This window comes from Ceratotherium simum, chromosome 4 (assembly GCF_057802395.1).
Source record: "Ceratotherium simum simum isolate JZ-2026a chromosome 4, ASM5780239v1, whole genome shotgun sequence".
NCBI classification, from domain to species: Eukaryota; Metazoa; Chordata; class Mammalia; order Perissodactyla; family Rhinocerotidae; genus Ceratotherium; species Ceratotherium simum.
Window position 1 is genome coordinate 79,519,556 of NC_141903.1, and position 72,089 is coordinate 79,591,644.

Here is a 72,089-nt window from a genome sequence, read left to right on the forward strand (position 1 = left end):
AAAAAGGCATGGTGGATTTCTTAGTATTAAAGTTTATTTTTAAGGTAGACACCCTGCATTTTCACATAGGTAGAACTTAACACCACCTTTTTCTTATTAAAAAAGGGAAACTGAGGCTCAGAGAGTTTTCTCGCTTAAGGTCACACAGCAAGTTTTATATAGAGTCAGAATTACAATCCAAGATTTTTTTCTCTTATCTGTGTTATTTATTTTCATACAAATACAACTATTTTCTGGTTATTTAGGAAATGTGTATATAATGTGATCTAGCCATAGAGATTGCTACCATAAAATATGCTTTACAGAAGATAGAGGCACTCCAACATAATTCGAACTTCTCATTTTTAAACTGTGCGCCAAGAAAGTTGTCAAAGCTCAGAAAGAAGTGTTTCTTCCCCTTTACGTATTGTGCTTTGTAATTCAAACACTTTGCATACAGAATGATGTTCTTCTCTAAATCTGATATAGTAATGTAAAATCCAGTGTGGTTAAACCACTGTAACTTTGGATGATAACCTAATTGGAGTTATATGTAAAAAAGTTTAGCCAACAAAGAATAATTTTCAACAGCAGAGTAGCTAGCTGGTCCTGGAATAGTCAAGGGAGGAAAGAGAATCCAATTATTACTTTCCCAACATAGTATTTAATGGGGAATCGAAGCTTTATAAAACTCCTGATTTATAATTGTCTTGTGCAAAAAAAAAATCATGAAAATTATACTTGTGAGAAAATTTTAGCAGTTTTGGAACAGATGTGAATTTTACATTTTCTTTTGGTGATAATTAAAGTTAAAAAGAAGATTTTGTATGAATTATTTCTTTGAATTCTTGTAGATATGTTTTCTAATCCTGTTTCCCACTTATTAAAAGTATGATCGGACAATCATTTACTTGTCCTCTGCTCTGTTATCTGTAAAGTATTCTCAAACTTTTATTCCCATCTGCTAATTAATGCCTGCCATATATTAAGTGTAATTAAAGAGCTTTATTCTAAATAAAATGACTTTAAAGGATTACCATTAAGATAAATGACAAAGTCTGATATATTAAGTAGACACTCAATAAAAATATTTTTATTCCCAGTCATGGTATACATGCTCTTTGTGCTATATCATGATACATGTTGGAAGAAGTACAGAAAGACAGAGACTTTGGCGTTGTACAGACTGGGATTTATAAATCCCAAATGTGCTACTTACCAACTCAGTGACTATGGACACGTTATTTAACCTCTCACAGCTTCAATTGTTTCTTCTCTAAAATAAAAAACAGGAACAATTATCCTTCAGTGTTGAGAGTCAAATGAGTTTATGAATATATGTGGTTCTTCGATTTTATTTTTTTCATCTCTAAAATGGGAGTTCTATTCATTATTTATCTGAAAATATTGTTACAAAGGCCAACTTAGATAATGCATTTGAAAGTAAATCTTTAAAAAATCTGCTATTATACAAATGTTAATTTTTGTTGTTATCATTAAGATTTCTAGAAACATTATAATTTATTTCTGATTAATAATAATTTATGCTACAAAGTATTTGCTTAACTCCCAAACTTAATCAAATCATGAAGTTGTTGAATATTGTAAATTATGACCCAATATTTTAAAAAACTTATTTGTGAATATTTAAATTTCTATCAAACCAAACATATCTGCTAATGATTATTAATATTGCAGTTTTACTTTCATTTAAAAAATGATTTGTTACAAGCTTCCTTTAATCAGCCAGCTCTGCTCTATGTTAAAAATGTGATTTAATTAGTAAAATTCCACTTTACATTAGTTTTTAGGGTCTCACCGCTTTTTGAAATCATAATAGTGTAAAATCTTTTCCCATAATTAAAACAAACAAATTATAAATATTGATTAATTCCTGTGGCTGAAGTCCCACAGGTAATCTCTGAATTGCAAGGTCCCTGCCCTGCTGGAGCTTAACGTATGTATGAAGTAAGATAGCAGACAGGTGAGGCTGACACTTTCAGTGAAGTGTCCTTGGAGGAACTGGTATTCGAGTGAGATATTGAAGGTACAGAGGATGGGAAAGGAGAGGGCAGTGGTCTGTGTAAAGAAGGAGAGCTGGGAATGGCCGGGCATTTTCAGAGATAAGCCTTGAGAGTTATAGTCAGGCATCGGGGATGAGAAGAAATAGGACCTAAGTCACTTGTGGGAGTCATTGTTCCCCAGGCTTAGGAGGGAGTGAACAGACATTGAGGGTTTTTAGGAATAGAGTTACCAACTAAAAGTGAAGTTCTGGGAGATTAGCTTGTCAGTGGAGTCTAGAGCCAAATAGAATGGAGAGAGAGACAGAAAAACTTCCTAGAAGAATATCAATAGTTTGGGTGTGACTTGAGTATAATGACAGTCATGGATAAAAGGTTAGGAAGTAAGTTATTATGAAAAATTAAAAACTTATTGTACTAGTCAGCTGATCCAATTGGAATACAGGAAAGTCAGAAAGGGAAGGAGGTTTGGATTTTCTTCTGAAGTGATGTAGAGGGGGTAGGGCATGGTGGATGGTGTGGCCCACTCAGGTATAGAAATGTTGTGTTTAATCTGATGGGGCATCCAATTAGACTAGTCTTGTAGCAGGCTAGGGCTGGAGTCTTGAAAGTGGACTGATTCTGTGAAGGAGAAAGTATGGGCTTGTATACCTAACCCTGATCTCAGATACAAAGCTCAGAGTAGACTCGGTACGCCATAAATCTTCCATTGTTGTTGTTGTAGTGCCTCTGTATCCAAGGCTTTTCCCTAAGACGTTTTTTTTTCAAATCATCAGGTAAACTTTCTAGTTATGAAAGTTGTTTCAATCTTCACACAATCAACCAACACATTTATATTCTGTTAAGTTGAACACCAAGAAAAGTTGTAGGTTTTCACAGTTATTGTAATGGAATGTTCTCTGCAAAGCTTTAGCGATGGCCACTTAAATGTCAACATTGTTAACAATACTGTCTCTAAATTAGATACCTACAGGAAAGCTCTTTTAGCTGGAAGACGTTGCATGTTATAATGCTTCCTATATTTGAATGTATTATTAATAAGAGGTAGCTTCTAAAGTATATGTGCTTCCAGCCTCGGAAAGACATTTCTAATCAGCTGATTTTAGATTCAGTTTTGTACTAAAAAACTTTATGATTAGTTAGGAGAATCACCCCAAAGATGAACACATCCAAAAAAATTGCTAGAATTTTAGGCATTTAAAATATCTTTCACCAATCTTATAATTGATTTTAATAAGAAGACAACTTGAGACAATTCTCCATATTAAAAACAGTCAATTATTTCCGGTCACTTTCCAGTTTAGTAAGGAATCAGGATTTCTCCTTCCCACTCACCCCCAAAATGGAGCTCTGGGTTTGTCAGTGCCCCCACCCACCCCCGTGATCCTGTTGGTGTGTCTCTCTCGTGGTATCCACTTTAGAAAGTTACGTGTGAAGATCTTGCAGCCACGTGTTTGTGTGACGGAAGGTAATTGAGAATATGGGCTCCTTTCTCCCTTCTGCTTTGCACAAGTCACTCATGTACCAAGCTTCTGTGGTCATCGCCATTAGTCATCCTCATTTCCTCTTAGTGCCTCCTCCGGGCAGATCCTTGGATGGCTGAGAAAGATACCTTCTATCAGCTGGAGTGTTCCCCTTTCAGGCATCCAAAACCTGCCTTGGCAGTTCTTTTGAGTCTAACTATAGAATTTCTTAAAAAAAATAAAAGACCTCTACCTTTCTTTGTCATCAAGCTAGGAGAAAGATCCAAGGGAAATTTATCTGTGTTCCCCAAGTCACATGATTCTTAAAAATTATAAGCCTTTAAAGTATGAGCCTCCTTCAATAGCAGAAAGTTCACATTCATAGTTCCTAGTATTATTGTTATTCCAATACCAGTATTATAATAAACATTTGTGCATCTAAAACCTAATATATTTCAATTGTTCAGGCATTAGTCAGAATAGGATTTCTCACCAATGCTTACAAACATGCAGACCAATAGCAACAATCCAAGTTTTAGGAACCCAGTAGAAATTTATTTCCTAAATAAAAATAACCAGTGGCTGCTGATTTTCTTCCTTTTTACATACTTAGACAGACTTTAAAATACATAATTGAAATAGAATCTCTAGTTATTTAAAGGTCACATATAACAAAAAAAAATACAAGCTAGAATTATGCTAAGCATAGGGTATGATGCAAAGCACTTGTTATCCTATACATGAAAGATATATATACATGTATGTATCTATACATATCTGTAGATATTTGCAACTATCTACATATCTATATTTATATCTATGTATCTATTTCTATATATCTACATATACATATATGTACATGCATAAAGGTCATATCTGTAACTGTATATATATGTCTGTGTGTGTGTGTCCACACATTACATTTAATTTATCAGTATTGAATTTATTCTTCTGGTCTTCCCAATGTTCAGGCAGAACACATTTTAAAGATTTGTTAATTATGATTTTCTTAATGTGAAAACTGAAAATTCAACTGAAGTTTAAAATCGGAAAGAGTTACATCTAGAGTCTTCACTAATGTCTCTTTTTTTAATTATGGTAAAATGTAAATTGCAAAATAATGACTGAATATTTCATTCTGTCAAGTTTCACATTGCTTTGCGAGTGTGTATGCCAAGTTGGTATAAGAATGTTGATAAATAAGTGCCAAGGATTAGCCAATGGCTTGTCTACTTGCTAATGTAAAGCATCTGCTCGGCTGCACACAGCTCCTTTCTGGAGGTCAAAATGTGCTGGTGCCTGGCCAGGCAGAATTCCTGCAGCAGCCCAGGCGGCAGAAGGGCTCTCCTTGTAGAGAGGGACTCACCCCTCTATTAGACCTGCTTTGGAGCTCATCCGAAAATGAGTACAATTGAGCAATACTGACCTAAAGAATTATTTTTAACAATATTATTTGTAAGAAGTTTTCAATCTAAAAATGTCATATAAAGTACGGATCTGCACTCTGTACCCTCATCAAACATTCTCACTCACTATTGGCTTCAACAACAAAGAAACCGGAATTGATCAGTATATCACTACATACATTGAGGCAGCCAGCCCTCCAGAGCAGTTGCTAACCTCAGTGCCAAATTAAACGTATAGGACGATTTTCCTCAAGTACAGGCTTTATCACTTGCAGTTTCACCCATGCGAGATCATCCGCACGATTTGTCCTTTACTTTCACTTTAACTTGAGAGCCTTTGCAGGAATTTTTGCTCGCACCAAAAGGTTTGCAACTTTTCAGCACAATGCTACAGAACGTCTCCTTCTCCACCACCCCAAACAATTACGGTTATTATAAGCTATTGTAAATTAAGCACAGCATCATTTATTCAGGAAAGCTCTCCTGGTTTGTGTCACTTTAACCACGTTGTTCTCTCTGGCAGGTAAGACTAATCCTACAGCTTTTAAACTTCAAACCTAAAAGAAGAAAGCACACAGCCAAGACACAAAGAAATTTAGTTCCTCTAACTCAAAGGGCCGTGTTGCCTTTAGTACAATCCAGTCACGAATGCTACCTCCTGTTCCTGGGCTTCCCTTCTATTTAGAGTAACTTCTATTTTCACACGCTAACACTTCATGCCAACATCCAGCCTGTAACTGGCCCCTCTGACAGAATTGTGGGCAAAGTTGTAATTATTGCTTAGTTAGGTGCCTGCTCCATTAGACGTACATGAGTCACTTTTGTTCTTTTCTTTTTTTGTCCCAAAGCTCCCCTCCCTTTAGATTCCTCTTCTCTGTGTAAAGGGGGAAGTCTCCCTGGACTGTTCCCACAGTGTCCTCAGTCCAATAGGTTACAAAGGTACTAACACACTAAATAGAAGTGGTACCCTTGGGAAAATCCATTTCTTCTGAAGTTGTCCCTGTTCCAATGAATGAAGACTTCATTGAGGTTACAAACATGTTTAGCAACATCTCCATACAAATGATTACAGGTTGTTTCATTCAGACTCCAAGGAGAAAGCCTCCTATCCTGGATATGCATGAGGTGATGAATACACTCTTTTGGAACAAGGAAGCTTTATTTAAAAGACTCTTTGTATTCTGTTGAGTACCCTAATGAGCTATCCAGGGTGGTGCATCAATGTGGGAGGAATCAGAGAAGGCCGGACTGTCTTTTCATTAGTCCTGCTCTCCTTTGTAGCTGTGCTTGTTGTCGACTCACAGTACTCATCATTCCCCTGACTGAACAGAACAAAAAACATGACTTTCATTTTATGGCCCAAATCACCAAAACCATCAGCTTTTATATATGCCAACACCGGACATCGGAAACTGATCTCTTGCCTCTACGTCTGTGAAAGAGTCTCTCCCGGCGGGGATTTTGCCACTTCAGAGATGGATGCAGAAAATATCAATTGGAAAGCTTGAGGGACATGCTTGTTTGTTAAGTTTGCCATGTTTAACGATCCTCAAACCATTGGTGAATCAATTTGGATATAGTCAGCCAGGTTGGAGCTACATAAATAAAGTAAATAATTAAGACACTTGTCCAGATAACTTGGGCCCCAATGCATATATTAAGATCAACTCTTTGGAGCTTGCATTATTCAGATAATGCCTCAATTCTTCATTTCATGTAACATATGTAGATTTGGCCTTAATGGAGATGTATCCTTATCCTAATAGTCATGGACTTAAATTCACACTGCAGTTCATTTATTTGAGCCATAATTTATAGTATACAAATTCATAATATTTTAGTGATATAAAGCCTGTGGAGAAATAAAAATAAAAAATTAAATCGATTTTTAGATAATGGCAAAATAAGTTTCTTGCTTAAAATATGCAGATATTTAAGGCCAGATGTAAGATATTTTCCACGTGGTTTATGTTGATCATTGTCTTGAGTCTCCCTTTTCTTTTGTATGTGTAATAATAGCCTAACCTATACACTGGCACCATACTCAGAAACACTACCACATCTACAGAGATCCAAGAAATATATATCTTAGACCTCATGAGTACAGATAATTTATTTTTGTCGAGTGTCATTTGTGCCAAAATATCATGAAACACCTCATGGTTGACTTGATTACAAGAAAGAGAACTAAGTGTGTTACACTATTTCATTCAGCTGGTAGCTGCAGACAGAGGCAGGCAATTCAAGGCAGAGAGCATCCTCAGTCCTTGAACATAATTTTACTCCTGCAACTGAGAAGCTCAGTGACTTTGTATGGCACTTAACCCTCCCTGCATTTTTGCTCGCCTTGTCTATGTAATACTTTTCCTTTTAAATGACAGGCTGAAAACTTTGGGCAGAGAGCATAAATGAATTAGAAACATTGTGTACAGGTAAACTCAAAACACAATTCTCTTACTTCTTAAAAAAGAAAACTACAATTCTGACCTCAAAATTAGTCAGTCAGTATAAATGGCAGGATGTTATATAATATCCACCTAAAACCTTTACCTTTTGAGGCAAGAAGGCCTTGCTTCCTCCCGCCTATTAGCAGACTCGCAGCGTTGTAGAACTCCATTCTGTTGGTTTCAGTTGAAACCTCAGTTGTAATTAAACGGTTGTGAGGGGGTGTAGAATGCTGCTACCCTGATCAGTTTCCTGGAGTCAGGTGCAGGATTGTATTAGGAAAGATCAAATACACATCCTGTACTAGTCCTCTGTAACCATGTGTTGACTGTATAAAATTTGAATTAGTGATTTAAACCTCTGCACTCAAAAAGGCAGCTCCCAAAGCAGATGAAAATTGTGTTTGAGGGTGAAGTGAAAGAAGCAATACCAAAATAGACCCGGAAAATAAACTCCCGTGTGTATTCCTGTGTTTGTGACCAAGGTGCTAATTACACTAAAGACAAGAGTTAACAGGGAGAAAATCGAAGATCCAGCGCTCTGAGTGAGGCCTAATTGTATTTACACAGATAAAGAGACACTAGATGGGAGAAGAAAAGAAACAATGGGGAAAAAGTTCCCCATTTAGTCTTTATAATTAGTTAAGAAACATTTAAATTAATAACACAATCTGAGTAATGCAGCATGTGTGGCATATATCACATTTTAAATTAATTCCTGAAATAGTTACTGGTGTCCTACTTTATTTCAATTTTGATAAATTAGCTTACAGTCACTTTTTGATGGGTGTCCCATAAAGTAAAAATTAGTATCTCATCTGCCATCAGCTTCTTGTAGCAAAATAGTGTTAACATATATAAAAGGGAAGATTTAGAAAAGATATTGAAAGTTGATCCTATTAATTTATAGGTTTAACTATGGCATTAGAGGAGAAGAAAGGGGGAACATGTTTTATTAGCTTTCTTGTATAGCCCTGTATTCGAAAAACCCCTTGATTATCCATGTTTGATATAAAATTAGTCACTTGTGTTCATTATTTTTTGTTGATATGATATAATAGTCATCTCTTGTATTTTGGAGTGCACAGAAAAGGCCTGAGATTATAGGACTGCTTTTAAATGGCTAGCTTTTGTACTATAACTATGTAAAAATTTACCATCTACTGATTACACTATTAGGGAGCTGCAGCCTCACTGACCTGATGTCACAGTTACTTTTGGAATCCTTAATATCTCAAGGCAGACTTTCCCATGATCCAGGGTTGTGCTTCTAAAAATTCTCTACTTTGATTTTGTCTGGATCCGTGTGTGCACACGTGTACATTTAATTTTGAGCACTTGGGGAAAAAAACAAACTTTGTATAACCTACTTTTAAAAGTCATGATCTTTCAGCCTAGCAGTGAATCCAGCTACTTTTCTTTGTGTTTATTTTTATATTTTGTATGCTTTCCCATCAAAAGACACAATCAAACCAAGCATACATAACAACTGTAGAGGACTCGATATAAACTAAATAGTGGTCATGTGTAAAGCTCAGAGAGATGATAGAGGCGCAATAAAGTAAATTTAAGAAGCAGCTGGAAGAATTATCAGCTTTATCTCTAAGTTTTCTAACTTCTGTCCCTAAAGGAAAGTATTAAAACTCAAGAGTATACAAGCACATTTTTGTTAAATTTGTGAAAAATAAATCAGAAATGTTTCTTTTGATTTACCACGCTGTCATTAATGAATGCGTGTTCGTGAGTACATTCTTTTAAAAATATCTCTTTAAGGACCAGTTAATTATATCTCATACTCTACTGGCCCCCCCCACCCCCACATCTCTGCGTTAATTTGTCTCTCCTAACAATAAGTGGAGGTTTTAATCATATATATTTAACCTACTCAGCCTTTTTTAAAGGACATATTTATGTCTCAGAAAACCAAAATAATTCCACTCTGTTCTGACAGAATGACTTACATTTCATTCAAGTATCTCTTTTTAGGTGGTATTCTTAGCAAGGGATTTTATTTACTAAATGACATTTCTCCTAACCTGGAAAGGAAGATATCCATTCTTCAAATACTGTCATTACCAAGCTTTAAAAAGACTTGATTGTACCACGTTAGAGTAACAGTGTCAGATTTTCCATCAAACTTTCTCCCACTGTAATAACTGAGCATAAAAATGAACTTGGAGTGATGAAATGACTACAAAGCAAATTAATGCAATCAAGTCTTTAGTAACAACTCTGTCCATATCTGTTAAATATTTTCAAACTATTCTAAAAAAACACACCCAGAAGGCAAACTAACAGTGAATAGAAACAAAATGGTCAGCAGCGTGTGTCGCATGTTATTTGAATGGAAAGTAATTTATCGCGTCTGAAATAAAAGCTGTTTATCCTTGCGTTTCACTGTCTGTAACAATCTTTACCATTTATCTGTGAAAAAGTGAGAAACTGTACCGTTATTAGCATATGAATACTTGACACATCAAATTGGCTGTACAATAACAGAAGGACATTTGCTATTGGTGTATGCACACAGACAAAGCAGCCATTTTGAAAAAAAATGAAATGGTGTGGGTGGGTTAACCCTTTACTTATCTTTTAGGTTTCCCACTCCTGATTTTGACCAGAACTGTTTGACAGTTAGAATCAGAATATTTCTATAACAAAAAAAGTAATCAGGGGCCATTATGCTTACAATAATTATATTGATACATTCACTCTACTAGAAAAATAGAAGCGGAATGACAATAAAGGAGTTTGTGTGAGAGTGTGTGTGTGTGTGTGTGTGTGTACATGCATGCGCAGGGTGGGGGAAGGGAGTGGAGTCTGGCAGTGTGTCGAGGGTACAGAAATGAAACAATGCCTACGTACAGTTTTATTTCATGGCAACAACATAGTGGTCTTGGGTCAGATGTGTGAAACTATTTCTCAAAGAAGCCGCATACATAATTGAGGCCCTCCGAAGGGTTCCCAGTTGAAGTTGCCAGGCTACATTCGTTTCAAAAGCAGAGCCATTTGTTATCAAATTTAAATTAACTCTCTGCACACTGAACTTGAATTTTAGAGCCCTGCTTACTTACAATTCTTAAAAATAGTTGAGAAAGGGGAAAACATGTATCTGGAAAAAGGGAATAAGACAGCCCCATAAGCAACTGCAGTGGTTCTCATGTAGGCCTGCAGTGCAACAGCCTTTTACAGATTAAATTTAGAAAGATCTATCTGGAATGACTAGAAGCAGGTCGTATTTTCCCGTGCAATTTTTGTAAATCCAGATTTACTGCAAAATCTTTTCCTTTGTGCCTGTATTTCAACTAGGTTTTTACCTTCATCAGGGTGTACAACTCTTTTCCCTCCCATCGACCCCCAGATTAATTACTCTTTGCTGTGAGACTTAGAATAAGATAATATGTAAAGTTGCGTAATAGTCATACTATTTTAATCTAATACATCAATTTCAATTCTTCGCTGTAACGGAATACAGTTATTTTTTTCCTAATCTGCCTGGCTTTATGCATTATTTTAAACAAAGTTTATGCAACCCACTAGGTAAATTTTTTAGTAATTTTGCCAGTTGTTGATACATTCATTCAAACAAACAGCAAACAAACACAGTGGAATGTGTAAAATGACCTGCACTGGGACCTTCCTACAATAACATAGAGGAGAAATTTTCTGAAAAAAGAATGGTCTGCATGTCTTTTCATAAGATACACACAGACATAATTGCACATTATTCTCTGTGTTTGGTAAAAGTGTTTAAAGTTTACACTATCTTGATTATTGGAATTTTTTCCATCACATATGAGTTGGAAAAATTTATTAAGGGACAGAATTTTATTCCTGCCAAGTTTAATACACAGAACTATATAGTTCATTCTGAATAATCCACGTGGTTTTCCTCTCTTTTGAAATACAAGTTTAAAGGTCTTAATTGCCATTCCTTCATTCTTACAAGACACTGATTTGCTATAATCAAGCAAACCTGTTTTCATTGTTGTAATGAAATTTTAACTTTTTAGTCTGAAATGCATAGTAAACTTTGCTTTGAAAGAAATAAAAAAACAAACAAAAATAAAACAAAACAAAGCAAAACACCCACAAAAATGAAATATCATTAAAGGTTGTGATGTTAAATGTAATCTTCCAAATACCTGCTGAAAGACCCTTACATAACATAAAGAACATTCTCTGGTTCTATTTATAAGTAATTAGTACTTGTGAAGTACTGTTAGAGCCATAGAAAACAAGAACTAATCATTCTAATGGCAATTTCTGTTAATAATATAAGAACAATTGGTAAGTAATATGAAAGGAGAGAAGAAATGAAGTTATGGAATTTTAAATTCCTCTAAAATTATTGAATGAACACATACAAAAAGTGGCCATTAGTCTAGCTTTCTTTTCTTCTACTAATATGTATTATTTTAAAACCACAAACCATTTGCTTATTTAAAGCTCTCTGCAGCCAACAATACTGCAAGGTTAGTATGTCCTACCAAGTGCTCTTCGAGCATCTTGTTTACTTACTGGTGGAAGTGATGTCCCATCCTTGTGTATCCATGACAACACTGCAACACAGCGGAGCGGGTACTCGATCTTTTTTTTGCAACTGCAATATGAGATTAAAAGTAAGACGCTAAGTCTTATTAAACAGCAGAAGCTTTTCAAAAGATATAACATAAACTTTATGTGAATACATAAGAGTTGCTTGCGGTGACACATTTCTGCTATTTCAAAGCTTTACCCAGGTCTACCCATTGACTATAGAGAGTTCTGAATGGCAGAAAAATTAGAATAGATAAAACTTTGCAAATTTTCTTAGTTTTTTTTTCATAATCAAGTAATGTGATTTGTGCTGTGTTAAGACTGAATAATTAACAATATCAGTTTTATATCCAATACTTATATTAGACTTTTGTCCTTCTTGAATGCATCAAATTATTTTTGTTATGGAAAATTCTTTTAAATAAAACTGTTATGTACTACAGAGGATTATCAGTATATTTGTTTATTAATAATTAGAAGCTGTTTACCAGCAACAGTTTGCCCCTATTGATATATTTTTATTAGAATATTTTAATTAATGTGCAGAACAGAAACTTTTAAAAAATAAAATATAAATTTTCTTTTTTCAGCCTTGATTTTGTTTGCTAGAAGGAGACGTTTTTTATTATTCTGCAGAATTATTTTAAAATTTATAGTTATTTCGGTGAATCTAAGTATTATGTAAATAACCATTCTTTTTTTTCCATTTGATGGCTCATTGGGTCTTAGCAAGATTATATTGCACATGAGGTTCTATTCTGGAATTTTTCAAAATATGTTTTTTCTAAGTCCAAAATAAAATTTGAACTCAAATGATTATTAATATCTGTTTCATTTGATCATTTTATCACGCATCATAGAAATAAACTTGGAGATGACTGTCTATCAAAATATCTCAAGTCTTATGGCTTACCTATTTGGTACCCTCATTATTTTGACACTCAATATCTTTGGAAATTGCCTAGAAGTAGAAACACTACTGCAATATGACTGGAAAATTTCTCATCAACATTCGCGGCAAAAGGAAGAAATTAAGTTTTAAAAAGACAATGAAAAATAATTCTTTCCCTTTCTCTTTCTCTTATTCCTCTCTCTCGCTCTCGCCTCATCTTTTACTTCTTTCTCAATATGTTTCCTGTGTGTTTCTCTTTTCTGAGTCTCTTAAGCTAAGCCAATCAACTCATGTCCTCCTGCTCTGGAGAAACCGTGGCGCACATATGGCAGGGAACTGGTTTGGTAAACGCATGTCTTCGAGGGCATTGGATGTCTTGCCAGGAATGAGACATTCCATTTTGGGGAATGAGGGTGGGAAATGCTTAACCACCTACAGATGTTTTGCAGCAAAAGCTAAAGAATTGCATCAAAGAGCTGCAAAATGTGTAATTTGGAATTTTTCCAGGTTTCTGTTTTTAATAAGAAAAAAGTTAACAGCTTTCCTATTCATCTCTTTTGAGAAAATTTACAGTCGTTTCCCAGTTCTGCCCCGTTCTGAAGGAAGGACAATAGACTGAAGCCAAAGCTGTCCATCTGCTCCACAACAGTAACGTTATAACGGGTGCTGTCCATTTTTATGCTATTGCTCATGTGTGCCCAGGCGACTGGAACTATTTAATTCACTGATTTCACAGCTCTGTTGTGTGTCACAAAAGGTTAAAAAAGAATCCAACACACTTTTTAGCACCCTGTTTACAAGGACTCCCTGTAGATCTAACTAAAGTAACAGATTCCCACCCTGCCCCCCATGCTAGCCCCCTGTTTTTCCTTCTAATTTCGTGTATTCAGATAACAGGTAATACATGGAACTCACACCATTAACTTGTCCTTTACAACAAGTGAATATTTCAAATCTGCTGTGAATGTTACTTTCAAAAGCTCACACATTCCAGAAGTAGATTTGAAAAGAAAGATGTTTGCCTTTAAGATTTTAGGATTAAACAACTCTGTTTTCCCAGAAGTCCAAGAATTAATGCTCTAGATTAGCAGAGAGTTAATGAAAACCTGCAGAGGAAGACTGACGACTTCTATTCCTCTCCACCGGGCAGGGGGCTGAGCAGTCCCATGCGCAGCTGGTGTGTGCTGGTGTTTTGCCAAGGCCGTAATGAATCGTGCGCACTCCGGGGCATTTTCCTGAAGAGACAGAGGTGGCCAGGCAATCCCCACTTGGATCCATTCTGTGGTCTTCTCAGAGCAGTGGTGTGGGGTGTTGGAGCTGGCACTCATGTTTGCCACCAAAGAAAGAACGTGGACGTGAAGTCAAGGATGTTTCTATCTATTCCCACCAAAAAGATCCTCAAAGAGAATGCTTCAGAATATCCTATCCTTCCTGCAGCCTATTTGTGATAATATGTTTCTCTAATATTTTGGATAGTTAAGATATTAGCCATAGATAATGCACTACCTAGGTGCAATCATCACTTTTTTATATCATTACCCAACTCACTTCCAACTATGGTAACTATGAAGATACCTACATATTCCCTTGAAAACCCGTTTGTGAGTGAACAAGTGTAAAAGGCAGTGGGGGGTTTCATATGCCGTTTAAAAAATATTATTGTTGGGGCTGCCTGGTGGCATTGTGGTTAAGTTCGCATGCTCTGCTTGGGCAGCCAGGGTTGGCAGGTTCGGATCCTGGGCGTGGACCTACGCACCGCTTATCAAGCCATGCTGTAGTGGTGTCCCATACATAAAGTAGAATAATATGGTTCTGGATGTTAGCCCAGGGCCAATCTTCCTCAGCAAAAAGAGGAGGATTGGCAACGGATGTTAGCTCAGGGCTAATCTTCCTCACAAAAATATATATATATTATTGTTAAAAAGCTAAATTTATTCATTTCCTTTTTCAGTAACAATAGCAAATATTTATTTTGTGTTCATAGGTCACATGAAATTATTGGATGCTGCAGGCATCTGAAAAATATAAATTAGAAATGCTCTCTGATATTAGAGAAATTCCATAAAATACTATGTTTGTCTGTTAACACTTTTCAAACTCAATTTGTTCATTTGTTCATTTAGTCATTCATTTATATATTCATCCAAACATTTCTTGGGAATCTACTGTGTGCTAAGCACCAATTCTGAGAGATGTTAATAAGGGTATCTCGAATGATGGGTTCTGTTGTCAAATAAGTTTGGAGAACACTGCCTACTATATTTTCCATCTTTGAGCTATAATAAGCATCTTCATGTACCAGGCAGGCCTATTCCACTCTATTAGATCTGAGAAATCCTTTATTCCATTCATATTTTCCCATAATTATTGGAACATTTGTTTCCTCCAAAGCCCCTTTCCAAAACAAAACAAAACAAAGTAATCCTAGAGCACTAAAAGATGAAGTTGGGCAATCATCAGTGCAATATGGAGAAGAGAGTGTCAGTTAGGACTACCCTTGTTGCATTCCTTTCTAAAGGGGACTCTAGTAGACTTGCTAGCCAGAGTAACGTTAATAGGAAAGCAAGTGCATTATACTTCTTGAACGTGGATACTTTAAAGAATCAAAAGTTCTGGATTGCCAAGTTAGAAGCTTAGAATCCTAGAACTACTGACACTCTGAGAGAGAGAGTGCAGTGTAGATGACTAAACTGATGTTTATAATAAATAAATTTACCAACTGATTCTACCAGGTAGATGAAGGTAGAAGTTATTTCTTGAAAAAATTGTTATGATGTTTTCTGCTAGGGCATACCCTTTCAACAACATATTAAAGCCCTCTTTAAAATGCAAGGACGTGTTAAATTTTTAGAACCTGAGGTTTGGGTAACAAATTTAAAAAATCCCTAAACCAGTCTAGCCAATATGTCTAGATACAGGCTAAGATAATAGCATATTCCCAACCTTTTCTTTTTAAATTTGAAAGTTTTGTTTTCACTCTATGAGAGCTAATGTTACAATGAAATATGTCTTCTTTGTGGATAGTTACTGTTTCTGGACCACACAAATTGGTGTTCAGGATAAGCGACAGTTTGGGCTGTCAATTCAACTTATGATGCTATGCTGAAAGGAAATTAAAATATGTACTTAATAGAACGTGACAGTAACAATGATATTCTACAGATCTATGTCATTTATGAAGAAAGAGGGATCCAGCTGGAGAGTTTTATGAATCTCCAAAAAAAAAAGATCTCATGATAAAACTATTACTATTATCTTTCTGATATTCCACTGAAAGTGAAACACATGCACCGATTCTCCAAAGGCAATTTCTCTTCACCTCAAATAAATCTTCCTTATAGGCCATATAAATAGAATTAAACTAGTTTATAATGTTTCCATTTGTTTTCCTGCAGAATAAACTCATTATAGTTAGTTCATTAGAAAATGATATTAAAGGATTTAATTGCCTGTGCATATTAAATATGCTTAAAAATTATGAAAATAAACGTTTTGAAATTGAATAAATATTCTGCAATAATACAAATGTGAGTATGGACTTAATACAAATCTATAAGGTGGTATGGACACTCAGCACTACAATATATAATATATACCTCTATGAGGCATGTGGAAATTCTAGAATATAGAATCTAGACCAAACAAGGGCAAAAATCTATTCTGGGTAATGCATGTGGAAACACTAATAGATTATAAATGGCAATTTAGTTTATTTAGACAATATCTTTGGATAAAATATCACATTTCTGATAATGAGGGGAAATTTACAGCAATTGGCATGGTGTTCTGTTGGCCTGGGCATTCATCCCCAAGAGAGAATGTGTATTTCACATGTGTCCTCACACTTTTGGAATAACATGTTTCAAACTTGCCTTACTAACAGCTGCCAATTATCAAAAGTTTCTGTGAAATGAAGAATCTAGTTAACAATTTAACACTAATTAGGTGCATAAACAAAACTAATGATCAAGTAAACAATCATGTCTCAAAGTCCTAGAGGTGCTAAAGAACCTATCCTTGCCATAGTTCCGGTTTCTCAAAGGCTTCTGGGAGGATCCTTTTAGATTTTAAATTTGATGGCCAGGCAATAGTAAGAAGGAAAACTTGAAACCATTTTCGAAGTTAGGTAAGCACTTTTACACAAACCTTGTGTTTATTCTCACACAACATCTATGCAAGACTGTCTAATACGTTTGTGAGAATGGAACAAAATTGCCACAATGAAATGGCTTCAATTCAGAAAAATGAATCCAGACTTTACTTTGTAAGGTAATTTTTTTGCAAAATGGGTTTGTTCAGTTTGAGAAGGAAAATGAGTGATTAGTTGAATTCTAATTTGCAGTGTGTTCTGTACTGGGGAAAAAAAGTTGAAGGAGGAAACCTTGAAAAATATACACTTAGGGAAATTTTGGATTACAAACACAAATAGGTAATTTTTTTCTAGAAAAACAGTAACCACAGAGACATAAAACTTTGAAGATATAGCTTTTAAAAAATCCATTATGTTTTCTCTCTTCGATTATCATAAAAAACAAAACCAAACACACTTCAGGAAGTAAGGTGAGCCAGATCCTGTCACCCCGTCTTCTTCTAGTATCTAGGCTAACTAAGAAGGCAGAAATTTCTGTTACATAAGAGGTGCTGGGTCTAGTGTTCCTTTGAATTATATATTGCTGGATTGGCTTTTGGGCTTCTTTATCCCCATTTTTCCTGTATGTCATTTCCCTGAGTAGAAGACCTATCTTCTGCTTGAGGCCACTTAAATAGGACTGCAGCAAAGATTCCATCATGAGATCTGCCACTCGTTTTACCTCACATCAGCAGAGGATCAGCCACAGGATTTCTTGGGTGGCACGCTCTTGGAAGACAGAAGTTGTCCCTTGTTCATTTCTGAGCTCCCGGTAACTCACATGGCACATGGAATGTAGCAGATGCTCAATAAATGTTTTCTGAATAAATCAAACAGATTTAATAAAGCTTACCGAGTATGTCACTTGAATCTGGGCAAGAGAGTCAAGAGCCCATGCTTTAGAACAGTGCTGTCCATTAGAAATTTCGGCTATGATGGAAAGGCTCTACATCTGCATAGCAATTAATGTGGCAACCACTAGCCACACGTGGCTATTCTGCACTTGAAATATGACTAGTGCAACAGAGGAATGGAATTATTAATTTCACTAAATTTTTATTGTCAAGTTTTAATTGAAATAGCCATAAGTGACTAGTGGCTAGATAGCTTTAAGGATCCTGCCTTATTGACCTTCAGCCACGACCCTCCCCATGCCTAGAGGACATGTCCACTACAGCTCATGCTCCCCTCTAGAGACCATGCTTCAGACACCCACAACTCCAGAATTCCCTGCTCAAACAGTCTGTGCTCACTTCCAGACCTCTGTGGCCTTCCTCCCCAGTGCTCCTCCCCAGGCAGACCTTGTACTGTGTACACACCTTATCCCAAAGAGAATCCAGCGGGTAGCAGTTTGCTGCAAGGGATGGCTGGGTGGAGGCAGTGTGACCAGGGCTTGGACTTGCAGCTGGACTGTCCCATACACGTGCATGAGGCCCCTTGCAGTATGGGACGACGGGGCAGGAAGCTGGGATGAGACAGGACAGGGTGCAGCTCTCCTAAGCTGCCGTGTTCCAGCATGTATATTTAGCAGGTTAGTGATTTTACTACAAAAAATAAGCGAGAAATAAATTAATTCTTAGTACGTCATAGGCAGTATAATCCAACCACCATTCATTCAGTCACCAAATATTTATTGAGCACCTACTGTGTTCCAGACACTCTTGTTCTTGGCACAAGACATACAGCAGTGAACAAAACACAACCCCTTGGCCTGCATGGGGTTTATATTCTTGTGAGGAAGACAAACAACAAATAAGCAAAATAAACGTGTGTGTAAAAAAATTAAGGTATCTTGAGAGGATAGAGCATGAAGAGGTATTCTTTTAAATAGGTGATTCAGAGAACACCTTTCTGAAAAAATTACTTTAGAAAAAAGATCTTAAATGGAAGGAAAAGCAATGAAATATCTGGAGAAAGAGTTTTCCAAGCAAGGGAACAGCAAGTGCACATGCCCTAAGATGGGGAAATCCCTGCCGTGTTCCGGAAACAGCAATGCGGTCAGTCTGCTGGGAGAGCAGTGAGGCTGATTGAAATGAAATAGAGGGGGCAGCTCACGTTCAGATCACATGGGGCTGTGCAGGCCCTACTAAGGACTTAGGATTTATTCTAAGTTTGATGGCAAGGCATTGAAGGTCACGATCAGGGTTATGATATTTTCATTACAAAACGAGTCTGGCTGCTTTTTGGAGAATAGGTAGTAAGGGTGAGAGAGTCGAGGCAGGGACACGGTGTCAGTGGCTCCCGCAGTAATTCAGGTGGGAAATGCAGGACTTTGATCCGGGCTGTCAGCAGTGATGTCTCAGCATCAAGGTGCGAGCTTAAAATGACACAATGAACCTCCTTCAATCCTGACAGTATGGCTCTGCAGCTGCTTGTGTGACCTCATTTAGAAATAATGTCAAAAGTCTAAATTTGAGATCTCTGTGACTTCGAGTCTAGGGTCAAAAGTATCTTCTACTTGCCCCCCTGAAGATCCTGGAACTGGCCACATTAGCATCATGGAAGCAGTGTACCTCTATCTACATACCACGACAGCTTCACAGACGGCGGTGGAGCGTGGACTACTGCATGGAAACAGTTGGTGACTCGACTCGCGGCACTGCTGTTTCCAGTGCAAAGGCCCTCTGGATCTTTCTGAGTGGTGACACGAATCTCTTTTCATTTAGACGTGGGTACAAATTGCTCTCAAGACCTCTTCGTGTCTTCCTGCTCCATCACTTCTCCCTCTGCCTGTGCTTTTGGGTCAAGTAGGAAGCCATAGTCACACTTTGAGGAGGAAAGAGAGGATTAAACTACTCCGGGCCCATATTTCCCCGCTACGAAGTCAGGTTCTGCCAAACAGCCAGCTTGAGGTAGCTTAGAGAGAAGCAGAAAGAAAGACTTCTCCCTCAGTCTTTTCAAAATCTTCTATAAAAGACAAGTAAAACCCTTTACAAAAAAAGGAAAAGAGCAGTTTTGTACATACATTTCTATGCCTTTTCTAAAGGTTTTGTTATATTAATTTTTTGTATTTTTTGAGTCACTGTGATGTGGAATTTTTTTCCCTTCCCACTTTCCTCCAAGGACATAATATTATTGTAGGCTTTCTACCAAAAGATAAAATTACTGCCACAGTAGTGCGAAGTCACAGAGAGATCATATTCCAGATTGAATAGTTTCTGAACAAAGAAGATGCTTTTTAAAGATTCTACTAAATGTGACTTTTCAGGGGCCAGTGTAGGCAGTCTAGACATCAAAATTACCAAGCCCATCAACGGATGCAAGGGGCTGTGGCTCTCTGGGAGGACCTCAACCACACAGAGGGCTGTCTGCTGACAGTTAGGAAGAGCTTACTGGGGGTCAAACTTCAGAAACGTGAGTTTTCTTTCCTGTTCTATCGCCTTGATTCTCAGTGACTTTCATATATGAAATATTACAGGAAAAATAAACAAGTGTTCTATTTATCTTGTCGTTTCAGTGTTTCAAAGTACCCCCCTATTTATTGCAACAAAACATATATGAAAGCATCTTGTAAATTGTAAAGCACTACGAAAAAGGAAGTTGTTAGAATTGTTACCGCCTCATTTTTTTCTCATAGAATCCTGGGAAAGGCAGGTGTTAATACAACTCTCATCATATAAAGAAGACATCAGGACAAGATCAGAAGATGTTAGCTCCACGTCCTTTTAGTGACTGATTTGGGTATTTCAGAGAGCCAGTTAAACATTCTTTGTATCAATTCTCTTCTAACTATAAAACGGGTTAGATGATAGATCTGTTGATGACTAGAAGAAGGATGATGTGAAGCCATGAGGGAAGTGACATGATCCAATTTGCGTTTGCGTGAACAGAGAATACATTATAAGAGAAAAAAACTGGAGACAGGAGAACCAGTTAGTAGGCGGCTGGACTAGCTCAAGAGAGAGAAGATGGTGGGCCCAGCTGAGGTTGGGAGACCTTGGGACGTGGAGAAACGGAGGTACTGAAAAGACATTTTGAAGATAGAATTCACAGTCCTTGTGATGGATAGGGTGAGGGGAAAGAAAGGAGAGGTTTCTGGCCATAATTGGATTGATAATGGGTCCAGGTCCTAAGATATAAAACAAAGGAGGAGGCACGGGTTTAGGGAAAGAAGATAAGAAGTTACGTTTCGGAAATGTTGGGTTTGAGGTGTCTGAGGGACACACGGGAGAGGGACGGTAAGCAGTTGGATATACAAGTCTGGCACACAGGACAAACAGATCTTAGCTGGAAAGATAAATTTTGGAATTAGCATATCAATGGTAAGTGGAGAATATTATATTATTAAATTGTGTGGAGCACGAGAGTGTGTCTTATCATGTGAACCAGCTTAAATACTGCACAAAACTTTTTTGTGTGTATCTATGTGCATTTTTCTGGAGAGAGTGCATAGCTTTTTTCAGATTTTCAAAAGCATCAGTGACTCAAAAAAAAAAAAGCTGAGAACTCCTGGTATAAATAGTGAGAAGAGAAGAGAGCCTGAGACCAAACACTAAAGCACACACATTTTAAAGAAATAGTCTTAAAAGGATATTTTGAAGGAGTGGCCAAACAGGTGAAAGGAAATGTAGAATCATGTAAGTAAGGGATGACAATGTTTCAAGAATAGGGATGCTGATGTCAAATATTGCCAAAAGCTCAAATAGAAGGACGATGGAAAGGTCCATTGTGTTTATCTTCAAGGTAGTTATTGTGACCTTGTCAAGAGCAATTTAAAATGAACCGGTGGGAGCAGAAATCTTTATGTTGAGAGGTAAATGAGAGGTGAGAAAGGGGACCCTCAAACTTAAAACAAGAAAAGCCTATAGCTTAGCTGATTCCAAGATTAATAACCAGGATTCATTTTATATTTTTCAAAATGGGTAAATCATCTTCAATCTTTCTTGGACTCATTCTCTTTTCATTTTTCTTGGAAATCCTGCTTATTTTCCTCTTATTATATAGTGACATTCTGTTTCTTCTCGAAAATAAAAGTCAGAGGAAAATTCTGCAAGTAAAATCTTGTCTTTAGGTCTACACAGAAATCAAAGGCAGTAGAATTTACATGGGGTCCTAAACTTACAGATGTATATTTTCACAGCTATAACTTAGCACTCAAATGATGGTTGACCTGGATTCAAATATATTGAGGGAATCACCTGGCTGGACAATGGCAGGAAACTCTGTAACTTAAGAAAATCTGGGGCCTCTAGGCAGGAGTCTAGACTTTCTCTAAATCATGCCTAAACTAGTTATTGCAATTATCAACCACATGGTTTGAGGAGAGCATCCTGGTAAAGCAAGGAATGAGTTGTTTAAATTTTTATTTTTCAGAAGATTGCTTTGGCATCACAGAGGCAAAACATTGTTAAAGATAGCTTTTTAAAAATAGAACTATTCAATAGAAGGGATGAGGATTATGCTGAAAATGTGGTTTGTTTTTCTTGATAACACAGAGCTTTAACAAGACACTTTTTCTATGAAGTCTATTGTGGAAAAATTGAAAATTTGTTCCTCCCTCCTTCCACATATTACCATCATAGTCAGGAAATACTTTAGTGGGCCTGCTCTTTTGTACGTCCATTTCCCTCTACTATGTCTTAAATCTCTTGGGAGCAGGACCGTATCATATTCATCTTTATATCCCCAATCACTAGCACAATAATTGGGACTTAATAAATGCATTGAATGAATGAATTATTTTTTATTATGTATTCAAATATATCTCTTAGTCTCCTTTTGAATTTTCATTTGTGCAATAAGAATTGGAATTTTCCTTTGTCTTATAGTTAGAGATGACTATTTTTTACCACAATGCATTTGGAACTTTATTAATAAGACAATGGAAAAGAAAATGTCACAATTCATTTGAAATGCAAGGAGCAAATAAACAGCAGTTAAATAACAGACATTAAATGTTGCACATATGTCAAGTAATAACAAGAATGCTTTTCCTAAAATTTGAAACATTGATGAGTGAGATTGTTATGGCATTGGAATTTTTTTAGGCTAAAAAAAGTCTGATACAGATTAATAGTTATGTGCATTAAAGGGAAGGAGAGAACAGTGAATTGGTAGAATCAGTTCTACTGACAGAAGACTCCATAGCTTCAACTGGTTGTTTGACATTTTACAAGAGTGATTGGAATATGTGTGGCTGGGGGAGGGAACAAGGACTGTTTTCTTTGGTCACAGTAGTTACACTTTTTATACCTTCCTACCTCCTCGGGGATCACAAGTGGATCCCCTCAGGAAGAACTTACTACTACGCTAAAGCAAAACATAATTCAACAAAGAACAACACACATATACACTGTTGAGCAAATTTATTGAATTGGACGTTTGTTTATTTGTCCAGCTCTATCTTCAGTCATAATGAAAGGGGCAATGGGAATCTTCAAAGTGACTCTGATCTAATTATAATTAACAATGATGTCTAGAAGTGTGAAACCTCATTTCTGCATTCTAAAAACCTTTAATATGGCAAGAAGTACTCGGTTAACAGTAAAAAACAAAATTTGGATAACATACACCCAGAAATTCTTGTGGAATTTTAAAATATGGAATGACAGTCTTTAGCATGATTAAGTAGGATCACCAAGTTATACATCTCTAAAATGATTAGGAGACTTCACTAAAAAGTGTCGAGGAATGACAGTGGTCATGCATTTATTTATTATGTCATCATACATCTATTGGGTGCCAGGCCATTAGTGATAATATGCAAAGAAGCAATTTTAAAGATATAAAATGTGTTTTTTTCCATAGAAAACCATGCAAATATTTATCTGCTTATTGGCATTCTGAGTGAACTTTTCTATCTATAACATCTGCCAAGAAATCTTCCAAGAATAAGTTTGCTTGTGGAGTTTCTGACCCTTGGTCTTGGATGATATACTGTGATGTCAATAATATTTGTAGCTACCGTGTGAACAGCTTTTCCTACAGAGATGCTTAAGTCAGAATCTCAGAGTGAAGAGAAAGTTCTTTTTCCCCTGATCATCGAAGTACATCAAAATGAAGTTGCTGTGATGAATTTTCCATCCTTAAAATGAACGTGCTAGGAAAAGAGCTACCTCAAGGGGACGGCTTTCTGCATCCACCTCTACTTTCAGAGCAAAATGATTAGACTCCCTTCCCAGTTCTCCCTACCCACAAAAGAGAAAAAAAGGAGATCATATTGAGTGCTATTTTAAAAATTGAAGATTTGAATGTATTGTTTTATTTGATCTCATTTATCCCTCCATATTTATATGTCTAGCCCTGACTTCTCCCGATCTCCAGACTCCAAGTCCAATTGCCTGCTTGATGTCTCCACTGGAAGTTTAATAGGCATCTCAAACTTAACAAGTCCAAAACTTGATGCTTGGTCCCTGCCCCTTCCTGCAACTTCCTTTTCCATAGCCATCTCCCTGTAGCAAACTGCACCACCATCCACCCAGCAGCCCAGGAAAAAAATCTGGAAATCATCCCTCACTTCATAATTCCTTTACATGCCATCAACTTTCAGAAGTCTTATTAGTGTTACTTTCAAAACATATCCTGAATATGTCCACTCGTCAGCACCTCCACAGCTACCGCCTCAGTCCAAACCACCGTCATCTCTCACCTGAGTGATGGCAGAGACCTCCTACAACTCATCTCCCTGCTTCCACATTTGCTGCTCTGTAGTCTATTCTCTACTCAGCAAATAATCTTTTAAAAATGTATATCAGAGTGTACTTTCTCAAAATAATACCTTCCAATGGCTTCCCACTGCTTGTTCCTTCCACAGTCTGCAATGCTCTATGTGGTTTGGACCTCGCTTGCCTCCCAGACCTACATCCATTCCACTCTTCCCCTCACTCACTGCCTTCCAACCAGAGGGCCCGTGGTGAACACGCCAAGCTCACACCCCCTTAAGGAGATTGGATCTGCTCTAATCCACCTCAGATCTTCATATCTGTTTGGGTTTTTTTGGGGGAGGGTAGTTGTCATTTGGGGGTTAATCAAATGTCACCTCCTCAGATATCTTCCATGACCATCTAATCTAAATCTGAACCTGAAAACTTTCTACCCATTACCTTACTGTTTTTTTCTTCATAGCTCTTATCACAATCTAATATTTTCTTTTTTAGTTTCTTGTCCAACTCTCCCACCTAGAATATATCCTCCACAAAAATGGGCATTTGGTCTGCCACATCAACCACAGTATCCACAGCAGCTGAAACTGGGTTGGCCCAGCAAACACTTGTTAAAGTTTGTTAAATGAATAAATAAATGAACACAGCCCCAGAAGTTTTAAATAAGTATATTTAGAAATTTAGCAATTAATAACACTATACTAAAAGTAACATCAGGCTGAGCATTTGTGGAATAATTCATTATTAATGGTTCAACTGCAAAGGGCCTAATAAATCCAGATGATAGTATTTCAGTGGTCAAAATACATCATACTAGCTCTGGGAAATGGGTCCTTGAAGTATTGTAAGACACAAAGTCAAACCTCTGTTGGTTGAGATGAACTCTTCAAAATTATAAAATCTGGGGATGGGATAAAAGAGGCTGACAAGGAAGCAAATATATAGAGTGAATGGAAGGAGAGCTGTCCAAAGTTCTGATGGTGAATGATAACCAGGAAAGTGGAAATTCACCAGGGGAGAAGAGCAGCCTTCAGGAGAATCTGAATTGAGTTGAGTTGAGATTAGATGAAGGCTTAGGGGAGACATTAAGAAGTATTCTTATATAATAACGTTTTGCAAATATAATAAGCCTTATAAAGATTTTAAAGGATCTCGCACTTTTTATCATGACGGGTAACTCTCACAGAAGCAGAGAAGATAATACTCATAGGGAGCATGGAAAACAAAGCCCCTCGAAGCAATACACACAGTGTACAAAATTACAAAAGGAAAGATGAGATCTTGACATAGTCCAAAAAAGGATATAAACCAGTAGACAGTGACCTCGACTCATAAGAAGTGATACCAAATTTAGAGTTAAAGACACACACGATCGATCCTAATTATCCATGGCAATATGGCAAAAGTTAACCCCGGGATGCTTCTCCTCATCACCCGGCAGTCAGAATTCAATGTGTGAATTTGGAATAGAAACTCATTTCGCTCTCACACAACATAATTATGAGGTAAATTTTCTGGAAAAACAATGCATGTAATAGATTCCAAAGTCAAGTGGAAGTGATTTTTAAATTATTTGCTATTTTGGGTTATTCAAAATAACCAAACGTTGATTTTATAGCTATATCATCATATATTTGAAATGAATGAAAGAATAAATGAATTTATATACAGTGAAACATTAGATCGGGGTGGTAATTGGCTGCAAATAGAAAGGTGGGTAGTGTGATATATAAGCTCTCATCTCTAGTGTGACTCTATGTTTTAAAATTTATAAATGTTATATATATAACATACATACACATACATAAAATCAAATGAATTTCAAGCTAGAATGCAACTGATAGATTATCTAGTTCAATTCTTCATCATTATGGGCTTTAATATTCAGTTTTACCATCAAACATGGACTCAAACATGTGATCAAAATTACTGTGTAAAGTGTGGCTAAGGAAGCTTAACCCAGACAGCTTCTGGGTTTTGCTCAAGATCACACCATTGGTTTAGGGTGGACCTGCCATCATCTTGACTCTCAGGCTACTAGTCTCCTAAGAAAAGTACATCACCTTGTCCAACATTAGATAATTCAAACCAATTTAGTTACAACTATTTGAATAGATTATTTCTCTATCAAGTGATTATTTTTATTGTCATTTGAATTCCCTTTTCATTGTCTTCTAAAAGCACCAGTTAGGAAAAAAAGCAAGAAGTTTGGGCCATTTGCCCAACACTCTACTTAAAATAATTTAATAAAAACCCTATTATTTGAAGGGAGTATTTGTAAGTTTCAGACCTATCTTTATTCTCTGGCCCACATAACTATGGAAGAACTTGTATACTTAACAAAATTATACTGTAAGTTCAGCATCCTTAAATTAAAGAAATATATTTGAAATATGCTATAAAAATGTGTCACTTTTTCATGGATTTTTTTTGAACCAGAAGAATATGTCTTTATTTCCTTTAGGAACTCTGGAACACAGAAGCGACTGTTGACACCTGATTTCCCTTTGGCAGATGACCAGATAGAATCAGCATTAACAACGTGCAGAAAATGCCAAACGCAGGGAAAATGACAAATGTGCCAGATGATTTAATATCGAGTAAAGATAAAGGTTAACAGAAACGATCTTTTCCTCTTAGTTTGCAAAATAAGTTAAAAGTGGTTTTTGCCTTTCCAAAATACTTTATAAAGCATGACTTTAAAATGAAGAGAAAGATTTTTATAAATGTTCTGTAAAAGCACTATTATACACCTGATAGTCACACAGCAGTGTTGGTCTGTATATGTTTAATAGTAAAGGGGATATTTAAGCTCAACGTTTGGGGAAAAACTAAGTAATGATAATCAGATAATGAATGTCATCCACTAGGTTGAGCAATCACAATCAAAGCTGTGAATGTTTTAGGTATAGGCTCATAACCAGTTCTCTTTGCCTTTACTTGTCACCAAAGGAGCTTGGTGGCAGAAGAGGGCGGATGAACATGAACTCAGCATCATGCCGACTGGCAAAGCGTACTGGCTATTGCCTCTGCACTCATATTTCCCTCTTCTGTTTAATGAGGATATCTTAATAACTTTATCCTAATTTCAAAAATAATAAACAGCCAAAGCAGATAACTTCAAAAAGGCAGAAAATCACAAGGAAAAAATAAAAATTTAGAAAACAAAATTCATCACTAAACTGACTACCCAAATATAATCTCTGTTAAGATTTGGTATATCATTGCCGTTAAGTCATACCCTATATCCTGCTTTTACTTTTATTATCAGTTGTGTTATAACCAATTTCTCATTTCAATAAGTATTTTTCTACAACATCCCTTAAATGGCTGCACGCTACTCCATTACGTGGATATACTACAACTCACTTAACCAGTCTCCGATAATTAGTGATCTAGACATTTATTTTTTGCTATTATTAATAATGTCAGCACATTAATTTTTATTCCTTTGGTATTCAAACTTTTTTTCAAATAAGGATGCCAAGTAAAGGAAGAATAATTAAGGAAGGAGTATCCATTCTATTTTTATGGATAAATACACTCGTTAGAATAAAGGGTTATAGAAGTTATGAAGTGTGTCTTTTGTCAGTTCATTGCAGCTTGATATAATATTAAATTAATAAAAAATATTGAATTAATCGTTAAATTAGCTCGAGTCTACTAAAAGAAGACTCGAGTTATGGTTCTACCATGTAATCATAATATTAGAAAAATCAGCACATTTATTTTTGCAAGAGTTTTTATTGTCAGTGTTCGTGTAGTTTGTATAAGAATCTTCTTTAGGAGCCTACTAAATACAGAGGCACTGAGGTTGGACTTTGAATTGAAGCGAAATTGGCAAAAAGTGGTAGATCCATATGATCTAATAACAAAGGGAACTAAAAGGAACCATATTTTTATGCTATTCTTTTATCAAACCATGTATTTTTAAATATGATACTGCAATGTTTAGTAAAAAGGAAGCATTTAGAAAATTTTAACAGTAAAAGGAATAGAGACTGCTCAACTACAACAGCTGTGAACGGTGGCTAAACACAATGATGTGATAGAGCTCTATTCCAATGCGGATTTAGGGAATAAAGATAAAACCCAAGTAAATACACATTCTGAAATATAGTGACAACTCCAGTGAACTTATTTTAACCATGGAATAACTGAATTTGTTAGCAAACTCTTTCTAATGAGTTTATTATACGTAAAGCTATGTCTTGTGCTTTTTCTGTCCTAAAAAAACAAGACTTCTCCCTTTACTACCCAATTTTCATGAATACTAAACTGTATGAACTGAACACACACACACACACACACACACACACAAAGAATTTTTGCAAATCTATAAAACCTTTCTTTACTACCTCAATGAGGTCTACTGTAGTCAATTATCTTCATAAACTAGAACCTTATGAGTGGGGATGTTCCCATATTAGAATTACAAAGTAGGTTAATAATTTCATATTAGATGCTGTTGCTTTTCCAGGCAGGTATATTTCATAGCCAGTAACGCAAAATCAAGAAATGCGTATAAACCAAGAACACATTTTCTTGCTATCTTTTAAGAAAGGAAGTATTATTTTTTTCCCCTAGATTTAATTTCTGGAATCCCAGCTGTAGTAACTTCCATTTTTCTTTCTCCAAACCTAACACTAATTCCACACATATTATGGATCAGAACATAAGCCTTTTGAAAAAGCTATATAAACCAGCTGTTTAAAAGTTTCCTTTTTTGTTTTATTGGTTAGCTGCAAGTGGCTTTTTACATAGACCCAGAAATGCAGGGAATTTTCTCTATAACCACATCCCGCACACTGTGTGGGACAATATTGTGAGAAAAGTATATATTGTTTTCAAGATCAGATTCTTTAGGGCCGGCCCTGTGGCCTGGTGGTTAAGTGCGTGCACTCCGATGCTGGTGGCCGGGGTTCGGATCCCGGGCATGCACCGAGGCACCACTTCTCCGTCCATCCTGAGGCCGAGTCCCACATACAGCAACTAGAAGGATGTGCAGCTGTGACATACAACTATCTACTGGGGCTTTGAGGGGAAAAATAAATAAAATCTTTAAAAAAAAAAAAGATCAGATTCTTTAAAGCAGATGCACATTACAACAATCTGATAATAAATATCTAAACAAAGCTGTACATTATCACATCTTTGAGCACTTTTTGCATTATACAGATCTTACAAATACACTGTGCATTTTGAGATTAACATGACCAGTGGGTAATGATGTCAGTGGCACTACAATATTAAAAATATGAAAAAATATTCCCGTTGCATTTACTCTCAATTTGGAGACACGATACCAGCATCAATTTAAAAATGCTTTATTCTTTGTTACCAGAATACATCTCCATAAGCAACCACTGTTTAAGACACTAAAACACCAGATCAGCACACATATATAGATATCATGATATAAGTTAAACTCATACTTTCTGATTTTGCAAAATATTTTTAAATTATAATGACAATTTTTAGATTATATGCATAGTGATTTTTCCCCAGCCTGTTCCCAATCTTTATGTTCTCTAATCATATAAGTAGAATTGCACGTGACGCACAATAAAATATTAGCTATAAAATCTGAAACAATTCTTACATCTTGATAATACCGTAGTTTAACACAAAAGTAATGCCGTCTTCCTTTTTCCTTCCCTGAAAACCACAAAACTCTATTAGCCCTCTCAGTACCTCTGCAGGAAGCAAGACTGGAAATTTTTAAGAAGTATTCCAAAATTATAATGACATAATTGGAGGGGTTCTATATGAAAAACAGTAAGAAATTTAGTTTCTACAAAGTAACTCTCTTGGATTCTCATTAAACCAAAGCTTACATAGATTTGAAAATGAATAAATGAGTAAACGACTGTAGTAGCCATGTAGTTTATAACCATCAACCTGGAGTCAGATAACCTGAACATGAGTTCTAGGTGGAGAAAAGGGAAAAGGGAATCTATGGTTGTTGATTGTCTGTGCTCTGCTCTGTCCTAGGTGTTTGTCCATCTCATCTTGGTTCACCCTCACGTCTCTTTAAGGCAGATATTGTGTGTTCCACTTAATAGGTGTGCAAACAGAGGCTCAGTGGTTTGATGCAACCTGCTCCTAAGCAACAGTGCTAGGAGGGGCACCTGGATTTGCAAGCAAGACCCATACTTGGTCCATTACAACATACATTCTCTGGCTCCATCACTTAAAATTGAACTTTTTGCATATTGGTTTCCTCATCTGTGGAAGAGGGATAAGAATGCTGCATTACCCATCTCCCAAGGTGTTTTAAGAATCAAATGCAATGTGAAACAACTTGGAAAACTATGTGGAGCTCTACAAACATGAGACTTAACAGAATAAACAGCTAGATTTTATTAGCAATAAAAGCCACAGCCCGTATTCCAACACAAGTCCTTCTCCTTTTCCTCTCTTTCCATTTGTTTTTCTGATCCCTCTTCTCTGATTCATTCTTCCCTTCACAGTGAAAATCCTTCCTTCTGAAACTGTAAAGTTGCCCAGTAGGAGGATAGAGCTTAGACTCTAGAATGTACCCTCTTTCTCTCCTCCTGTTCAGTCTGCAGCCCATGGTAACAGGGCTTTGTGCCCTCCACTCCACTGAAACCACCAGTTTCTTCACAAGCACATTTGGTGCCTTTGTCCCAATCAGGAGAAATGCATCCCCTCCTCTGGGGGATGATTTCATGAGCAGAATGCAGGCTGGAGTCCTTGTTCAGTCAACAACTTGTCCAACTATATTTGGCCAATGAACACTACTTTGGCAAGGTCATCCATGATCTCCTACTGGCAAAATCCAATGGACACGTTTCAAACTACATCCTACTTAAGTTCTTTGTAACATTTGACACCGTTGAAAATTCCTTCCTAGAACCAATCTCTCTTCCAAGTGAAGCTGATACCAATGTCTCCTAACTCTCCTCCTAAAGCTCTGGCAGTTTCTCTTAGTCTCCTTCACAAGCTCTTCTTCCTGTAGCTGCTTCTGGGTTCTGTCTGTCTTGAGCCTCTTTTTTCTCACTCCACACCAATAATAAGCAACTCATAGGGTGGCACCATATGGAGTTTGGACTAAATTCTGTAGAAGGCTGTAATATCTGGATGTGAGGAACCACCCAAACCCAGCCCTTGGTAGACAAGCTAGAGTGCCCTGGGAGCAAGGCATTGGTGTCGCTCCCATTTACATGGTCCACCCCACCTCCTGTGCGCTACTCTACCCACTATTGTCCTAAAGAACGTCCTTCAGCCATAGTATGGGGAGAGCGGGTGGTGACAAGGGGCATCTTATTCCTCTCCAGAGCTAACATTTGTCATAAGGCCTGGTACACAATAGGTATTGGGGGAATGTTTCATTGACCTGAATGAACGATTCTAGCCATACCACTTTGAGGGACCGAGTAACCTAGGAAAAGTCCCTTCATACTCTCCGGACCTCAGATTTCCCATGTGTAAGATGAAGAATATTAAAATAATGCTTTCCAGGTGATATGATATTGAGAATGAACAAATATTTTTGAACTTTGAAGTGTTATACAAAAGTACAAGTTAAAAGATTAGGAACTTCTCTCTGTGTTGTTCCTTAACAAATGTGCCTAGAGTATAGTAATTTAATGACTGAAACAAAAGGTTCAATTTTCTCATTGACAATTTTTTATTCAATAAAATAGATAACTAAATGGTAGGAATTCATGTTATTTTCTATGGAATTCAATTAAGTTGCTTTTATCTTGAATCAAAAAATTATTACCTTTTAACAACTTTACATTTCCTGAATTCATCCTGAGGTTGAAAAATGTGCTCACTTCTGCTCCGTTGTTTCCCTGAGTGGTACATGGAACTCATGGCTTCTGCTCTCACCTCTGTGCTGCCGACAGAAACTATTCCATCTAGCTCTTGTTCCCACAAATCCTCTGAATTGTTCTCCTCAAGGTGACCAAAACTTTCTCCCTGCCAAATCCAGCGGACACTTTTAGCCCTTATATTACTTGATCAACTTAGCAGCATTCAACACAGTGACCATCCCTCTTCATTGAAATATTTGCTTAGCTTGGTGTCTGTGACAAAACACTCTCCTGATTTTCCTTCACATTTAAAAAAATTTCCCTCTGGTTTCCTTTTCTGCGTTAATTGTTCCTTGGGGTTATGTCCTGGGCTTTTTTTTTCACTCTACGTTCACTACCCAGGCAATCTCGTGTATTCTCAGGCTTCTACTCATAGTCTATATGTTGGTTATTGTCAAATCTCTTCTCCAGTCCAGACCAGTCTTCAGCATTTCACACCCAAATAGTTAACTGTCTTCTTGACAAAGCCAGTTGGACGTCCACAGACAGACTCGACACGTTCAAAACTGAACCCATCATCTTTCTCTGACCCCACTGCTCCTCCTCTTGTATTCTTGGTTTAACGAACGGGCCCGTGTAAAAGTCACAGTTCTATGCAAGGAGAAGATACAAGTCTAAGTGTCTTAAGAGGGAGGAACATAATTAAGGGCCTCTGCACATGCTGTTCCTCCCACCTGGAATCCTTCCTCCATGCCCCAACCCCTGGCACCCTGCCATCTTTGTTGAGTTAATTCCTACTAATCCGAAAGTTTCTAATTTAGATGTAACCTAGTCCTGGACAACTTCCCTGATCCTCAAAGTCTGAGTAAAGTGCCTTTCCTACAGGTTTTGCCAGAAGTCAGTCATAGATACTTTCCTATCATAGATGCTTGTTACATTTTATTGTAATTATAAGCCTATCTGTCTCCCTCACTAGGCTTTAAGCTCCACGAAGGCTGAGACCACATCTGTTGTGCTTGTCTTTGCATCCGCAATTCCTAACACAATGCCTGGCACAGGCCATTTCATGCATCTACCCTTGTTCATGCTGCTTCAACTACATCCCTCACCTTCCCAGTGACACACACTTTCTCAGCTCTCCTGACTCAGCTCAGGTGTTACGTGCACTATGCATTTTTCTTGACCTCCCAGGTAGAATAGATTCCTTTCTTCTTTAAGATCCCTGCCTTTCTTGGGCATTATTTGTTTGTAAGTAACAGAAACTCATTTCAACTATTTTCAGTGAAAGGTTTATTATAAGGACATAAGAAGCTATGCTCAGATACAGCCATAGCATTGGCTAAAATCTTGAAATATTTCCATAATAGTTGATAAACAGCCACTGCTCGAGTCCCTATGAGGGCCAACCCAGCCCCCACAGCCACTCCTCCTGGACCCCTTCATATAAACAGGAGCTAAAGAATTCATGCCTGGTGTACCTGGGAGTCTCTGGTACCCAGCTCCAGCACCATGGCTAGTGGTTACCAGGAACTAGAGCATAAAAAAACTCCTCTGGGGGCTGATGGCCTCTGACGTCTTCTTCTCTCTGTGCATCTGCTTATAATTTTGTTCTTTGCACCCTGACTTTTCAGCATCTCTAAGCATGTGAAGGCAAACCAGATGCCTAAGTCAGTTCAGGGTGCTATAACAAAATATCACAGACTGGGTAGCTTATAAACAACAGAAATTTGTTTTTCATGATTCTAGAGGCTGGAAATTGCAAGAACAAGGTGCCACCATGGTCACATTCTAGTGAGGGCTCTCTTATAGCTGGTGCCTTCTCACTGCGTCCTCACATAATGGAAGGAGTGAGGGAGCTGTGTGAGGTCTCTTTTATGAGAACACTAAACCCATTCATAAAGGATCCACCCTCATGATCAAATCACCCTCCAAAGGCCCCACCACCTAATATCATCATCCTTGAGAGTTAGGATTTCAACATATGAATTTGGAGGGACACAAACGTTCAGACCATAGCGTGTGTCTACCCCGACTTTCTATTCCTACCCAGCAGCAACAGAGATTGATTAGCATCTGTGATTGCTAATTTAATTCCTGATAAAAAAGTCTGGCTTGGAATGGGTCTCAATCCTGGCCCAATAATCAGTGGCCACAGAGCAGGGTTACACATTGCAGAAATTATTACATGTGTCCAACTCTGTGCCTGGAGTGGACAGTTCTCAGGAAAGGGACATGGGCTGAGCGCTCACACCAAAAGGCATCTTTTACATGCCCTGATCCCTACTCAGGCTGCTATCATATAGCCTGAAGAGCTTTATATATCTTTCGAATGGACTGTAAGCAGTTTGAGGGCACAGGCTATGACTGATTCATATTTGTATATCCCAGTGCCTAGGACAGCACCTAACACAAATGGGTGCTCAGTAAGTGTTCATTTAATGCATGAATAAAATGATGAAGGGGAAAGGAACTAGAGCAATCACCTAGACTATTATTTCCTCAGGTGTGTTCCAAGAAGCGCTCATCCTATAAAACATTTTACATTAGGGTTGGCAAACTTTTTCTGTAAAGATCCAGAGAGTAAATATTTTAGGCATTACAGGCCCCATATGGTCTTTGTCACATATTCTCCTTTGTATTATTTTTTATACAACCCTTTTAAAACATCAAAAACATCCTCAGCTCATAGACTGTGTAATACAGGCAACAAGTTGAATTTGGCCTATGAGGCATAGTGTTCTGACTTCTACTCTACATGATCAAATAAGTTTGGTGTGGTAGACAGAACAATGGCCCCCAAAGATGTCCATGTCCTAATCCCAGGAAGCTGTGAATATGTTACCTTACATGGTAAAAGGGACTTTGCAGATGTGATTAAGGGTACAGACCTTGAGATGGAGAGACTATCCAGATGGGCCCAATGTAATCACAAGGGTCCTTTTTAAGAAGGAGGCAGAAGGATTAGAGTCAGAGATAGATAGAAAGACAGATTTGAAGATGCTACACTGCTGGCTTTGAAGATGGAGCAAGAGTCCACTAGCTAAGGAATGCAGGCAGATTCTAGAAGCTGGGAAAAGCAAGAAAACAGATTCTCCTCCAGAGCCTCCAGCAGGCTTGCAGCCATGCCAACCTATTTTGGACCTCTGACCTCCAGAACTGTAAAAAATAAATTTGTATTGTTTTTAGCTACTAAATATGTGGTATTTTGTTACAGCAGCAATAGGAAACTAATACATTTGGGAAATATGGAAGAGTATATTCCACTTCTTATATATTCATTTTGTATATTACAGGCTCTAAGAAATCTTGGTGGAGAAAATTGTTTACATTTGTTTAGCAGAGAGCTTTCCAAACTAATCTTTAGTGGACACTTGTTTGGGCTGTCCGGCATTGGTTCTGCTACCTGTACTCCATTTTTTATGGAAATCACACCTCCCCTATGTCACTGCATATAATTTGAAAAAGGCTGACCCAGTTCCAGGAATAGCCTTTTGACTTACATCAGTTAGCGAATGCACTCCCAGCCACAGTGACTGCTCAAAGATGGGCACATGATCCACTTCCAGCGAATGGAATCAGGCCAAGAACCTTTCTGGTATTTATTGAGAAGAGACCCTTTCTTTTTAGGTATATTGTTAAGACAATGGGAAGGATGTTGAAACTGCTGGAACCACCTGGCTCTCGAAAAGAGCCATAAGGAAGCAGGAGCCAGATGTGGAAAGTACCAAGTTGTATTAATTTTCTATTGCTGTTATAATAAATTACCAGAAACTTAGTGCTTAAAACAACACAAATTTGTCTTCTAGTTCTGATAATCAGAAGTATGGTACAGGTCACTGGACTAAAATCAAGGAGTCTGTAGGATTGTGTTTCTTTCTGGAAGGTCTAGGGGAGAATCCATTTTCTGCTCATTTGGGTTGTTGGCAGAATTCAGTTCCTTGTGATTGTAGGACCAGGGTCCTCATTTTCTTTCTGGCTGTAAATTGAGGGCTGTTCTCAACTTCTAGAGGCCACCACAATCCTTGGCTTGTGGTCCCTTTCTCCATCTTCAAAGGTAGCAACAGCAGGTTCTCATGTCTCCTTTCTCCTCTTCTACTTGTAAGGACTTGTGTGATTAGATTACCCCCAGGATAATCTCCCCATATCAAACCTTAATCACATCTGCAAAGTCTCTTTTGCCATGTAAGGTAACATATTCACAGTTTCTAGGGCATGGACATCTTTGGATTCTGCCTGTGACACAGGATGATACCATTCAAGCCGGAGAATCAGCCATGCCAAGGGCCAGCTCTACCCCTGGATTTTTCAGCTATGGAGAGGATAAATCCCATTTTTCAATTAGGCCAGTTTAAGTCAGGTATTCTGTCATTTGCACCTTAAAAAGCCCTAACTAACACTTGACTTGAAACTCCTGCTTTTTTAATTGTGTGTATTTATATCCCAAAGAGCTGCTGTTCCAAAGCATACTCTTTGGAGAATGTTGATTTTTTCCAACTCCCTACTTTTATAGAGGAAACCAAGACCCAAAGAAGAAAAATAATTTTCCCAAGGTGACAAAACTGTTCATTTCAGAATCAGCAGTGAATCTCCGAATTCCAGACTCTCACTACTCTGTTCGTCTATATGGAAACTTCCGCCTTCGTAATACATGTCTGGCTTCCCCTGCAACCTCAACACCTCCTTCTGTGAAGACAGGTCCAGTCCCTACCTGTGCCCCAGCAGGCTGCCATTTGGATTTTATTTCCATTTACAGCTACTGTTTTTCTGTCCAGCTAGAAGAAGTCAGTTGACTGTTGGACTGATTATTTATTTACTCATTCATTTTTCTAACAAAATTACTTGGCTGGCAGTAATAAACCAAATTGTTATCTCATATTTGTTAAATATTCATTAAATATCCACATGTTAATATGTCTTTTCTTTTTACAGAAATGTTAGAAATCTTTAATAGCAATATTGTCATCTTTCTGTAGACAAGTGTCTGTTACTGCTTTAGTTCCTGACAACCTGGGCCAAGGTGACCTTGTTTGGTTCCTATGGGGAAATGTATCCATTTTCCCAGCAAGGAAGTAAGAATGTACAATGGAGAAGGATTTCTAATTTCTGGGACTAATAACTCAGTCTCAGCCACTCAGAACATGCTCAAGAGATGTCTGTGATACTTGATTCTGTTCCCAGCTATCAGCAATGGATTAAAAAAATGAAGTATTACATTAGCGTTAAACGACGGTAGGAGGGCCGGCCTGTGGCTTAGCGGTTAAGTGCACGCGCTCCGCTACTGGTGGCCCGGGTTCGGATCCCGGGTGCGCACTGATGCATCGCTTCTCTGGCCACGCTGAGGCTGCGTCCCACATACAGCAACTAGGAGGATGTACGACTATGACATACAACTATCTACTGGGGCTTTGGGGGGAAAAAAAAAGGGAGAAGGATTGACAACAGATGTTAGCTCAAAGCCGGTCTTCCTCAGCAAAAAGAGGAGGATTAGCACGGATGTTAGCTCAGGGCTGATCTTCCTCACCAAAAAAAAAAAAAAAAAAAGGATGGTAGGAATTTTCACAGAGTTAAATTCTATGTAAAATCTTACACCTACAAATTTCACTTTATACATTTTGTCACTTATTTTCTGAGAAGACAGAAGCAAGTATGTGCCGCTTGATGTTTTTCTCTCTTCCTAACCTCTTCTTTGCTCCTCACACCGCCAGCCTAAGTGTCTCCTGACTCTGGGCTCCTTCCCCACCTGGCCAACTCAGAACCCCAAAGCCTTCCTTTCATCCTCCCCAGCGATGGCTGATGGCTGCTTCAGGGTAAGCTCTGTGGAGACCAGACGGTCCCATGGCAAAGGGAGAAGGAAAGGCCACTCAGGCCGGAACCTACTGTCAGAGTACAGTTATTTCTTTCCTTGTCTAATCAGAGCTACTGCCTCAGTTTCAGAAAGTCAGGTTTTTTCCTTGAAATGGAGATGAGAGGTACAAGTTATCACTGATCTCTGATGCTTTGCTTTTCCTACTAGCGCTAAATTAAAAAAAAATAAGGTAAGTGTAGTTTTATTTCCATCTGTTTTCAATTTTAGTACAGGTAAAACTGTGAGCGTATATTACCTATCTATCTGCCTATCACCTATCTATCTCTCTGTCTATCATCTGCCTGTCTGTCTATCTATCTATCTATCATCTATCTATCGACCATCTTTCTCATGGTTAACAAGACATGAGATCCACAGTCAAACTGTTTAAATTTAAAGTCTTATCTTGCCACCTACTAACTGCATGGTTCTAAGCTGGTTATTCAACTGCTGTATTCCTCAGTTATCTCATCTGTAAAATGACATAACAATGATGCCTTACATCTAGTGTTGTTGTGAGGATCAAATGAGATAATATACACAGAATGCTTGGATCAGCCTCTACTTTGTAGTACTATTCAACAAGTGTTAACAATATAAATTATTGTTCTTTTTTTGTTTTTTGTGAACCAAGGATGAAGATAAACTCTAGGTAGAAACAAAGGGAACAGTAGTAGGAAGAAAAGTAGATACATCTAAGTCGCCAGAGAGAAAACAAAAGGAAGAAGCTGAAGACCACAATGTTTTTCTCCAATCAAACCACAAGAAGCTGTAACACATCATTCCACTAAGCCCCATCTTTGAGTTTTCCCACAGAAGGGGATTAAATTCTGTAGCTGGAGAATACTAAATTGAGGACTTCTCTGGTTAAGAAGGCTTCTGAGTACTAATTTGGTTACCTCACTACTATGTTTAACATTATTTCTATGGGGAAATACATTCCAGATTACAAATGAACCAAACTAGAAAAGAATTTTCAAAAAGAGAATCATCAATAAACTAGGACAGCCAATAAAGTACATTTCTGGTTGAGGAGAAGAAGGGAATATCAGTGTCATTTAGATGGTTATGGTCTTGCCGCCATCACGCTAGAGGTTTTCTGCAGCTTTTTATAAAAAAAGAAATCAACATGAATTGTAAAATGTTAATTTCAAACAAGGGTAGAAGTAATGTCTTCACTAAATTTTGTAAATGAAATACTTCATTATATTTGTCTTTCTCACGGAATAATAAAAACTTTCAACTGTTCCTCAAATGAGAATTCTTAAAGTATGTAATGAATTTGGCATTATAAGGAAATCAAGAAATGTTTCCAATTTTGAAAAGGAGGGAAATAAAGTTGATGATTATCAATCATTGCAGAATAATCTGAGGAAATAATCATTCCAAAAGTGTACAGTAACAGCCGACAGTAAGTACTGTACAATGTAAATTGCTGTTCTTTTAATTTTTTTCATATTTTATTTTAGGAAAAATTATAATTTAACTTTTCTTGATATTGTGATATTTACATGATAGAAAAATAGTATACTTAACAAAGAAAGACTTAATTGACATGCCAAAAGTTCAATTTACTCAATTATTTTCAATTTTGCACAAAAAATAATGAAACCGAATGGAATACTAGGGTAGAATATCTTTTTAAGCCAGTAATAGCCCATAAGAAGTCTCAAATAATCAATCATTTTTTGTATTAGTGAAATACGTTTATTCATTATATCCCATTGGGTAGGTGCAGATGGGGTGGCATAGATTATTTCTAGAGTGGAAACACTGAATCAGCAAACAGCAAAGCCATTACATACAGCAGAATCCCTTTGGAGGTGCAATGCCTGTGTTACATCTCCACAAGGGCTCTTCCACTGTGGCAGCAAGCCTCCAAGATGGCCTCCAATGATCCTGTTTCCTGATGTTTACGCCCTTATGTTGATTCCTCCCATACTGAACAGGGTTGACATGTAGCAAATAGGATATTGTGGAAATGACAGTGTAACTTCCAAGTCTAGGTCATAAACAGCTTTGAAGCTTCTATCCTGTTTCTCTTGTATCGCTTGCTCTGGAGGAAGTTAGCTGTTCCACTCAAGCGGCCTATGATGAGATCCACATGCCAAGGAACTCTTCAGACTTTAATGACCCTGAGCCAGAACCAGTCATCTAAACCACTTCTGAATTCCTACTCAGTTTAGGGAAACTGTTACACAGCAAGAGACAACCAACATCCTCTATCTTCAAACACCTGAATTACGGCCTGTCATTGGCCATGGCTTCTCCCACCTATTATTCATACAATTAGTAACATTTTCCAGAGTGCAGTGATGCTTGCCCTTCATACTGTCAAATGGTTCCACCAATCTCCAATTACCTGTTGGCCTTCAGCCTCTATTTCTCCATTCCCTTGAAGATTTACATTTTAACATCTAGCCTGATAGGGAATTTAGGTGAAACTTCCAGGACAACAATTTACAATATTTGGTCTGTTATTACTGGTCAATATTATTCATCAGAACTAAATTAATGGCAGAACTAAGCAAACAACACAGGGGAGTATCGTTAAAGAAAACACAGAATGGTGCTTGAATGCTCTCTGAAAGCATAGAATGGCACTTGTCTCATTGGCTATGAGAAAAAAACCATGTATTTTTATATTTATATAAGGCATGGACCTGGCTGCCAGCATTTTGAGAACAGAGCCAGGGAAGGGGATGGAGGTTTTAGAGTTCAGTATTAAACTTTCATTTATTTCAGTCCTATGTCTTAGCTCCAGCCTCTGCTATGCCTGGGATCCTTGAAACCAGAGCCAGTATAGTTCATTTTCTTTGAGGAACAACCTCCTCTCTCCTGCTGGGGAGAGGGTGAAGGATAGTGTGCGCTTGCGTGTGTGTGTGTGTGTGTGTGTGTGTGTGTGTGTGTAGGGAGGGAAGGGATCTGATAGTTCACCTTGTCTGTGTTCAAACTTTCCACCACTCCTCTAGTTGTCAGCCCTGCACGTCACCCTCCCTTCTGCATCCATCTCCCAGGACTTTTTGGCACACCTCACTGTGTCCCCTTTGATCTGCCTGTACTTCTCTATCTGCTAGTCTTTCAAATAGTTATTGAAATGCCACATCCACTACTTTTTTCTTTCTCATTTTCTTTTCTTATAGGCAAATATCTTTGTTATTATTTGTTCTCATTTTGGCAAAGGTTGTAGAGGAGAAGAGATAAGTGCATGTAATTAATTCACCATTTTTAACCAAGCCTCTTAGGTTTTTTCTCTAGAAGCATTAAGGCAATTAGAACTTTTCACAAGAGCCCTTGATCCTTAAATTCTTTTTCTCCCATCATTTTGAAAAGTAGAAAAACACATTTACTCTTTGACTTAGTAACATGGATGAAAAATCTAAATAAGCAATTGTCCACTATAAAGTGTTTTCCTCTTCAGCTGTTTAGTAGTACATCCTATGGACACCCTCAACAATATTATTGTATGATTTACATATTTTGAAATTTTTGAAATAAATGTAAAATATTATTAAATAGGTTTAAAATGCTTTTAGCCTCTGAATAAATGTTATCCTGTTTTAAACTGTTTTTATAAATGGGTCACCAAAAGGTAAAAGTAAAAAAGAACTTTGTAAGTACCTTGATTTTTTTTGCCTAATCTTTTCCAATCTCTTTGGGAGCATTTAAAACAATTAGCATTTGAAGAACTCAAATTTTGGTATTTCTTCAATATAAATATATATATCGAATTTTTATCGAATATTCATTTAATAATTGCTCTAGGTTATTCTCTTTGCTTGTCATCTTGCTTTGTACCTAAGGTTAAAGCATTCCATGTACGTAAATACTGATTGTTCTATTACTTGTTTTATTATAAAAATGTATTTCAATAGAATGTTTAGAAATATTCCTAAAGTGTATGTAAATTTAGACTATTTTCTGATCACAACTGCCAGACTGACACTCTTTCAAAGTCAGTTATTTATCTATAGTTTCAAATTTCCCAATAGAAGTAGTCTCACAGTTTTCAGCAATTTATTTCTGAATATATTAATATCATTGCAAAATATTTTTAGGACCTATTCTAGAACAGAAGCAAGTTTTCATCCTAGGGAAATTATAATTTAAAGTATGACAAGACAAATAAACATATAACATATAAGGAATTGCTAAGGTGAGGAAGGAATGTTCTCAGAAGGAGGAAACAATCGAAAGGCACCAAGTGAGGATGTGAACAGGGGTTTACCAAGCCAGCTGCCACTCCTCTTACGGATGAGACAGTTGCTTGAGAAAACACCGAGGATAGAAAGCTGAATGTCTCCCATTTCAGTAGTTGATCATTTCCCCCCACTCTTTGTCTGACCCAACAAAGCAAATTAAAGCAGACAGGAAATCAGAAGGAGTGGGTTCTCATGGTAGGCCTGCTTTACTTGGGCAAGGCACCTAGGCAAACTAGCACTCATTTTTTTCCATCTCTAAAGTAAGGCTAGTGAATTATATAGTTTAACACTTTTAGCACACCAGTACCGTAGCAATTAGTGTTAAATAAGTCGAGTAAAAGAAAAACTTAGCTAAAATGCAATGAAGCCATTTTGAGATGAAAAATGGCTTTCCATTCCCGATAGACCTGGGGCGCTATAATAAGACCAGGTAACATTATCAGGACACTGCTAGATCACCGGTTATTCTAGAGTCTAGATTGAGCTGATCCAGAAAGTCCCCAGGCTTTCAGCTCAGGTTGCTTTAGATTTAACAACAAATAAGAGTTTCAAATTTCAAGATGCTAAAGAAAGTGTATGTGGTATAGTAAATGGCTGATTATAAGATTGGGAAAAGAAAAAGTTTGTTCTGATTAGTAACTTTTCCCACCCTTTGGATTTAATTTTTATCATAAAATCCTAGTTTTTTAAATAATATTTTATCTAAAGCTTTGCTTCCAACATTGTGATAAAGACCAAAAAGATAGAATCAGATAAGAATGTAAAAGGAAGCAAACCAAAGGGTGACAGAAAATAAAAATACAGTCAGTTGGTGTGAAAGGCAGTGTCTCATCTATACATTAATAATGCTATCAGTGTAGGACTTGAGGAGCAAGATGACTGAATTTTGAGATTCCACTCCAGAATATACAGACAATGAACAGAACTGGGATTCGGATGCAGAGAGTTCTCCATCCTTCTCTGATCACAGTATTAGGTAACTACCTGAGCAGGATCCCTCCCTCCCCTTCCCCACTCACATAGACACACAAAGGAGCACTGGAAAGAGAGCAGAGCTGCCAGCATCCCATAAATACGATGGCAGATTTCCCAAGAATTGCGTTTAGAGTTAGAGGAAACCAAGGATGGAAGATTCTTTAAAAAGAAAACCCACAAAGAGATATCTGACCCTAGCCTCAGCTATGGGGGCGAGAGAGGAGAAACAAAGGCCTCGTTATACAGACGACATTAAAACAAACACATGTACAACAGTGATAAGCATTTTGCTTCAAGGGAGAAAAGAATAGGAAGGGCTGAAAGTCAAACAGATTGGATGAAAACATATTTCCTTTTTTCTTCATGTCTCCTCTATAAGACAGTGTACAAAGTGCTCATTTATATTTTCTTTGTTTTCATCCCAAAGCTAGAAGATCAAAGAGTTAATAAACCTCCTTGCTATAGAAGGTCATTACAAAACTAAATGCAGCAATTCAGAGTGGAAAATAGAATGAATGCCAAGGAGATGTTTAACGAAGTAACATTCTAGATGTATTCTTTGAAGAACATTTGCAGCCTCGTTTGATTGCTTTAGAGCGCACGGGGCACGATACATCCTCCGCCAGCGAACGTTGACTGACGGTCGCATTCTGCCGAACCGCGGCCAGGCCACTTGGAATCACAAGTATATTTGATAGAGAATTACCTAATACGGTGGAAATATTCATGAGTATTTTACATAGCAAAATGGCATTAAAAACTTCCACTTTTTTTCCCCTTAGGCCTAATTAGATGTCCAAACATAAGACATGAGTCTATTCATTTGAAAAATAATTTGAAGCACTATTTTTCCAAGAACACACAGTTGGATGGCAAGATAAGGGATTAGCTTGATGTTTCCCATTAGCTATTAAGATCCTTCTTTTTATTTTTTTCTTCTTTTTTGTCCTTCTTTAGTGCTGACATCCTTAGAATGGGAGCAAATACAAAATCTAGAGAGAGAGCCTGGGAAATTGTCAATATTGCCATATTGATTTATTCAAAAGCGACAGGCTGGTACATTGCTCTTGCATTTCAATGTGACATGTCAGAATTTGCCATTTACTGTAGCCCTCGAATCTCAGCATTAGGACACATTAAGTTTCTTCCTAGAAAAGCAGCAGCAGAAAAGGCTAGAACATCAGGAGTGACCATCCTGCTGCTGGAGCCATGGCTGTTTGGTGACACATAGGCCGATGAGAGAGATTATTTAGAGTTTCTGACTAAGGTATAATAAAACAGTTTTTTTCAGTATTTGGAAACTTGGGAGCTACAGGTTGTTTTCATTTTGCAGTAGAGGGAGTTCTTTCCTAGGATAATGGGGGGATGGATTAGAAAACTGGCAGAGCTAGGTGTTCAGATAATGATGCCACTCAGAAGAGGAGTATAATTAAATAACAACACAGGAATTTAAAGATATCTGAGATTAAGTTTAAGCAATTAATTATTTGGGGCAAATAATTGACCTATTTCACTATAAAATGAAAGTATTTTAAAGTACCATTGATTGTTATGCTGATGCCAAAAGTCTTTTTCTTTTTCTTTTTCCGTCATTGGTGCATGTCACCTTCCTGCAAAGCAACCAGTTTGCAGATCTGGCCAGAAGGAAAATTACTGGGCAACAAAATGAAAAGGAGGCGTTAAGTCAGCCTGGCTCTCTGAACCCTAGGAAAGGCGACTTTCCTCCCGCTCATGAAAGAGGACGATTGTGCTCAGGACCACTTATCCGGTGCCAACAATCTAGTAAGCCTTCTATTCAGCACTACACCAAGGCTACAGCAAGGTGACCCGGAGTTTGGGGCCAAGGTCAGGGAAAGGTCACTGCCTGAAAAATGTAACTAGTCAAAAGGAAAGAATCCTTGGAATGGATGAGGTTAGTCACCCGCAAATGTAACCCAATCCAAGAAATGGAACAGAAAAGCATTTTTTAAGGAATCCAAAATTCTAACTCTTCTAAGTAATCCTACTCGCCCTTGCAAGCTGGTGCTAGGATGCTATGAAATACGGTCTTAGAAATCAGCGTTCTGTCACTAAAATTCTTATAGACTTCTTCCATTCCTTCATCTTTGCTTTTCAGGTTCCTCAGTTCCCTCCTCCCTTCTCCTTCCCTTCTTTCCACCACCACCCCAACTTGAAAACTAAAGACCAGACACTAGGTATGAAGACACCACCACCCAGTTACTTGAAACTCTCTCTGAAAGCTAGTCAGTTTTCCCCTCCGGACATCTTCCTGGGGCCTCCCCGCAAAGGCGAGTGTCAAATACATGCCTGTATGTGGGCATTAGTTGGCCATGTTATGCTGTGAATGCCCGTTTTAAATCAACCTTTTCAAGGGCGGGCCCGGTGGCTTAGCGGTTAAGTGCACGAGCTCCGCTGCTGGCGGCCCGGGTTCGGATCCCGGGTGTGCGCCGACATACTGCTTCTCCAGCCATGCTGAGGCCGCGTCCCACATGCAGCAACTAGAAGGATGTGCAACTATGACACACGACTATCTACTGGGGCTTTGGGGGAAAAAATAAATAAATAAATAAAATTATTAAATAAGCCTTCTCAAGGTTAAAGGAACTTTAATGCTTGGAATGTTATTTGCCCTGTCATAGCTTTTCTTATCTCATGTGATGCATGTGAGTCCTTACAGGGTGCCTGTTATGCACAGAGGCTTCAGGATGAAGGAACATGGGTTCCTTATTTTCAGCCTTCCCCCCCAAAAAAATCAATGCCATTACTTCACCTGGATGGCAAAATGAAAACATTGCACAAATAAATCCACAAATAAAACTGTGTCACTCTCAAGATGTGAAAAGACTAGGTGTACTTTGAAAAGGATTTTTATTTTAAAAAGGTAGCCAGAAGCTGATATGCACAACTAAAATGTTTATATTCATCTAGTTTCTTTTTCTAAGAAACCCCAAAATCATAAAGTTAGAAAGTATTCGATTACTTCTCTTCAGTGTGTAAAAGGATGGAGAGGGAGATTTCAACTTCTTTTTGTTTTATATTTGTTGTCAAGAATTCATATAAGAAAGTCAATTTTATACAAAATAATTTCACAAAATTACTTTTAAGAGAGTCAATTTCCATAGATCAATTTCAGTAGGTCATATAATATAAGTCTTTTAATATGAGCTCCTTAGTTTTATTAGTGCATTATAAATTATTTATCTTGAGAAAAATACATTAAAAACAGAATTAGAATGTCTTTGGTTTATACAGCTCACAGCATTAAGTTAAAATAGTCTAATATATGTTATACAGAGAGAAATGTAAATGTGGCCTAGAAGAACATTTTTGAGTCAGTTTCACATTAAACATTGAATAGAAAACTTGACTAATCTTAAAATAAAGCAACTCACTGCATCACACTGCTACAAGCAAACATTTCGTTTGTAAATAAGGATGAACTGACAGTTCTTGAAAGTGTAGTTCATCAAAATCACAACAAGAAACCAAATATTATGAACGTGTAAAATTCCATGTTTATTTAATATCCATTACATAGCCGGTTCATTGAAACCAGATTTTGTAAAGATAAATAACATTTGTGATGAACATAAACAATATCATATAGTTGAAATTCATCCTGTATTTTCACATGAGTAAAGACGTCATTATGCAAGAGTTTCAACAATAAAGACCTTGCCGTGAATTGGCGTGGCATCTCTCAATGTTTCAAGGCGGCACCAGCCTCCATCAGCTAAAGAGGAGAGATTAGCTGCTCTGTGCCAAGAAACTCAGTGATCAGCATGTCCACACTCAGCTGTCAAGGAATCTTCCCCCAACATCTGAGTTGGTGTCCAGTGTGGTCTGTGTCACGGGTACCTTCTCAGAGGACACATACAGAACTCAGAATGGATATTCCTAGGACAAAAAACAAAACAAAGCAAAAAACTAAAGGCAATATGCAGATAATGTAAAAAGACTGTAGCCAAGGAGAAGTAGGAGTGTTATTATACTTAATAATATCAAAAATTATTATTTCTGTAGTTGCTCATATTTATTAAAGCCTACTACATATGTACCAGGCTCTATGTTAAGCACTTAACATTCACTATCTTCTAAAATGGTCACAAGAATACTCTAAAATAAGCACTGTAATTATCTCTGTTTTATAAATAGGGAAGCTAAGCTTGACAGAGGTCAAGGAACTTGAATGCGGTTTCACAGTAAATGGTAGAACCAGAATGCCCTTTGCGGCATCAAACACAGCCCGGGGAAGACCAGCAGCTTCCCACGCCCGACACTGTGGATGAGTGGACGGCTTCCTCAGAGCTAGTCATAGCGCTTTTCTGTCTTGCTTTTCTCTAGCGTGGAGGCTGGAAAACAAGAATTCTTGACATTCTAAAAAGACTTCTTTCTGTCTCTCTGGTAATATTTTTCTATTTCCTCCCATTTTTACACTTCAAACCACAGTTCAGCTCTCCTTGCTCCTGGGAGTGACTGTAGGATAGATTCTGACCAATGAGATATAAGGTGAAGTTGTGAGCTGGGGCTTCAACTTTATGGTTGAAAACAATTAGTAATCTCAGAGAGGTGAAACACCCTTGTCTAAGACCACACACACAACGAGTGTTGGAGATGAGATTTAAATCACTAACAGGAGGAGTGGGGTTAGAAAGTGAGTTTTATTCATTTTAATAGGAAGAAATTTTTAAATCTAAGTATCTCTTCCTCTCCAAAAATTTTTTATTTTTTCTCCTGGATTTTCTCCTGCTCTTCTGTGTTGGGCCCAACAATGAGTTCAAGTCTATATTTTGGAACACTCTGATCAGGGCTATAGCCATTCTTCCTGTGCACATAGCCCAGAGGGCTTATCTTATTTTTTAACCTGCAAATTTATAGCAAGAAGAACCTGTAGCTATTTCAGATGTGCTAGTGTTTAGTATTCAAAATGAAAGGAAACCCATCCAACATTAATTTAATTGTAGAAATATGGTACAGAATATACCATAATTAAGATATAGAACTCAATCTTTTATCCTTTTATTTAGCTAATATTAGTGATTATTGCTCCCACCCCCAATAAGTCACAAAACTTTATAAAGCAGTTTTAGGTAATCAGTATAGTCAGCCACAAGTATCAAATTAACATGGTTTAGCGGAAAGGACTTTTTTCCCCTTATGTAACAGCAAATCTGAGGATGGATAATCCAGGATAGGTAAAGAAGGGTGCAGGGGCCAAGAGATCAGGAGGCTGTGTCTGTGTGTGGACGTGTATGTGTGCGTGGTTAGAACACAACACGTGATCCACTGTTTAACAAGAGATCTGCTGTACAGTTGAGTCTGTCTCTTTAAAAAAAATAAAACGATGAATGTGAACTGCCTAGTACAGTGCTTGACACATAGAATACAGTTAACTGACTTTAATTCTTCCCCACCCCAGTTCTCCATCACCCATCCCCTTTGACAGAAGGATGACTTCAAAGACTTCTGTCTAATCTCTGAAAGCGTTTTTCCTTTTCTTACTTCACAGCCCAGTCACCACAGAAAGACAACATTTGGTTGGACACAGATGTTAGTGACAGAAATGCCTCCTATTAGGACGTAAGCTTCCTGAAGGCAGTAACCATGTCTCATCAATGTTTACATTCCTCAGGAACTTGAGCTTCTAAAGAATTTCCAGTTACGATTTCTGAACACAAAAGAATTTTTGAGCCCACTCTATTGCTATTTAATGATTTATCAATCCAAACGACTCATCTTTTACAAGATGTAATCTTGTCAGCATTTACTATCCATTAGCACAATGCTTGAGGACCTGTAAAGCAATCGTGATCACGAACAAAGGCAAACCCATATTGTGGATGATAATATGAAGGCATGAAAATAAAAAAAAAAAAACAAAAAATATCCTGTAATACGACGGTTGTTTACTGTGAACTATTCACTGTGCTAGGCACCTCCACACATTATCACTAATATACTCCACAACTCTGCAAAATGGGCATCATTAGCCCCATATTACAGAAAGGAAAACCGAGGATCTGAGACTTGACTGGCACTAACCAGTAAGGATTCAGAGTGCCTTAACCAGAGTTTGACTTCAGATCTCTCACATTCCAACATTTGAGCCCTTTGCACTCCACATACTGCATCCCAGATGTGCAGATTATGAATTTCTGAAAAAAAGAAAAAAAGTCAAGGAAATCATACATCTAGTTTGGTAGAAAACAAGCTTTGGGGACCTTAATTCTTCAGCTCTATAGCATCAAAATTATTTATCGCTAATTAAAAAACAGTAACCAATGTCCAATATTACTGTTTCAACATACAAAGGTCTCATTTAATCTTCACAACACTTCTGTGAGGTAGATATTATTATCTCCTCATGTGAATAGATGTTGAAATTCAGAGAGAGAAATGGCTTTCCCAAGTAACAGACCTTGGACCCACACCCTGACCCCATCACCTAGTCCAGAGTTCTTTCTACCATGCCACCTCATTCTGCTCTCCATGCTACTTTGTCTGAATTTCAGTGAAAAAAGGACAAAGGAAGGAATGAAGACACGGAATAATCACCATCTCTGGCCTTTCTTTCTTCTATTTTCTATAACGCTTTCTGTTGATCAAGGATTTTTTTTAACAAGGTGTCTTAAGAGCAGCAAGGAGTAGTTGACAAAGAAGAAAGACAATGATGACCCAAGTTTGGACTAAATTAGAAATATCAGGAAGAATGACCAATTGAGTCAATAGCGAAACGTGGGAAGAAAAAAGAATCAAATGCCAAATATATCAACTTTGAAGATTAGAGAATCCTGGACAATAAAGATGAAGGTCAAAGCAGAAGGCAGGTAATTGAGCACTCAGTTATACTTTGTTTTTGGAGGGTGATAACAGACTTTTAATAAAGATATTGTAGGGCCGGCCCCGTGGCTTAGCGGTTAAGTGTGTGCGCTCTGCTGCCAGCGGCCCCAGTTCGGATCCCGGGTGCGTCGCACCGCTCCTCCGGCCATGCTGAGGCCATGTCCCACAAACAGCAACTAGAAGGATGTGCAGCTATGACAGACAACTATCTACTGGGGCTTTGGGGGAAAAATAAATAAATAAAATCTTTAAAAATAAAAAATATTGTAGAAAACTTAAGAGGTGCACAGTACTACACAAAATAGGGGGAAAAATTAGAACTGAATAATTGATGTCATTGTGCTACAAACTCCCCAGCCATTCTCATCTTAAGGAATTTGTCACAGCACCCAGTTATTCTTAATTAGCTATTTGATGGTCTTTATGTGTCAAAATCATTGTCTTCAGGTATTACTAAGGGAAGACGCCTGAATCAGAAAGACTCAATAATATTTATAGATAATACCCTGGTTCCTGGAGAGGACCAAAGACGTAAAGGTGTCCTGTACAGCTTACCACTTGCCAAGGCTTCTTTCTGCTGGGTTGTGCCACACAGTACATATTTCTCATTTTGTTCCTTCTTGAATCCATGATTACTGTTGTGAAATGCCATATTCCCAAGAGTAAACACTCTTATTTCACTGTTCTCTCTAACAAATATTTGCTAATTTAGTCTTCACAAAAACCCCTGAGATGGGATCTATTATTATTCCCATTTTACAGATGAGGACACTGGCACAGAGAGGTCCAGCAACTTCCCAAGGTCATGGGGCTAGTTAAGCTAGGATTCAAACGAGTCTTCTTCAAGTCCTGCTCTTGACCACTACACAATAATGCCTTGCTAAATATTTAATGCAGTTGAAATATTTAATAGTCTGCAAAGAACAAAACTTCAGTACCAACAAAGCTATAGGTATGTTTCCAAGTATTTAGTGGGTCTGTAATTGACCTGAGAAATAAAGTGGTTTTTTAATTAAGAAACTATGATTTAATTCCTCATCTACTTAAGCATGCAAATCATATTTTTAGAAATATAAAAGATAATATTATTTTATCTACATAATGATAATAATTATTATAGAAAAATGACAATTTCATGAAGAACCTAAAAATTATAATATTTTAAATGGCTCTGTTCAAAAAGCTAAGCTAGAGCTAATGGGGCACCTCTGTGAGGTGTGCCTAGTTTACAAATAACAAAAAACTCCTGTATTCCTACCTTCATTTCCAGACACTGCAAACATTGTTCGTATTAATGAAAATGTGAGTTCAGTTGGTGGCATTTCAGACAAGGAAGCAGAGGCTGTACTTTGGAGTTGACTATAAACGTAATTGGGAAAGGTGATGATAAACGAAGCCGTATTTATACAAGCATTTGAAATAATGGCTCGTGAGTCCTGTAGAATATTTTTCCACTTTTAAAACAATCATACACAGTACCCTATTGGTTCATTTCTTGACATCTTAGTCATGCTATAAATCTCCCTGCTGGATAAGAAATCTAGTCCTTATCACTACCATTTTTCAAATTAAGCTCATCTCTCTTGCTGGGTGCTTCAATGAAATAAAATCTAAGGATTTCTCAATTTGTTTCATTATTTTTTGAACAGAATTTTAACCAGTGCAATTAGAATGACAAACTCCTAAACTTTATGCCATGGTGGGGAAAATGTACATGGGAGTGTGTGTGTGTGTATGTGTGTGTGTGTGTGTGTGGTGGTGGTTTATTCATGAGTCCAACCAGAGACTATTGCAATGATGACAAAAATTTGGGAATAGAACTGGTAAGTATGCTCTCTCTGGGGAAAAAAATGCAAATTTAAAATGAGGTGGACTTTCCTTCTATTACATATTTATTTACCAAAGACATAGAAAACCCAAACTCATTTCAGGCTTCTTGAAAAGTAAACCAAAAAATGATTAAGCATCTCTGATAAAAGTGTGCATATATGGCTGGAATGCTGAATATCACAGATGAAAAAAAAACAAAGGCAACTTCCTACACTTTCCAAAAAAAAGAAAAATCTATTCTGACCAAAAATCATTTCCAGGCAATCTAGTGAGTAAAGTGTGGACATATTAACCTGAGGCTTTTCTGAAGTTTTCCTGAAAGTTGCACACCTCAAGTTTCCATCTCTGGCCTTACTAGAAGCATGAACTTTCCATCTATATATCCCAGACATATACCATCCAAGAAGACACCAGCATAAAGTACAATGGAGTTGTGGTTCTCAAAATGTGATCCAAGAACTCCTGGAGTTCCATGAAAATTATATAGGCTAATCTAATATCAGTGGCAATGACCATCCTCTTTATTCTGGCATGAGCTGATAATTTACTTATGATATATAGTAAAATTAGATGCCAGTTCATTATTGCCTCATCAAAATGAGCACTCATTCTGATGAATTTCTTTGATGGGTATGGATGGAGTAGGAGAGGTAGGCAATGGATTCTTTGGCTTTATCCAAGTGGCCTGAGGATTGAAGTATTTTTCTGGTCATGTCCCTGGACATCCACTTCTATGGCTTCTTGAGATTTCCTGATTACTGAAGATGTGATGGTTTACTGACCTTGTATTCCATGAGTAAAGAGTTTACACGTTCTGAAAGAGTTAGGTTTCAAGTGACTATATGGGGTGCAATTTCCATTGGAATGATTTCTCTTGATCTTGCTTTAACCATTCCCATTGCTATAGTAACTTCCAAAAGCGAGCGTGGTTCATAAAGTCTTCAGACTGCCTTTTGACACATTAACATATTCTTCCCAATCTCTCATTGGTAGTACCTAAAGGGCAAGAATTATGGTCTTTTTTGTATACCCCTAGCACCTAAGAGTCTGCTCCCTAGAATCTGTTTGAACAAATGCATGGAGATACCTAAAGTAGGTGATTTGCTGTACAGTGACACTTAATTACCTAAATGTAAAATTACTACCATAAGGAAAGTAAAAAACATAATCCTAATGCTTTTTAAAAATGTACAACCAGTTCACACCATGTCAGAATGTCTCCTGATATAAAGGGCCCTTCTGTGACAACCTCACTACCCTGCATAATCATTTGCAAAAGAACACTGGTCTCTCATTTCATATAATTGCCTCCCTGTCTCACATACGTGATTCTATATGAATTCAAAAATCTTCTCTCAACCCCAAGGTTTAGACCCCCTAACCTTAGGTTTCGCTAACGAATTCCACGCAGTTTTGTAATAGCACCTATACTACAGTGCTCAAGCATCTTACAACACACTCTTTCATGAGCACCCATGTTTTGGAGAAAGCAACCAGTCTGTCACCATTCAGGGATCCTAATGTCTGCTCAGTTCTCTATTGGCACCTTTCCGGCCCACCAGAGACTGTGAAACAGGGATACTGTGAAACAGACTATTTAAGTCATTGAAGCAATTAAACCATGCATCAGATTAAAATGGTATCACTATCTTAACAAATTAGACTTCTTAAAGGACTTGAGGAGAGAAGAAATTTTTGATGAACTTTGACTTCAAATTTGAGTTTTTGAAAATAAACAAATGGGACTACGTCAAACTAAAAAGTTTCTGCACAGCAAAGGAAACCACCAATAAAATGAAAAGAAAGACAACCTAACAATTGGGGGAAGATATTTGCAAACCATATATATGATAAGGGGTTAATATCCAAAATATATAAAGAACTCATGCAACTCAACAACAAAGAAACAAGCAACCCAATTAAAAAATGGGCAAAGGATCTGAACAGACATTTTTCCAAAGAAGATACACAGATGGCCAACAGGCACATGAAAAGATGTTAAACATCACTAATTATTAGGGAAATGCAAATCCAAACTACAATGAGATATCACCTCTTGCCCATCAGAATGGCTATAATTAACAAGACAAGAAATAACAAGTGTTGGAGAGGATGTGGAGAAAAGGGAACTCTCATACACTGCTGGTGGGAATGTAAACTGGTGCAGCCGCTATGGAAAACAGTATGGAGATTCCTCAAAAAATTAAGAATATAACTACCACATGACCCAGCTATTCCACTTCTGGGTATTTACCCAAAGAACATGAAAACACAAATGAATAGATAGTTGCACTCCTATGTTCATTGCAATTATTCACAATAGCGGAGACTTGGGAACAATCTAAGTGCCCAACAATGGAGAAATGGATAAAGATGTGGTATATATACACAATGGAATACTACTCAGCTATAAAAAAATATGAAATCTTGCCATTTGCAACAATATGGATAGACCTTGAGGGTTTTATGCTAAGAGAAACAAGTCAGACAGAAAAAGTCAAATACCATATGATTTCACTCATAAGCAGAAGATAAAAACAACAGCAACAAATAAACACATAGATACAGAGATTAGATTGGTGGTTACCAGAAGGGAAGGCAGTAGGGAGATGGGTGAAAGGGGTAATAGGGCACATGTGTGTGGTGATGAATGGTAATTAGTCTTTGGTGGTGAACATGATGCAGTCTACACAGAAATCAAAATATAATGATGTACCTGAAATATATATGATGTTATAAACCAAGGTTATCTCAATTTAAAAAAAAGATTAAATTAAAAAAAAAAGTCTTAGAGATCTACTGAACGGCATAGAGCATATAGTTAACAATACTGTATTGTATATTTAAAATTTTAAGAGGGTAGATCTTATATTAAATGTTCTTATCAAAAATAAAAAAAAGAGGGAGGGAGGAAACTTCTAGAGGTGATAGATAAGTTTAGGGCCTTGTATATGGTGACAGTTTCATGGGTATACTTATCTTCAAACTCATCAGGATGTATACATTAAATATGTACAGCTTTTTTGTATGTCAATCGTACTCCAATGAAAAATAATTATATAAAAATTAAATAAATAAGAATTTTTAAAAATTGAGTTTTTGAGATATTTACCGCATGAACTTAAAAACTCCAACTTTCATACTTCTGCCCTTCTGCATAATCATTGCCTCTATGTGGAATATTCTTCTTGCTTCCTCCAAGATGGCAACTCAGTCTTCTGGGATCATATCCAATGTGATCTTCCCTGTGAAATCTTTTCCAATTTCGTCATTAAAAGATGTGCTTGTAATTAATTTTCCTTATACACATTGCTCCTTGGTCAAACTCTAAGCCTGTGTCTTATTCATCCACAGGTCCATCTACATTCATCTACATGTCTACATAACATTGAATAGAGGGTCTGGCTGGTACATATTAGATACTCAGCAAACATTATGTTGAATATAAATAATTAATAAATGCAACCACTTCTCAGAGATTTCAACTCCTCCCTAGAAAGAAATGTAGAATTAAGCCATGAAAAAGGAAGTCACCTTAAAATTTGATATTTTTTACTATTATTAAAGAAACCACTCTTCAAGGAGGGATGAAACAAAGAAAAATTTCATCCCTGCAGCCTTACTTGGGGAGATCACATCCTGTCCTGTCAGATGGGCAAAAATCAAACACATTATTATTATTCAGGCTAATTTAATTCTCAGGGTCCTGGGCTATTTGATTATAATTATCTGCTAATAAAAAAAAGAAAAATATGTACAAGGTAAAGGCATCTGCCTTGACAAAACCAAATTCCAAACAATTCCAAGGTCTTCACTCTTTGCATGATGATCATATATCTCAGGGGTCAACATTAGAACAGATTTTAAGCTCCTGGTCATTTCCTCAAGCAAATATGATGAAACCAAAGAATCAAATAACGTTTTCAATTTATAATATCTCACTACAAATTTTTAATTTTTTACAAATGAATTATTAAAGTTGAAATGATAGTGGCTTCCTTTGAAGAATTATTTAAAGCTATCTTTAAGAACTTAAAGGATAATAGAGAAAAGAAAATTTTTCTGTGATTGGTTATAGGGCAAAGGTATGTGTGCTGCTGATGGTGGGGGGAGGAATCTGCCAGGTAACTTCAATTCAGCTAAATAATGTGACCCATATTTTCTGAGTAGAAGAACCAAGCAGTAAGCCAGTTACGGATGATTGACATGAAAGATGGCAGACCGCTACTCAGAAACCCTGGAAGCAAAGATAAATGATTTTTTTACTGAAAAGAATGAATAACCTATATAACTAACTAAACAGGCTACTGCTCTATCAGCGAGGGTATATCCTTTACTCTCCTTTACACTCAGTTCTCTCATCTGTAAATGGGACCACTGTAACTCCCTTCATAAATCATGAGGCTAGGCAGACTGGAGATAGCAACACTTTCTGAACTCATCTGGAAAGAGTGAAAGCTAAGATAGAGAACACTACTGGGAACTGTATTGTAGAAGGAACGTCTGAAGGGAAGGCTGAATATTGGAGTCAATTCCAACTATGACACAACTATGGGATGGCTTGGTGTTGATAAATAAACAAATAGCTCTTTGCACATGATTCTTCACTGATGAAACTGGAGAGATTTTCAGGATATATAAAGCAGGTAAGGGCCGGCCCCGTGGCTTAGCGGTTAAGTGCTTGCGCTCTGCTGCTGGCGGCCTGGGTTCGGATCCCGGGCGCGCACCGACGCACCACTTCTCCGGCCATGCTGAGGCCGCGTCCCACATACAGCAACTAGAAGGATGTCCAACTGTGACATACAACTATCTACTGGGACTTTGGGGGAAAAATAAATAAATAAAATAAAATAAATAAAATAAAGCAGGTGAACCTTCTAAGCAAGAGCAAAGTCATAAAAATCATCTGTGGGTCACATAAACTAAACCAACTCACACTGACACAGATTGCTAAAGAGGCATTGTGGAAGCTTCACACACAAATAGTGTTGCTTCTGGTCTACTCTCCTTCCTCTTTTTAAGAGAGATTACAGAAGAGAAGTTTATAAAGATTGGCCATCTGAAATGGAATCCTAAATGGAGTGGGGTGCATGACATGATGTTCCCGAATGAATGGCAGTCTCAGGAGTGAGTCAAGGAGCTGTAAAGATGAGTTCCAGGCCCTTGTGTGTGTGGTTCACAAGTGATTCCCAATTTCAAGTGGTTGTCATTTCTTCTTTGCTCAGATATTCTGCATCAGAAACAAGTCTGCTCATGAATTCTTAGAAGAAAATCTAACAGGGTGTAGCAGTCTTCCTTCCCTGGTGAGCAACGCCCAGCAGCCTCCCTTCCACAGAGTCCATGGTGTGCGTGGAATAAGGCTCCTTGGAATTTCCCAGAGACTGAAACTTCTCTAATGGCCTTTCAACTGAGCTCTCAGAATCAGGAATGAAAATGTCTGAGCCAGAGGGTGGGTCTGAAAATGGGAGTCCTCAATATGGGAGAGTATTAGTTACTTGGAAAAGGTAGTGAATTTCCTCTGTCCCTAGTTTACAACCTGGGTATGATTTAGTCATTAAGAGGATCAGCCTAATTATTTCCCATTTCAACCCTTGGGCTTTATACAACCCAATAACACATATGCCTATGAGTCCCATTGTTTGCATACAAGAAACTGAGGCAGAGCAAGATTAAGGAATTAGTCCTCATCTGGCTGGAATTTTTAAATAGATTAAATGCCTTACGCTGTTTCATATACAGCATAGATCTTAACACCCAATCCATTGATCAACCAGCTTGACCCTGCTGCCCATTTCCTCTCTTCTTCCACTCCTTCAGTGAGAGATAGGCTTCAGTTAATAGATACAAGTAGACAAGATGATAAGAGGAAATATTTTATTGAAGTTTAAAAAAATATCAATAGTCCAGTGACCATTCTGTCATTCTGAAATTTTGTTCCTTGTCCTCCAGAATGTCTCCGTGGCTGGAGGGGCCAGTCAGGACCTTTGAAGACCATGAGTCTGTTGGAAGAAAGAAGTCGCTCCTACATCCCTCTCAGATCTCGAAGAAATACTTTTTGTCAAGAATCTTTAGATTTCACAAAACCTCTAGATTTCTTTTCTCAAACTGCAAGTTTATAATATTTTTAAGATTTACAGGACACATAGTTTCCCCTTAATTTAAACCTTTTTCTAGTAGCATTTTAGTTTTATATTTCAATGAAAGCCTGTATATATTAAAAAAAAGTATTGGTTAGAAAATTAGTCTTGCTCTGTTTCCAAGTACTCAAGACTTGTAAATTCAAAACAAAACACATTTTGATTTACTTAGGCAAACCAGCCTCAAAAGAGAAAAAAAACACTAGTTTAGCTTTAAATTTAAACTTAAGTTTTATACTGGGGAATTTTTTCCCATTTCCCCTCTTACCCTGCTCATGTCTCACATGAGTCATGACATGTCTCACAAATCTGGTTTAATTTTCCTAATATTTACAGTTCCTCTTCAATAACCTTATCAAGTCAATCCTGTCATGGGAATGAAGAAATAAGTTTTATTGTTTTTCAAGTTCAAGCTTAATGTGTATTGTTCACAAAGTGATGGAAAACAGGCTATTTTGAAGAAAATGATTCAAACTAGTCATTCTTTGGGAAATGATTCAAATAAACGGGTGACATCCACTTGGTGAGTGGCCTATGACTGCAGTCCTGACTGGGATTCCCTGCCTTCCTGAGGCTTTAGGTTCCCCCTCTCTCCAGCCAGGAGGCTGGTCTCCAGCTCCCCAGGCTGTAGTCACTCCCACTGCAGCTTCATTCGTGATTTTTCCCATGTCACTGACTACCAGTCCTAGTGTAATATTTGCACTGCTGTATTTACTGCACTAATTTTTACTTAATTTTTGTCTTTAACTTTAAAAAATTTTTAACCTAAATAAATGTGTTTTAAAAGGAAGTTTTGTGTCCCTGCCATAAATAGATGGCAACTTGGAAAAAAATTAATTTAATGAAAACCATACAGTATTATTAAATTCTAGCTCCACGTAGTTTTCTGCTGAAGACTCTGACCCTGAGGCTTGCCTTCTTCTTTTTTATTTATTTTATTTATTTATTTTTTCCCCCAAAGCCCCAGTAGATAGTTGTCTGTCACAGCTGCACATCCTCCTAGTTGCTGTATGTGGGACGCCGCCTCAGCGTGGCCGGAGAAGCGGTGCGTCGGTGCGCACCCGGGATCCAAACCCGGGCCCCCAGCAGCGGAGCGCACGCACTTAACCACTAAGCCACAGGGCCGGCCCTTGCCTTCTTTTTTTTTTTTTTTTTTTTAATTTTTTGTTTATTGCAGTAACATTGGTTTATAACATTGTATAAATTTCAGGTGTACATCATTATACTTCTATTTCTGCATAGATTACATCATGTTCACCACCCAAATACTAATTACAACCCATCACCACACACATGTGCCAATCATCCCTTTCACCCTCCTCCCTCCCCCCTTCCCCTCTGGTAACCACCAATCCAATCTCTGTCTCTATGTTTTTGTTTATTGTTGTTGTTATCTACTGCTTAATGAAGGAAATCATACGGTATTTGACCTTCTCCCTCTGACTTATTTCACTTTGCATAATACCCTCAATGTCCATCCATGTTGTCACAAATGGCTGGATTTCCTCGTTTCTTGTGGCTGAGTAGTATTCCATTGTGTATATATACCACATCTTCTTTATCCATTCGTCCCTTGATGGGCACTTAGGTTGCTTCCAAGTCTTGGCTATTGTGAATAACGCTGCAATGAACACAGGGGTGCATGTATCTTTACAAATTGGTGTTTTCAAGTTCTTTGGATAAATACCCAGCAGTGGAATAGCTGCCTTCTATTTCTTAAAAAGGAAAAGTGTTAGAGAGTTCTTTGTCAGCGCCAGCCTGAGACTTTCTTCTTGATATGATTAGAAGTCTCAAAAAACCTGAAATGAAGCAAATTTTTTTATTGCGCCATTCAATATCCATATGCCTCCTAAAATTATCTTGCACACACTGGTACACATCCCTCAACCTGGGAAATAATGGGTTGAATGTTGTCCAAGGCCTCCGCCAGCTCTACCAGTTGATCATACTGCAAATCAGTAATATCAGTTACAGACAACAAATGACACAGAGGTACATTCCTCTTCTGGTGCTTAAAAGCTGAGACACATGCGTCTAACTGCAGGAAGGGCTGACGCTTCTCCATGACACTGGGTAACTTGTTCAGACATGAAAAGGTAATGAGGAACTGTGAATAAAAGCAGGAATAAGGTTTCAACTGGTCAACTTGATTTGGTTGTTGCAAAAGACCTTTATCTAACAATCAAATTGAAAAATGTCATTAAATCAGTCTGAACTATTTTTGGCAGAGCTGAAAAGCAAATGCTGGGATCAGTTTAACAAAATAGCTGTATCATGGTAGAGAATTGACGCAGTTTTAGTAATATTGCCAAACTTACTCAAGTGTCTTTAACTTATTCTAACTGCCCAGTGACCGGTTCATGATGAAAGTGAATGTTTTAAAACTGAATTGAATAGCTATTTCCATTTATAATTTTGTTTGTGTTTGTTTTTTTCTATAAGCTTGTACAATTAGACACAGAGTAGTTCAAAAACTTTACTTTCTCCTTTGTAGAGTGTTGCCAGAGTTACACAGATGACCAAAGCTTAGAATCTTTTTGTTATCCAGCATAGAGTAAAATGAATAATTAAAGCTGACTCACATGGAAAGTAGCAATGGAAAGTTAGTGGTAAAATTCATCGTTATTTTTTGACTTCTACTGCCAACATAAAAAACCGTAATGGCAATTGAGATATCAATATTTTTCAATAATCCATTTTACTTGGCAGGAACTCAAAGCAGTCCCAGTCATCTGCCTGGGACTTAGAGGTAGTACTTTTCATAAGATTAAAGTTGGTGCTAGTCATTTCAGACACTCACTTCAGAGTGGGAGATAGGTGGCTCACCGTCACCAAAAGCATCCACGGCATCTGTGAGAGAAAATTAGTTAGCACAAGTGTCCGTTGCTCCCTTCTACCTTCACCTACTTCATTCCTACTTTACTCTGCTTAGAAAACAGTGAACACAGGCCAGGCCCACAAGTTGCAAGGCAAATTACCCACAGTATCTACAAAACCAGACCCTGGATTGGGATCTTGAAATTCAGTGTCTTGGCGTTTTGGAGAGCGGTGGCCTGGCAACCCGGAGACCTGGGTTTCAGGTCGAGCTCCACCACTAACTGTGTGACATGGAGCAACTCTATTGCCTTCATTGATTTTTAGTATCCCCTTCTCTAAAATAAAGGGTGAGGGGCCGGCCCAGTGGCGCAAGCGGTTAAGTGCGCACGCTCTGCTGCGGTGGCCCCGGGTTCACCAGCTCGGATCCCAGGCGGGCACCATCGAACCGCTTGGCAAGCCATGCTGTGGTGGCGTCCCATGTAAAGTAGAGGAAGACAGGCACGGATGTTAGCCCAGGGCCAGTCTTCCTCAGCAAAAAGATGAGGATTGGCAGATGTTAGCTCAGGGTCAATCTTCCTCACACACACAAAATAAATACGTAAAAGAAAGGGTGAGAAGGGATTTATATAGCTATTTCTTGCTTTAACATTCTATGATCCTGTCTACTTCCTATAGGGTTACAGTGATATCTAGCATTAAAAATAATATTCAATAATCTCCGACTTTAAAGTAGGAACCCAGCCTGGTAGAAGGTTTTAAAAAGAATAGGCAGCATGAACTCTCATCAACAAGTCATGCATCTTATTGAGGAATTAATAATAGATCCACAGTTAGACAGATATTGTCTGACTCTGCTATATATTGACCCTCAGAAAGCTAAAGAGTGATAGATATGGATCTAACCATTAAGTAGTTGATCTTCAAACATACCTGCATTAATATTTTATTGATTGCATTTCATTTTAATTGTAGTGTGGTTAAAATTCCAATGAAATAAACATCTTCCTTTACGTGAGAACCCCAGAGAACAGTAGCTTTGAAACATTTATCATGAAAATAAACACACACTATTACTCAACAATTACGCAGAAAAATGTCTGTGAGTCACTAGACTAGTACAGGCCTTCATGTAGAACAAATGATTTACATCGAGCTTCACAGGAAGAGCATGTTTCTACAGATATGCAGAATAGTCTCAACCTAGATGGCTACCTGAGAAAATGCACTATATTATTCACTTAAAGTCTTTACTTTTCCACAACAGGTCCATCCTACAGCCCAAAACTAAAAGCCAAAGAATACGTTTTCCAAACATTTTGTCATAACCAAAGGAATATATTTATTTATTTTAAATTTGAGCCATAATGTGATAATTTGTAATCAATTTTTAACTGTAATATTCTTCTCTTTCCAAGAGCGGTAGTCTGACTGTAAAAAAGGTAGCAGGTTATAGTAATTTCAGTCAGCCAACGTCTGTTGAAATTTGGCCATTATAAATAGACAAGTGGTAAACTTCAGTAGGAATTTAGCTCAGCTTATTATCAAAGTCACTCCAGAGAAATGACCTTCAGTTTGGTAGCATTCCCTTCCTGTGATCATTCATTCAGCAAACTATTGGGCGCCTGCTCTGTACACATAATAATCTTCTCATGTGCATTCTGTATCACATTGTATTTTTGCCATAGAATCAAATATCTACTGACTCAAGCTTGGAACCATATTTCAGAGGCTCATATCAACACACTCCTACAAAGAGAAAAGTAAAGGAAGTCTAAAGCTAGAAACCATGAAAAAGTATTCTGTGTCAGAGATCCCAAGATCTCCTTCAGCTCTGCTCTGACTCACTTTCCTGAATTATGTCCTTTTCATGCCAGATTTTCTTCAGCAAAGGAGGCAGCACAGCAAAAAGGAAGAACACTGCCTCCATGGCCAGACAAATTTGCTTTTGAATCCTCACTTCCCCACTTACTAGATGTGAAACTTGGCAAATTCTTAAAACCTCTTTAAGCCTAAGTTTCTTCTCTAAGTTGGAAATAATAATATCCTACTCAAGGTTGCTGCAGGGATAAAATGAGATAATGTGAGTAAAGCTCTTAGTACTGCGTCTGCAAATGATAAGCACTCAGGAAAGTGTGGCTTCAATTTAATCTTGTCATTAGCAGAGCATAGAGATGACAGATGATCTGAGATTTATTAAGTTCCTAGTACTCCTTGGGCAAAAAGAGGTTCTAGAAATTACCCTCTCTTCATTCCCTCCTCACCCCCACCTCACCCAAGTTTCTTATTTATGAATTTGAGAGCTAATTCTCCAGCTTGTGTACAATCTTTCCCTTCATCTCCTCTTTCTAATTCTTCATGATTAATTTTAGAAAGATCACTGTACATCAGCAAAACCATCAGCAGAGAAAAAGAGAAAAAGAAAACCAGTGAAAATTCAAATCATTACCAAAAAACTAGTAGATATTTCAAAATGGTGGAATTAATGATGACTTTTATCCTCTTGGCTTGTGCTTTTTTATATTTTCCAAACCTCTACATTGACATGCCTTACTTGTATAAGAAGAAAAAAATGTGTTTTGAAAAGTGTGTGTGTGTGTGTTTGTGTGTGTGTGTGCAGCTGGGAGGAGTTACTTATTAAGCTCAGTAAAGATGTGGTTGTAGGGGATTGTCTGAAATAACTGGACCATGCATGAGTACTAAAAGACAGTTATTTTAGCAAAAAGCCCAGGACTTAGAGTTAGAAGACATTGGGTTAAATCCTAGTGCAATGATTTAGTAGGTATATGACCTTGGTCACTTAATCTCGCTAAGCTTCATTTCTCTCATCCATAAAATGGGGGAGTAATATCATTCTCCGGTAATTCCTAGAAGATGAAGTGGGATTGCATGTGAAAAACGTATGCTACATGGCCCAGAGTTAGAGCTCAGATGTGGTAGTTGACTTATAACCTGAATAGCAGCTAAATGCTTTAAAAAAAGAGAATTAACCAGAAAAGTTAGACAAAAACTCCTGCACTAATTAAAATATTCTCGTGCATTTGGATGTTCCATCCATAACTGAAGTGCAACATGATTTTTCCTCATAGTCCTCTCCCAAAGTAGCTCCTTTTCTCACATTTATTAGTACTGTTGATGAAAAGATCCACTTCATAGTTCCCAAGCTAATAACAAGAATTCATTCCAACTTCTGACTTTGCAGTATTCAATCTGTTCCATATTCCATTCAAGGTTTCCTCTGAAACATTAGTTTGATTCCACTCTTTATCTCATCCTCAGGGTTTCTCAACCTCAGCACTATTGACACTTTGGGTTGGATTATTCTTTGTTATGGGGTCTGTCCTGTGCATTGTAGGATGATTAGCAGCACCCTTGACTTCTATTTTGTGACAACCAAAAATGTCCCCAGACATTGCCATATGTCCCCTGGGAGGCAAAGTCGCTCCCAGTTGAGAACTACTGCTCTGCTTTGTTCCTGCCCCATATCAATAGCACTCTCAAGTTACACCACAGGTCCATATAAAACTAATAATAGTAATAGCGACTTATTAAAACAATTTACCCCAAATTTAGTGTTTGAATCTAAAATTGTTACAATGAATCCCCACGTAATTCCCTGAGAGTTGTACAAGAGGAGCAGACCATCTTGCATTCACATCTCAGATATTCTCTGAATAAGACACTGCTTTGTGTTTGCCTTGTATGAAGGTGTTATGCGTTATTAAGTGAAAAGGTCTCCCTTACCACTAAACCACACTCTGGAAAGTAACCATTAAAAAAAAAACGGCCGGATTCGTTTATTTTATTTTGTTATGTTAATTGCATCCAATATGTATTTTTTACACATTATTTTCTTGTTTATTTACATTAGAATACATATTCATTGCAGTGTAGAAGGAAAATGCAATGTGTATGTGATATTGTCTGTAATCCACACCAACATATTCACTGATCTGTTCATTAAGTGTTAAGTAATCAAGTATTATGTGTTTTTTATAATGCATAAATCCTTAGTAGATTATTATATAGATGTTTAAGAGTGTTTTAATGATGTTTAGGGGAACTGGTTGGGGTTTTTGCATGTACTAAGAATGAGTTATTATTTTTCCCATTTAAAATAAAAAAAAAATATTTGCTCTTGCTACACAAAAATTTGCCTTCCCACAAGTTTTTTGATGTGGATTAGACTCAGATAATTAGGAATGCCTGTAATTATATTACTTGACCATTTACTATGTTAGGCTTTGTGCTAAACATTTTATATACACTATCCCTTTAAAAGAAACCACCTCAGCAGTGTTACCTAGAAGAAAGAATAGAGAATAGATGCGGAGGAGAGGTAGAAGATGTCATTTTAAATTTTTTAGAAAATATGTAAGCAATTCTGGTTCTTAATCCTGAGACGAGATAAAAATCCAGCTGTCCTCATTGTGAGGATGGGACACTCCCTGCCCTCACTTTCCACTTACTCCTCCATCCTCTGAATTTTGGCCTATGCTCCACCATTTCATTAAGACTCCGCTAGCCAGATTCATCAATAGCCTCTTGTGGTGAACTCAGTGGGTTTCAGTTCCTATCTTATGTGATTTCTTGACTTTTTTTAAAACATCTTTGACCATTTAGGTTTTTTTAAATACCCTATCCTCAAATATATATCCCAGATCTAGATTTCTTGCCTGATCTACAGATCCTATATTTAACTACACATTGGGCATCGTCTATGATTCAATTATGCAAAACTGAATTCATCGCATCTCCTTCACCCAAAATCTGCTTTTCCTCTTATGTTTCCCATTTCAATAAATGGCTTCATGATTACCTCCATTTCTTGAGCCAGTGTTAAGGCATGATCCATGGTTTTTCTCTCCCCCTTATCCCTATTATCCAATCAGTCATCAAATCCTGATGATTCTATCTCCTCAGTAGCTCTTAAAACCATCATGTTTCCACCCTACTGCTGCCACCTTAGTTTTGAATCTCATAGTCTTTTGACTATTTTATGTAGTAATTTCCTAATTGGCCCCCAGGTGGTCAACTAAGTATTAAAATAAACTGCTTATTTTCCTGAATTGACCAAATACACATGCTAACATTGATAAAAGAAGATGCCAGACCATGCATAACATGGGATAGGTAGAGCAAGACCGCAGGAAGAAGGCAGTGAGAGTACCAGTGAAGAACAAGTGGGCATTAGGTTCAGGTGGGTCATGGAGTGCAGCTAAATTTGATTACCAGGAGTCATACAGGAAATGTCCAAGACTGAGGTAACAACAAGAACCAAGGATCAGCGACTATTGAAACCAACCAAGGTAACTGACAGAGAGAAACCAGGGAGCAGCAGTGGAAGGATTTGTAGGATTCTACAGGATATCCTGTTTCTTATCCAGGCCATTTTTAATGGACCAGGTGCATACTTGCTGGTTCTTGTACAATGGCATCTTAAAAGATGTCATGCACCACCTTTCTGGAGATACATGGTCTCAAGTAGTGGGGTAAAATATTTCAACTGTGTATTAAAGTAGGAGATTATTGGATTGAGTCATAAATGATCAGTGGAAGGGCATGACTGCGTTAGTTATTTGGGGAAAAGGTAAAATTTATGTCTAATTATATGTCTTTTGTATCTCCTGTAACTCACTGTCATTCTAGGATGTCTTAAGGCGAAGAACTTTGCCTTCATCCCATATCTAACCATCTGTTTCTGCTTATAATATCTGCTGAGGCTACATCAGCCTTCTCCGTAGTATAATTTTGCTCACTCTGAAACAGGATTCTGTACAATTTGTTCTTGCCACTTGCCATTATATGAGAAACTGTTGACATGATATGTTGGTCTTTGGCTAGAACAGTAAACCACCTGTAAAAATAATTAGTTACAGATAAGTAATGTGTATAGCAAAGGATGTCATTTTAGATAAAGTAAATACATGGAACCTGGAATATTCTAAAATACTCCAATAACTTTTCTTGGACATAGATTGAAATAATATTTTGTTTTCCAGTCAGCATCAATTTCTTGCAAATAATTCTCAGGCTCTGGGTTAAAAACTACCTTCTGTTAATTTTGTATTTTGCAAAAATTTTAGTGAAAGTAGATAAAATTGTTTATTGTCTCTCCAAATGTTACAGATCTATATAAATAAAAATTTGAGATCATCATCTTCCTTGGATAGTTGATGAATAAAAGGAAAGCACGAAGTAGAATTTGGTGATTGTATTGACTTTTTCCAATTTTAAGAGACTTAACCTCATGTAAGGCAAAATAAACAAGGAGATTTGCAAGATCTGTTTAGCTCTTCATTCTGAAGTGCTAAATACTTTTATTTCTTTTTTCTACTATAGTCCCTAACTGATTTCATAAGTTCCATTGTCCTCAGGGGTAACTCTGAATTCTATCTGTCTAAAGATAAAGAGTTATGGAACAGATTATATGAAATGCTGTACGGTTAAGAGTAATTAATAATGATTGTAATAGCCATTAATTAATAAATCCATTCTAATTGTAATTACTTATAATAGTGAATTAGAAAATGACTTAATGGATCAATGAGAGAAAAAGGAGGGTCTTTAAGTTTGCAGGAGAGTGGGCATGTGGAAAGTCAATAGAGGATAGGGCTTATTAAAGATATCTAAATGGTTTGTCCATAGACATTTTTCACATTATCTTGAGAAGATTTGTTTTCCCGATAAGATTCTCCATGTCCAAATGGTTCAGTGCTGACAGACTCTCCTAATATTTCCTCCAGATGACATGTGAAAATATCACAAGGAGCAGCTCGTTGACCCTACCTAATCATCTGATTTTCTGTGAGCTGAAAAAAAGTATCTGCACAAACAAGGTGGTTGTGTCAGGACTTAAAAAATGAAGGGCCTGACTCGACCAATATGAACCTGGTTGATATCGCTATACCTTATCAGTTTCTAGTGTTGTCTTGTTTCCAATAAAACCATCTCACATTTTCATCATGCTTTATAGTTCGCAAAGTGATTTCATATATATTATCACATTAGGCCCTAAAGAAAATCCAGTGAGATGGGTAGAGCAGATTTTTGCCAGATAAGAAACATAGACATCTGGAATGTGGCCATGAAGTATCATAAATATGATGCCAATTTATATCTCCCTTCAGGTAGGTGGTGGGGGAGGGAAGAGAAGTTGACTGAACATCTCAACAACAGGAAGCCACAGCTGATTCCACACAAGAGACTCCACAACCAAGAGATGATTCCACAGAAAAGGAAATCAGCTTTTTCAGCAATCTTCATCTCAATCCCCCAGTTCCAGAAACCTAAGTACAAGGTTTCCCTCTATGTATTGGCTTCCAAACAGCTTGCTTTGGATCCCTTCCCAAATAGTCTGAGGGGGAAGGAGGTGTACTCATCTTGTTAGATTACATGGAATATCAGAAATCAGGTGGGGGTAGGGGCAGTGGTGGGACCTCTTAAAAACCTTTTGAATTCTTTTATCTCTAAACTAGTCCTGGTTAAAGCTAAAATCCTGTACTAATAGGTGACAAAAGAAAATAATCTCATAGACACTGCAGAGAGAGAGAGATCACACTGTATCTGAAGAGCTCTTTTAATCCTAACCACAGTCAAGAAATAGTGAGGGCACTTGCCTATAGCAACTGCGTCTTCAGAGTCGGGACAAAGTCTTGGTCACTGACTGACAATAACAATGGCAGAAAAAAATCATTGGCTCCATAATGAAGTGACAAGACAGAACGAAGGAAGGAGGAAAGAAGACAGGAAAAAGAAAAACGGGAGACGTGGATAAAGTACAAAGTTGAACTTCTCTTTTTTTTTTTTTCCTTTTTAAAGAACATACCCAGAAAAAAATTATAACCATAGCTATTGTCTATAGGTTTAAAATTCAGGAGTTAGATACGTACTAAGATAAAAGTTTATGTCCAAGATCAGTGCCACATTTTTGTTTTTGCAAATCTTAATTCAGAAATCTGTGAGATATGAGGATTGACCCTGGCTAAAAGATAGACATTTTTAAAAACTAAAATGTACCTAAGTCTCTAAATTGAAATGTTTTCATTAACACATTCTTAATATTATATCTCTAAATTCAGAATAATAAATCATAATTTGGCAAGACGGAAAAACGTTTGCATTTCAGATAATGTAAAACATGTATTTCTACATTCAGAAATACGTTCTACTTGCTGAATAGATTTCGGTTTCAATTTCATTGACGTATGTTTGATAAACCCAAAGTTTTAAGCGCATTCTTTTTGTAAAATGTCAATTTGTACATATTCAATTTTCTTCCAGTCTTTTTTCCCATATGTTTCTTGACTTTCAGCTTAGTCCCTGAGGTTCTTAAAAATTGCGTGGGGCTATTTTTTCTCCGTCCCTGAGATGGGCACTGATCTAATTCAAGTTATGCATCTAAAAATTTAGTTGTAAGTAAATAACACAACATTCACTATAATAAAAATAGAACAACGAAAATAACAACTTGGAGTTATCACAATCCTTTACTCTTTACCACACAGGGCACTTTGATAGGTAACTCCACTAGTTGTCTTCCATTCCAGAAGAGAGTTGCAATATGAGGATTTTGCACCTTATGGTGGATTTTAACAAATTTTTGCTGAAGCGAATTGAAACTGATCAGCTCACACAGTGATATCTTCCTGAGACAAATATTCACTAATTTCTGTTATTTTTCTAACAATGTTCCCCAATTCACTGCCCCACTCCATTTTTATCACACACATGGTAGTAAAGAAAGGGAAGAGAAAATCTTTGGAGATGTTATGACAAGATACACAATTATAAAGTTGAAATGCTTGCTGGATGGATCCTGTTTTCTCTAGAAGACAGTATCTTTCAGTTTACCTCTACCTCAAACAGTTATCTGGTAGTATTCTGACATTGGTTCAGTCGCTTGCCCTAAGTCACATGGTTTGTAGCACTGCTGGAGATAGAACCTAAAATTTGTGATGCTCACCTCATTCAGATCATAGCAATCTTTAACAAGAAAAAATGGAGAACGGTTTTGAATTACACCAGGCATCCTAAACATCAGTGAGGGGATGAAGAGGGCAATCTCAAACCCCAAATTCTTTATGGTCAACCATACATCTCCCAATTACCTAGATAATTCTGAAAACTACTGTCTGAATTTTTTTTGATAAAGGCTAACATCCAGTCTGATTTGTTGCTATATCCATTCTAATTGGTCTGTTTATTATAAACAGCTTTATTGAGGTAAAATTGATATATAACAAACTGCTTGTATTTAACTGATAATTTTTAAAGTTTTTCCGTATATATATACCTGTGAAACCATCACCATAATTAAGATAATGAACATGTCCATCACCCCTAAAAGTCTCCTCATGCCTCTTTGTAATTCCTGCCTCCTGATCCTTCCCCCAGACAATCATTGATCTGCTTTCTGTCACTATACATTAGTTTGAATTTCTTAGACTATTAAATAAATAATTTGTACTCTTTTTTGGTCTAGTTTCTTTCATTCAGCATAATTGCATTGAGATTCTTCCATGTTGCAAAATGTATCAGTGGTTCACTTTTTGGTCTTGCTGAGTAGTATTCCACTGTTTGAATATACTAGTTCGTTTATCTATTTACCTGTGGATGGACTATTGTCTAAATTTTGGGGGTTATTAGAGCTGTGCAGGGTTGTGCTTCCGATAGACATTCACTTATGATTGCATTTTGCCTACTTTTCTAAGTCTGGTTAGCAGTTCTTCATAATGTAACTCTTAAAATAAGAAGTTCTGTTTCACAAATGACAAAACATCAGCATCTCAGGATTGGTATTACACCATTTTTCTTTAGTTTAGTCTGGGTCTACATATTAAAACGGTTGGTCATCTCAGTCGGTCAACAAGGTGTTTGAATGCCCTGTGCAATCAAATTAGGAAAAATGACTGATCTGAGAGCCTTGAGAATTAAAACAGCTTTCCACTTAGTTTCATTGATTCTTTCCTTACTTGCTCTTTTTTCTTTCTTTGAGGAAATTATCTAAAATGTAAGCATTAATTTTTTAAAAAATAAAAATTAATTACAGCCTTATATCTATAAGTAAGTCACGAGTAAAAGATATATTTCATTAGGGATAAAAAACTTTCATTTTTGTTTTATAATTTTAAGAGATACTTTAAAAACTAAGAATGAAATTTTTTTTTGAAATTTGAAAAATCTGTTGACGTTATTCTTTTAATCCGTTGAAGGGTATAGGACCAAGATGGGGCAGATTTCTAATCTCATTGATTGGCACTATGCGAAAATGCTCATAGTTCACAGGTGTATCTTTATTAATGTCCAATCCTGTAGTCCTTTTTCATGCGCAACTCCCACTGGGAGTACCACAGGAGAAAGAAATGTAGGATGAGACCCGATTATTATAATTCACAAGACTAATTATGACTGAGTTTTCCTGGATAAGCTAATTCTTTCTGCACCCTGGGATCAGGAAGCACGAAAGTAGTCTCACAAGGATTTCACTGCATTTAACGTTACATATATTTATAAATAAATCCAGGGACATTAAACAGCACTTCAGTTCTCTGCTATTTTCTTTGTGTTTTGTTTTTAAAATTATTAAAAAAATTAGAAATAAGACAATGCCACAGGTGTAGTTTCACTAAAAAATAAGAATAAAAAATAAGGCACACATCAATCACGTAGTTTTTGGCGTTGACTCATTTGTGTCAAACAGACTGTTTATTTTTATCGGCATCACTGGTGAAAAAGACTAAAGAGGGACATGGGAAAGCAAGGATTAAAGAGAACTTGAAAGAAAGGAGAACCAAAGACAAATAAGAGTTGGAAGGAAAAGAGAGAAAGAGAAAGACTGCTGTAAGATGAAAGAAGACTGGCAGGGGGGTCTCTGCTTAATTTTCATTTTTATTTGTGGAGAGCTTTGTGAGTGACATAAAATGATTAGATATTCTTGAATGATCTGAAATCTGTGCTTGATTTTTTGGTGTGACAAATATCACAAACACTGATTGCAGAGTTTTCTACGATGCCACTATCAACAAATCCCTCCAACAGGCTTTTTTATTCCGTTACCCATTGTATATCTATCTGAGAGGGAGTTTCTTTGTGTACTGAGTCATTTCCATGTTGTGAGGTTTCTTGTCTCCAGTTACCTCCAGTTTTATGCTTTAGTCAGAAAACTCACATAGCATTCAAAAAGGAA